At 38.4% G+C, this 71,474-nt stretch overlaps 6 protein-coding genes across 7 annotated transcripts in view; 3 read left to right on the top strand and 3 right to left on the bottom strand.

The window, feature by feature from the left end:
• Positions 1–15,054: 15,054 nt before the first annotated feature.
• LOC133987213 (transcription initiation factor TFIID subunit 4-like) lies at positions 15,055–28,193 on the bottom strand. 2 transcript variants are annotated; one of them, XM_062426508.1, is made up of 16 exons: positions 27,956–28,193; positions 27,003–27,800; positions 25,403–25,557; positions 23,944–24,063; positions 23,178–23,333; positions 22,905–23,027; positions 22,693–22,782; positions 21,210–21,437; positions 20,957–21,092; positions 20,434–20,548; positions 18,424–18,593; positions 18,188–18,318; positions 17,947–18,072; positions 17,659–17,715; positions 17,453–17,572; positions 15,055–17,327 (listed from the first exon to the last, which is right to left on the bottom strand). In XM_062426508.1, exons 1-16 carry the CDS (start codon positions 28,191–28,193, stop codon positions 17,160–17,162), a joined length of 2,931 nt encoding a protein of 976 aa, XP_062282492.1. In that variant the 3' UTR covers positions 15,055–17,159. The 2 variants fall into 2 exon arrangements, 1 of the variants encoding a protein (XP_062282492.1); XR_009925563.1 differs by having other exon boundaries at positions 17,189–17,327; positions 17,659–17,699.
• Positions 28,194–29,003: 810 nt separating this feature from the next.
• lsm14b (LSM family member 14B) lies at positions 29,004–31,508 on the top strand. The gene is made up of 8 exons (XM_062426519.1): positions 29,004–29,124; positions 29,232–29,395; positions 29,510–29,639; positions 29,724–29,918; positions 30,109–30,195; positions 30,308–30,466; positions 30,957–31,071; positions 31,165–31,508. The coding sequence occupies exons 1-8, from the start codon at positions 29,004–29,006 to the stop codon at positions 31,322–31,324; spliced, it is 1,131 nt and encodes a 376-aa protein (XP_062282503.1). The 3' UTR covers positions 31,325–31,508.
• A 2,037-nt stretch (positions 31,509–33,545) lies between these two features.
• Positions 33,546–39,749, top strand: LOC133987222 (calcium-responsive transactivator-like). The gene is made up of 11 exons (XM_062426518.1): positions 33,546–33,614; positions 34,397–34,473; positions 34,572–34,656; positions 34,972–35,104; positions 35,543–35,797; positions 36,359–36,523; positions 37,839–37,940; positions 38,458–38,550; positions 38,711–38,830; positions 38,924–39,051; positions 39,643–39,749. Exons 1-11 carry the CDS (start codon positions 33,546–33,548, stop codon positions 39,667–39,669), a joined length of 1,254 nt encoding a protein of 417 aa, XP_062282502.1. The 3' UTR covers positions 39,670–39,749.
• Positions 39,750–42,662: 2,913 nt separating this feature from the next.
• Positions 42,663–46,321, top strand: mtg2 (mitochondrial ribosome-associated GTPase 2). The gene is made up of 6 exons (XM_062426516.1): positions 42,663–43,054; positions 43,975–44,122; positions 44,416–44,531; positions 45,282–45,500; positions 45,601–45,739; positions 45,900–46,321. The coding sequence occupies exons 1-6, from the start codon at positions 42,818–42,820 to the stop codon at positions 46,295–46,297; spliced, it is 1,257 nt and encodes a 418-aa protein (XP_062282500.1). The 5' UTR covers positions 42,663–42,817; the 3' UTR covers positions 46,298–46,321.
• Positions 46,322–55,195: 8,874 nt separating this feature from the next.
• On the bottom strand, positions 55,196–62,021 carry LOC133987676 (cadherin-2-like). The gene is made up of 12 exons (XM_062427119.1): positions 61,905–62,021; positions 61,656–61,802; positions 61,387–61,531; positions 61,101–61,276; positions 60,038–60,169; positions 59,740–59,922; positions 58,881–59,212; positions 58,635–58,777; positions 58,312–58,536; positions 57,977–58,204; positions 57,659–57,783; positions 55,196–55,438 (listed from the first exon to the last, which is right to left on the bottom strand). Exons 1-12 carry the CDS (start codon positions 62,019–62,021, stop codon positions 55,196–55,198), a joined length of 2,196 nt encoding a protein of 731 aa, XP_062283103.1.
• A 7,830-nt stretch (positions 62,022–69,851) lies between these two features.
• cdh26.1 (cadherin 26, tandem duplicate 1) overlaps positions 69,852–71,474 on the bottom strand; it is a 15,890-nt gene continuing 14,267 nt past the window's right edge. Inside the window, exons 17-18 of the mRNA XM_062427118.1 lie at positions 70,418–70,489; positions 69,852–70,070 (exon numbers count right to left, since the gene is read on the bottom strand). Coding sequence (XP_062283102.1) covers positions 69,852–70,070; positions 70,418–70,489 — 291 coding nt within the window. The remainder of the gene's footprint in view (positions 70,071–70,417; positions 70,490–71,474) is intronic.

Genomic DNA, 71,474 nt, shown 5'->3' with positions numbered 1-71,474 from the left:
CTGACAGGAAAGGTCGGAATAGATTAATTCAGGTAACAGTCACATGATTATCAGAATTACCCCATGCTGAATTTTTGACTTTGTATGGATTTATACATGTGGTTGGTTTACAGCCGACATTGATTCTGCGCTGCAACCTATTTTTTACCAACTGTACCTGCTAAGTCTTGCAGTTTATCTATGCCGTCATATGAAAAATAGGTGATTGTTAACGATAAGAATAAGGCCTGTTGACTCACATTAAAAGAAAGAAAAAGAAATACACTGATTCACTGTCTTGACAAGAGTAAGATGAGAAGATCAATACCACTCAGTCTGTCTGTTAAATATGTTGTAACAGCCAGCAGTCGGTTGACTTAACATGTTGAATTTCATCTGTTAAATCCAAGGGTCAAAGTGTAAAAAGGGTCAATTGTTCTGTTTCCCTCTGTGTCTAGTCTTTACACTATAGGCTAAGCTAACCGACAGCTGCCTGTAGCTTCATATTTAACAACTTGTTTTTTTTTTTGTTTTTTTAATTTTAGCTCTCTAAGCATAGTCCTCATTGCTGCTCAGGTTCATCGAGAGCTTCCTCAAACAGCTGAGCCTTTTTCAACAAATCTAACTGTGTAACCCTTTGCTATGAATGGTCTTGATGGAAGTGTCTCTGACTGAATTGATTTCTTAAAACTAGATTCGAGTTCCTCTTTAAGACCAGGACCACAAGATGGATGATTAAGTCACAATTGATATTTTACTTTAGTGGCACCGATTTTTAATACATTTGTGATTAATCAAATAATTTATCAAAGAAAGTGATTAAGCGCATTCCTCAAAATATAATTTTGAGAAATATGTTCAGAACTCAAAATGTAATTCCCCAAATGTCGAACTATTTATTTAACTGACAAAATCTTAAATGACATGAAGAACAGCTTCTCTCTTGCACTCGATGTGACACTGCACAGAAGTCTGGATTTATCATTAAACACATTAAATCCAATACACTTTGTCTAGTTGGATTTTACTTTATCTGTAGTACTCAAGTTTCAATAAGGAAAATCCAGACGAAACACAAACACCCACACACACACACTAAATTGGTGCTGTTGCCAGGAGAGATGATATTGTCATACAACGTGAGTGTGGGGGACATTAAGTGCTGCATTTTCTTGACTGGAGCATCCCATGATGTTAATGTCACTGACATCACCAGTAACTGCATTTTATGAAAGCTTATTATATTTCTGCTGAATGAACAGGTCAGCATTAACCACACTCTAGACTCCATAAGAGCACCAATTAATCTTTCCGTATTTGTAAAAAGGCTGCCTTTTTTCAAAACTATGTAACCAATTAAGTGCTCTTATTTAGTAAAAAGGCACAAAATATTCTGGAAAAACAAAGGCACTCTTGATGTGTGTATAACTTGCTACATGCTCCATGGATACTCAGATAAGTGCCACAAAGTGCATGTAGAGATAATCACAATTTTCACTGCTTGTACCCTTGGTGAGTTTAAGAGGTGAATTTGGCAAAAATATTTTAAAATCTCCTCCAAGCTTGCTCTGTTTCATCTTTTTTACTCACACTGGCTTGATCTTCTCTCTCTTCTCTGTGTAAGAAATAGTTTCATCCCTCTTACAGTCCATAAATCAAAGAATACATTTTTGAAAGTTGAGCTTGCGTTACGTAATGTCACACCATAACCACAATGATATATTAACACAACAAGTTATACTAACGACATCATTAATTAAGCTAATTAATGCTTCAATCTTTCTGCCAACATACTTATCTTTTTGCAACACATGGATGGCACTAATAGGAACACTGTAGTGTCTCTAAACCCTATTGGTGTTAGTCCAAATGATGCCTACAAGTGTACAAATAGAACTCTTCCAGGGCTGTGAGGTAAATACATCTAAATAATGATGTCAGGCTAAAGATTCTCATTATGTGTTGGGGAAAAAAAGTTGAAAAAGAAAGAAAGAAATCTAGCAAAGCCTTAAAATTTTATCCTGAAGGACACTGATCCACCAGCTGAAAACCACACTTTAACAAGAGAAATCATTTTTGTCAAACAGCCTGTAAATGTATGCAACAAGAAATCCAATAATCTTTACAGGGAAAACTGTGTTGTAATAGTGCAATTGTATTTCTTTACTTAAGTGAAAGTAAATAAAACTATGTATGAATACCCCATGACTAGTAATTCAAAATGTAAATACTATCAGCAAAATGTATTTAAAGAACCAAAAAGTATAAGACATCATCCTGCAGAAAAATTGACCATTTGAATGTGTAAATATATTTTTACTGTTGGATTACTTCTGCAAATGCATGTGTAAGTAACATTTGGTGGAGCTTATTTTAGCTACTGTATAGACTGTTGGTCTATTTATTATATTTTGTTTGTATGTTTTGACTGTAAAATTTGAATCTGCAAAGTACATGTGACTGTAGTTGTCAAAATAATGTGGAAGAGTGAAAAGTATTTGGTTCTGATATGTAGCTGAGTAACATCTATAGTAACATACAATTTAAATGTCAAATAAAGTTCAAGTATCTTAAAATTGTATATATGTACAGTACTTGAGTAAATGTTCTTAGTTAAATGAAACCACTGGACATCTGCGTTTAAAAAACTATATTGCTCTTGCTGTGTGTGTGTTCATGCTTGGCGCTTCAGTGCATGGATATTTTCTCAAAATCACTCTTTCCACATTCATACCTCCTCAAGATGATGAATTTATCAGCTCAACAAGAAAACACAACTTGACACCATGGATTCTGTTACACAAGATAAATAATAAACTAACAGGCATTGTTTATTTTAGATTTATCATTCAAGGTTTGTGTAAACTAATCACACAACTGTAACGATATAACACTGTCCCAGGCATGAATCATTCTGTATCAATAAATAACAAAATGCATAATCCCAATGTTAAACTATGGATTGTCAGAGGTGGACATTCTGTTTGAGAAAAGGCTTGAGATCAGAACTGAGAATATGTTTCAGCCTGATGTTCCAGATGTTTCCCATCTGCTTACATAATTAAATCTCTATTAATTTGGAAAACAAATTGCTACAACATCTTAGAATCTTCTCTTTTGAAAACTATTCAGATGTGTATAAACTGTTACAGGTGTGTGTGTGTGTGTGTGTGTGTGTGTGTGTGTGTGTGTGTGTGTGTGTGTGTGTGTGTGTGTGTGTGTGTGTGTGTGTGTGTGTGTGTGTGTTTATATACATTTCTGTAAGCATATGCCAATGTTTATATAATATAAGCATATGGTCAGGTATAGATTTAAGGCTGTAACTAACTAATCTGTCTCTCTCTCTCTCTCTATATATATATATATATATATATATATATATATATAGATACACACACACACACACACACACACACACACACACACACACACACACACACACATATATATATATAGATACATATATATATTGAGTCAGTCAGACCAGTCAACCATCTATCCATATCATTTCCTCATATTTTCCATCAGTGACTTTCATTTCCTATATGATGGCCTGAGGATGTGAGGGACAGTGGAGGATGCAAGAAGGAGGGAATGGCCCAAGTCTGATTGGATATCCATCTAATGGCTGCTTTAGTGGACTGCCGGACCGCCTCTGGACCCAGACATAGAGTGAAACAGAGATGGCATGGGTAGTCTGTGTTCTGGGTCCTCTCTAAGTATTGCATTTACTCCAATGATCCAAAGTGTGCCCCTCTGTGTAATAAGAATAAACAAATAGCCATACTGCTTTGCCTTTATTATCTTACATCGATGTTGATTTATTCACAGCCGTGGTGGGCTATTGTATGCAGATTGCCTGATGCCCCCGCAGTGAACTCCTCATCTAATCCTTTCAGAGAGTAACTGCACTGAGAGAGGGGGGGGGGGGCTCTAAAGAGAAATGAGAGAGGGTTCAAACAGTCAAGAGAAGCACAAAACCATGCTGGGAGAACAATCCTGTAACTTTACACTGCCCTTTTCCATCGGCCATCACATTGACAAAAGATATTTGACTCATACAGAGCTTTCTAAAGAACCACAGTTTAGATGGCAGTGGCAGGTAGGATGAGTGTTATGATATGATGAGAAGGGTAAAAGCGTCTAAAAGGTGAGATTGGAAGCGATAATGTTTCCTCCCAGGTCAGTGAGACCACACCCCAGAGAGAACAGCTGCAGCTGACCACATTATGGCTGGCGAGGGACAGAGATAAAGGAGTGAAGCTCTGGGCCCATAGTACCGCATGAAATCAGATTTAGATTCCATTCTTACGTCCAAATCATATTATGCTCCACAGCTATTCACAGAGTAGCTATCTATCACTCTCATACACATACTGTCAACATGATACCACCATCTGTCAGTACTTACCTACACAGAGCTTCAAGATATGGCCCCGATGGAGCTACTATATTAGCTTGTGCTATGACATCTTCTTTTCTCTGCACCTGCCTTGGTGTAGAAAAACAGATACAGAGCCCTAAATGGCTGCATGAACATATTCAACTATATTGACAAGCATGAACAGCAGCATTTTTGCTTCTTCTGATTAAATCTTAAGATTTCATCTGGTGTGAAAGAAATAAACAAATCAAATCCAGACCATTTATTTTCCATTGAAAGCTTGCAGAAAAAAAGTGGACATGTTTGATTTATGAGATCTTATTGCAACAATAAATTCTTTGCTTTCAAAAGTTAAATCTGAAATATTAATCTAAGGATACACTGTTGAGAATTGGACAACAAGCAGGCCGAGAAAACCTCTGACAGAAAAAAAGTTCTTATTGTTTTCTGGGCGTGAAATGTCTTACATTCAAATCCCTTTTGTACTTTCTTGCTCAGTTCCAAATCTTCAATTTTCCTCATTTCCACACAAGATAGAGCCTCAAGAGTTTACTGTCTCCCTCATGGGGGACTTAACTAATTGAGTCTCTATATTCCCTTGGCTTGCTTTGTGTTACGGCTGTGCTCTTTTAACATCATTTCACGATGGTTTGTGTAATCACTGCAGCCGCTTAGACTGGAAGTTTGTTAGTTTTAAGTTTCAATATTGTTCTATCCAAAAGATGTCTATTCCAAATTTCTGTTCTGCACAAATGAGACAATCTGTGGATACAATCTCTTCTACTTCACCCCGTTTACTCTGCTGAAGACTGACTGCTAAAGATGTACATATCAAACCCACATTCCTCTCACTGTGTATATGACTGTTCCTGCAGTAAAAGGTCAGCTGTTGATTGGTGTACTATGTGTCCACATAATCAAGGAGGAGGATAATTTGAGTTGCCTCTAAGATGAGACATCATTTGGCTCACAGAACTGTGTGCAGTATTTCAAACAGCAAAGCTAGCTGGGTGCATTTTTTTTCAAAAGATGTTCCTCCTGTCCTCATTTATGGCACATTTCACTGACTCAGAAGAAAATTCTAATGATACAAGCTTTATTCTATTCTATTCTCTTTTATTAAATTCTATACATGCGCTAAGGTCAGTTCTCATTTGTATCCACAGATCAATTGCTGCTGTTGTTGCTCTGCTCCTGAGAGAAACTGATCAGAATGTTCATGTTTTAACCACTTTACAAGCATAAAAACATACCAGCAGATTAAGTGATTATTGTGTAAGAATTTGGCTATAGCTTCCTCTGGCAATTAGTATAGTATGATGGCGGTTGCAGCAATAATGCAGATTGAATGCAGAATAGAAGATGGACATTTACTTTGCATTCAAAATGCCACCAGTGGACAATAAACATACCTCATCTGTTCAAAATAAATGAATAAAGGAAATATCCCGCATTTTTAGAAGAAAAAAAAGACAAATTAATTTTAAAAATTCCTGGGTAATTCTGTCATGGTGTGAAAATGTATATTCTCTTATCTGGCTCTTGCAGCTTTCTACCACTGGCATGTGTTTCTGATCTGAAGAGGTGAATCAGAAGCAAATTGTAAAACACATTGGATGAAAGCACTGCCTAAATTAAGTCTGTTTACCATTTACTAGTTGTCATCATGATCATTTTTTTTACAAACTTTCTGGAGAACAAATTCAATTAAATTTTAGAAAAAGAGCACTGAACCCTTTTACATTACACATGCATAGTCATTTGATCCATTATTGACAAAAAATGAATTCATGCAGCTTTAAATTGTGTGGGATGACACACTGCTTTGAAAAAAAGAACTATATTTCATTATAAATTCAGCTGAATTTATATGACCTTAACTTCATAACTCTATCAAAAGTATGTTCTTTATTTTCTGGGTGTGTTTCTTTTGTTTTTTTTATTTTTTAAGAAAGCGATAGAAATGTCAACCCTAGAGGTGCACTTATGTTATAAATCCTTCATCAGATCAGTGCTGTACAGTCACTTTTAGGCAATTAACTGGTACACTTTTGATTCTAACTATTCTTTTACAGCCACTTCAACCATATAAATGCCAAAACTATATCAATGGCCATTAATTGCCACAAGTCTCTATTCTTGAACTCACTCTGCTTGATTAGTCAAATGATGATCAGCATCAGCAAGTGCTCTTCAGCTGCATGTGCCTCAAGAAGGTTGAACCATTGATGGCGACCTAGCATGTAGACTGTAAGATCAAGTCATGAGGTTCATGTACTTCCACAGTTATCACACCCTCAATCTTATTTTTCAAAAAGGAAACCACATTAAAGCTTTGACTTAAAGTAACATTAGAGACCTTATTTCTCTTAAAGGAAAGTGGTTTGACAAAGTTGAAGCAGCTGAGTGGACAGGCTACCAGCAGACTGTGGCTGTAATTGATGGACACTTGGCATGCTCCGTGCGACTGGCGATTTGTAGAATCCATAAAAAGAGATGTTGAGGTAATTATGTTTGTCATGATATATTGAAAGCAGGAATCGGCAAGCTAATCACAATGGCTGACAGATGTAGCATGCAGATGCTATCAGACCTCTTGTCCACGGCGATAAAATGAAAGCGGGTCATTTTAACAGGTAACAGCTGTTCATTGCTAATTTGTTCAATTATGCGCAGAGGATGCAGGCGGAGGTTGTTTCTCAGCCCTGAGGGACCTCCTCTCTCCTCTCCTTTTGCTTACAGAATGAGCTGAATAATGGAAATCCATATCCTACATACTATAAAGTATGGTCACAATACAGTAAACAGCAACAGCAACACTTGGGTCTGTGATGATTCAGCACAGAGAATAACATCAATGCTAATTACTTCCAACATTATTTTTTGAGTGACCATTCAGCACTTCACTCTTTATGACAATGGGTTGGAAATGTCTATAATGTACGGTACTCCTGATAAATGATGCACTTTGACTCTGTCAGGTTTGTGAGAAAGCAACATCATATGTCCAACACTACCAGCCACTGGATACCCATACTGGGCTCACTGTGAAAGACTAATGTTATTCAGCACTGAAGAAAAATGCGTTATGGGATGGTGTCGATCACTCAGAAATGTAAAGTTATTGTTAGCTATGAGAGATTGTCCAGCTCCAGATTGATTTAATGCCATGAAATGTCCTCTACAACATGGGTTTACCCTGACCTTTTAGAGAAAAAAATGATTTGGGAACTTGTTTCCTGCATGGCTGCCAAGTCACTGCTGTGTAATTGTCAGACCAGCAATTGTAAGCCAGTAAAAACCACTCCAACCAGTCAATCATCAGTGGGAATAACCATAGTTGTTTCCAACCTGAGGTGGCTTAATGTAAAAAAAACCCAAAACTATTATTTCTGTCCAAAGTAAATCACACGTCTGTTAGCAGTGTTCTTGTTTTCTATTATTACTGTGGTGCTTTAAGAAGATGAATCAACAATGACTTGTTGAAATGTGTTGCAGATAATTTAGTGCTTTAAAACACAGTAGATGCACCACTAATTAGAGTTGATAATTATGGCTGTTGTTCATTTAACCTCTTTGCCTTTCTCTTTGTTTTCCAAGATAACTTTGAGACTGTGGACTTAAAATACAGAAATAAATTTGCATCTACAAGCACACTGGGCTCTCTTATGGTCTCCTTCATTTTCGCACAGAGAGAGAGAAGGAGAAAGGGTGGGAGGCAGTACCATCAGGTGAAAAGTAGCAAACAGCACAAGTATTTAAAAGCTTTAACATTTTTCATTATAATCCTAAACCAAACCTTTCAGCTGATATGACAGCTACGTAATGCCAAAACAGACACATTTTCCCCCTGCTGATTTATTAACATGGAAATCAAACTGGCATTCCTGATTCAGTGAGATAATATATAATCTTGACATGTGTCTGTTCACTTTCAGTGCTTAAGTGTCCAAATTCAATTTTAGATATTTTCTGACTTTTTTTTATTGTCAGGCAGTTTTTGTAGTCTGCATATGTGATAACATTTCAGTGCCAATTTTACAATCTATCAATGAACAAAACTCATTATTTGCTACAAGTCTACACATAGTGTGAACAACCACACATGACAAAATTGAGGGGGGAACGCCACAGTTTGCCATTAAAATCATGCAGTGTAAAAGGAAAGTTTTGTGGTTGTGAGGGTGGATGAGCATATTCTTCTGCCAATATACCTACTTCACAGCAGGGCAGTGTTGTGTGTTTAAATAGGTGTATTTATCAGCCTTCGATGTAGATTAATTAGGCTTAAGCATCTTTAAGGAGTAGCCCATTTTTGTTCAAAATCATTTTAAATGCACACTTTCTGCTTTTGTAACAGCACCCTAGTGCTCCAAATATCAAAAAGTCATTCCAGCAGAGTTTCAAAATGTCAGAGGTGCAGCTGAGAGGACATTTTGAAATTGGAGGTGCTACTGGATGCTGCTCTAACAAAATCACAGAGAAACCTTTACAGTAATATGGTCTGCAGAAAGACTGCAATTTCTCACCTGGCCAAAACAAATAGCGGATGGTTTAATTCCTTATACTAATTTGGATTATTGTTGTGTTAAATTTAACGTTTTATTTACAGGTCATAAAAACAAGTCTCTACAGAAGCTGGAGCTCCACCCACACCTTCCTACCATCAAGGCTCAACTAGCATAATCTCCCCCAGCAATCTGAGCAAATTTCAAAATATGGAGGCTGACAGTTGTGGGGCCAAAACCTCCAGCATGCTTTATGAAATCCTCACACAGAGAACTGTCAGAAACAGAAACAAACACTGGCATTGGACATAAAGGATTTTTTTAACTCATGCTGAGCTTCTGCTAAACAGGTATGCATGTTTTTTATCTGGACTATTGCAGTTGGGAAACTTGTCTATTTCAAATATTCATTGGCTCTGATTGATATAGTAAAGTTGACAGCCAACAGTTTAACAGCCAAACAGCACTGAATAGAGGATTTAGTGTTATTATTTTGTATTACGTCCTATACTGTTGAGCAAAGTACAGTGAGGGAAGTGAAGAAAACATTGTCGCCTATAAACTCAGTTCATGTTGACGATGTGGTCTGATAGCAAAAAACATAGACGCCAATAGCTGGTGTTTGTGGTTTGTGTTTATTTTGCAGGATTGTTAGATAAGCACTGGATTCCTACATGAACATACTTTCTAAGACTGTAGGTACTACACTGGTTGTTGCTCATGAGAGATTTAAAGCCACAGTGGTAGAGTGGGTTCGAGATGGCAATGTTGGTCTGACAGTCAGTCCTCTAGTTTAGTCCAAACCGGCATGTATCAACAATTATTGGATGGATTGCCATTAATTGTACAGATATTAATGGTCCCCAGAGGATGTTTTTACTGCTTTCCTGACTTTTTCTCTACCGCCACCTTGAGGTATTTGATTTGATTTCCCTGTTAGGATTATTTGTATCCCATTTGGCTATCCCCGGACATCCTCTTTTGGTGATCTACTGCCATCATCAGATTATTTTTTTTATTTGTCCAATACCTGCAAATCTAACACAATTCCCATCAGCCTCTACTGTAATTTGTGTTCAGTGTTAATTAGCAAACGCACTGCACTAAGATGATGAATTTGTTAAATATTATGCCAGCTAAACATCAGCATGTCAGCAATGTCAGTGTGAGCATGTTAGGGTGCTGATGTCTGCATTTAGCTCAAAGTGCAGCCTCACTGTACCGCTAGCATGATTGTAGAGTCCTGTGTTTTGTTTGTCCTCTTTTGGTTTGAAGTAGACATGATTGGATGGAAAAAAAGGTGAAACCACGAACTCTTGTCACACAAATGAGCATTTAACAATAAAGTAATCTGAATCTGAAGACTGTTGAGTTGTTGATGCCACTGTCAATCAATTCTAATCAAACCACACATGCATTTTCCTGATTAAGCCAATTAATTAGCAGCAGATTTGATTAGAGCTTTGAGTGTTTTTGTATCATTGATTTCTGCTTCTTTGAGTAAAATATTTCATGTTATTGAGAAATACCAGATCTGACACCAAATTTAAATGTAATTATGTTATTTGATGGATAAAGAACTTAGTGCTGAACATTGCATCATCACTTATTTCTGTTTGTTCTGACATAAATATATTCTAAAATATCCCAACCTGGGCTGTCAGTGTTGAACTATCAACAGAAATGTTAAGATTATAAACAGGTCTAATTCATCTTATTACCTCATAATATTTTCATAGCAGAAGAGTAGTGCTCACTTTATTCCCGACTACAAACTATAATTTATGTTTTAAAGTGCATACTTCCAAAAAATGCATGAAACTAAATTACATTCACCAAGGACAAGGTGTCTGCTATATTTTAACCACATGCAAGACTTTGACTAAGAGGTATAGGTGGGGCTCAATGGATTCTCAATCACCACGTTTTACCACGCTTATAGACTATATCTAAATATGTGAAATTTATTCATCTTCACAGCTGTCACTCAAAGATATTATCCTGTGAGCAACCAGCAGCCTCTCATTATGCAAAATCAAACAAGACAGTGGAATTGAGTTTGGTGTCCCAGCGTAACATAAGCAAATATAGCCTGACAACTCATATTGGAGAAGACTTAGAAGTTTGCCTATGCCTGGATATCAAGACAATGAAGACAACGGTGTGGGCAACCACAGGCACATGATACCTTTGTCTGCAGAGAGAATAAAACAAACAACTTTCTAAGCCTCAAATCCACCAGATCTGAAGTAATATGAAGAAGCACTTTGGTGTGATCCTTAACAGAGAAGTCCATCTGTCGGGGTGTGTGTGTGTGTGTGTGTGTGTGTGTGTGTGTGTGTGTGTGTGTGTGTGTGTGTGTGTGTGTGTGTGTGTGTGTGTGTGTGTGTGTGTGTGTGTGTGTTTTGTGTGATCATATCTTTGACACAGCAGAAGTCAGGAAGTCAGTGCTTGCATAAAATCATATAGCAGCTGTTTGGTTTTTTTTTCAGAACAAAAAGTACCTATTAATGTGCATTTCAAGAGAAATTACTTTTTTCTAACATATGGTGATAAAAGATATGCATTATATGGACTCCGGTCTCACAAGCTACAATGACAGATGTCTTACATTGTCAGGGTCTATGAGAGTCAGATGTGAACATTTTGGTTCATCGGTGGTGCGACAGTGCCCTCCTGTGGATAAATGTTTCTCTGCACCTCAGTCACAGCATACTGGATCCACTTTCTCCACTGACCAGAGATCTGACAAGTAAAATGATAAATCACAGACAATTATTTTAGACTAAAAACAGTCCCTACACAATGGGCTTTCAACATCAACTTGAAAGGCCACAAATAAAATTGTATATATTAAGCAGCAAGTGAACAGTCTGCTCTTTCAGTTGACATGTTGGAAGCAGGATAAAATGGGCAAGTGTAAGGATCTGAGCGACTTGGCGACAAGAGCCAAATTATGAGGGCAAGATGTCTGGGTCAGAGTGTCTCCAAAACCACAGGTCTTGTGGGATGTTCCTGGTATGCAGTAGTCAGTACCTATCAAAAGTGGTCCAAGGAAGGATAACCACTGAACCGTGGGGAGGGAAGGCTAGTAGGTCCAATCTCACCTAAGAGCTACTGGAGCACAAATTGCTGTGTATGGGGCTGGTAGCTGTAGTCAGTTCCCATGCCCACGCTGACCACTTTCCGAAAGAATTGGACCATGGAGCAATGGAAGAAGTGAGCTGGTCTGATGAATCATGTTGGATGGCCGAGTGTGTGTGAATCGCTTACCTGGGGAAGAGATGGCACCAGGATGGAGGATGAAGAGGGCAAGCTGGTGGAGGCAGTATGGATGTAATGTTCTGCTGGGAAAGCTTTGGTCCTGGTATTCATGTGGATTTTACTTTGACATGGACCACCTACCTTAATATTGTTGTAGACCGAGTACATCCCTTAACACAATGGTATTCCCTGATGGCAGTGGCCTCTTACAGCAGGATAATGCACCCTACCACACAGCAGGAATATTCAGGAATGGTTTGAGGAACATGACAATCATTTCAAGGTGTTGTTTTGGCCTCCAAATTACTCAGATCTTAATCCGACTGAGCATCATGGGATGTGCTGTAAAAACTAATCTGATCCATGGAGGCTCCATCTGGCTTAAAAGATCTGCTGCTAATGTCTTGGTGCCAGATACCAGAGGACACATTCAGCGGTCTGCAGGGGGACAGAGCTGTTTTCGCTGCAGGAGAAGGACCTATAAAATATTAGGCAGGTGGTTTTAATATTGTGGCTGATTGCTGTATAGTGAAAAGAAACAACAAATTATTTCATCTTGTCATGTCAAACACTGGGAGCTTGATTTTGAGCCATTGCATTCTGTGCTGTTTGCATCAGTGTAAAACTGTTGCCAATAATCTCAAAACCATTCAGGTCCTTGTACTGTACAGCACAGTTCATCACTTTAAAATAACTCATATCCATAAAATGTCACAGCAGCAAGAGAATAATGACTGTGGAATTTTGTAACTATTGTACCATGAATAGCTTCATCCACTCACTCCCAGAACTCATAAATATCGATTTTATGGTCCAGCATAGGCTAAGCCACTTTTGTGAGCATGATAAGACAAGAGCCCAATGATTTGTGCCTGTTTAGAACTCAAGATATATAATCAAGAGGAATGAATTTATAGTGATGAAAGTGCAGTAACAGTATTTTTGGTTCATACTGTGAATTTTAACGGTAATGTAGGCCAATAATTGACTTGAGTCTTGCCCTTAAGCCTCAGAGATAGTCAGCGCACACTCGAATGAGCTTAAAATGACTGTGGTTACGCTTCCTTTAAAATCAGATATTTTTTCTTTCACTTTTTCCTCAATTTTTGGTTTCTCTCACAGGGTTTTCTGTAACCAAGGTCAATATGAAATGAAAGAATATCGTTTGTATTATTACATCAACTCTGAGTTTGCATCACAGAACATCACTTTCCCCTCGGCCTTCTGGTGTGGTGAAATGGTTTACTGTATTCATACTTGAGAAAATAAAATATTATTTGTACAGTAAAACTATTCATCTCAAGTCTTTATCCCTCCATCTATCTCCTCTACCTAACACTATCAACAGGGATTTAAGAACATACTGCATGATGTGTGAATGAACCATTTAACTTCTACAGATTTGTCAGTTTTTGTCTGTGATGTCACAAACCTTCAGACGTTTTGCCATTATCACCCCACTGGTGAAATCAGATCCAGTCTTATTTACTATGGATAAAAAATATATATATAATTTGATCATGTTTCAAGTTCAGAAATAAATGCATTTTTAGTGTACCGTCTTATCAAGTATAAATAGGATACTAATAATTAGATTTTGATGACCATCCTTCAGCATTTTCTCTCTGCATGCTAACTAAGCTACAAGTACAGAATATTAAAAATAGTAATTGTAGAGGGAAAAAGTTTCATATGACAGTTTGTACTGCCACTAAAGACCTAAAGACAGCCGTTTAGAACACAATCTTCTCTGGGAGGACATTGTGTTGTACTCATACACGCATGTTTTATGGATATGGATTTAATGTGGCAAGGACAATTTGAAGAGCATGAACACCAACACTGTTTGGGATGATCATTTTAGGAATAGAAAATATGGCTTTACTTAAAACATTCAAGATAGTGAAAAAACATTGCTTAGATGTACTTTCATTCAAATATTTGTAATTGTGCAAGTGTCTGCAAGAGCTTATGTGCTTCCTTCTTCCTCCCCTTCTAACAGTGCAATTGAAATACTTGAAAAAGAAGGAGTAAAGTAAAAAAACAGGTAGGTGACAATTATGTTATATTTTTCCATCCAATCAGAAATGTCTGTTTTTCAGTAGGGATTAACCTATCACAATCTACCTCTCAGATGTATCCTTTCAGATCATAGCTTGAAGAAACAATAATAAAATAGAAAATGTGAGTACTTTAAAATCTGAAACACTTTAAAGGGACAGACACATTTTTTGTCATAACATGAGTGAATTACACACTGGTACTGAGATTGATGAATGGACAGTAGCTCAGTTTACAGATCTAGTGGATAAAGATATCCAACTGAGCTTGCAGCTTGTGAGAGAGAACTGAAAAGGAGCAGATGGGACCAGATATCAAAAGCATTTTAAATCAAAACACTGCGCTCAAAAAAGAATTTAAAAAAAATCAACCACATGAGAACACATCATCTTTATCAAACTTCTGCAGCTAGATTCATGTCTGCTTCTTAACAATTGATTTTCCAATAAAGGCAAAAATGCCAAAGTAAAATCTTGTGTTATAAAATACCAAAGTTGATATAAAATCTCAATGTGTGTCATGACTGAGTTTGTTGTAGCATTTTTTAGGCCATTTCCTGGACTCTAAAATACTTAAAATAGCACTTGGGCAGTTCAAAAATCCTCATGACATGTCACAGTATTTTTTGCTCCGATGAGGACATGAAATAATAATCTCAAAAACTAGATAAGCTTTCTGCTTCCCCCTGTTTCCTCTCGAACATTATTATTTTGTGTTCTGATATTTTATTTTGATGGTTTTCGATGGATTGTTATTGTTCGAGATAAAATCCAAATAAAAAAATAATAAAAAAATAAATAAATAAATGTTAGACCTCCCCCACAAATGAAGTCAATCACAATGGAGATATTTGTAATTTTTTGTTTTAATAGAGTTCATTCTCTCAATCCATTATAAAATAGCAATTAAAAACTTTTTTTTAAATCCAGATATTTACATATAAACAAGGGGCTGTGCAAAATTTACAAGATATTGGCGAAAAAAAGTCATACATTTGTCTAAATTGTCATATAGTGGATATATATGACAATTATGACATATTTGCCCAATTTGAAGTTGTCAACTGACAAAGCTGGCAAACTTAAGTATATACAGTAATAAAATTTAACAATAAACATTCTTTCATAAAATGACAAAGGTATAAAGACCAAAATTAGTATGTGTACTAAAAATATAAAAAGTTACAAAGTGGGTATGTTCATCTGATCAACTAGTTTTAGAAAAATGATCTGTCAAAGTGCAGTTCTTCTCCTGCATGTTATTCCATGTTTACCCAACTCAACCTCCATCATTCATAAATATAAAAATGCAGACATCCAACTTATTGAAAAATATGTCATTCACTTCAATGACTGTAATCAATAACATATTATTGGGTTTCCTCAAACTCTCATGAGCTACACAGCCTGGATACTTTACATTACTAGCAACTATTTCATTTCCAAATTATACCATACTAGTTTAGATTTTTTAAATGTCACCTCAGGCAGTCATCCCTTCCTATTCTTTTTACAGTTAATGGAACAAAAAGTAGAGTAAAATGTGTTTGAGATGGGCAATCCATCACAGTTAACATCCTGCACAAAGATATTTTAGTCAAAGGGTACTTTAACATTTAAAAAGTCTGTAGCTCTTTGGTTGACATTAATGAAAGGCTGAAAAAAAAAGACTTAATAGCTTTGCTACTTGGTAACATAATTCAAGTAACATATTATCATTTTAATAATGTAAATGTTTCATTGTTCTTAGACTTCCTTGAGTGGAAAGAACTGGCTAGGAGTACAGTAACACACTAGAAAACCTGCTGATTTTAAAGCCATTGTGTGCGACAGTCATGTAGCGAAAATTGGCTTTTGTCAGGACACAAGCTGTGACAGAAGGTTCAGTTTAAGTTGAATTTCATGCTGTCACTGACAAAATAATGGAAACTGCTGACTGCTGAGGAGGGGGAAAGAAATTCAGAATGTATGGTATGTATGTGTGAATGGATGGTATGCTTCAACAAAGATAGATAGGAATGTAAAGTATGTGTAGTCTGTGTAGCAAATGTGCTACAATCTCAATAAAATGTGGAGTTTCTCTTTCAACCACAGTGTCAAGCACACTCACAGTAAATGCGCTATAGTGGCGAGAGTTCAAATATCAACACACAACATTACATCATGCACAACGCATGACATGTAAGTAATTATTGTTTGTTTCCAGTCGAGCAAAGACAAACAAAGAAAGCACAGAACAAGACAATAAAGCGTGCATCCTGCAGATCTGGAGAGAAGTGTCGGACAGATGCAAGTTTTAAAAAAATTATCAACACATTCTAATCCATATGGCTTAATTTGGTAAGAAGGCAACTCAGCAGACGACCGTAGTATCAGTCTCCGTAAAACGATCCACAGGCATCAAAACTGTGCTAAAATATAGTATATATGTGTGATAAATTAAAATCTCTATTTACGTTAACATGGTCAACAAAATTAGCAGTGCTGCAGTATTGTAAAATCAGGCTGTTGCACCTGAATCTAAAATAAAACCACTTCACAGAGATTTGCTGCTACAACATTGATATCAGTGCAATGACACTGACAGGGTCTTCTGATCTGAATTGCTCAGTTCTGTTAAAAAGATATTTTTCTTGTATGCAGCATGGGGCAGTGCATGGGTGAAGTGTGGTTGGGTGCAGGTGTTCACTACAGAGCAAACCGAGCTGAAGGGCATGCTGAAATCAAGGCCTAGCTCAGATATTTGCTCCATCTCTGCACTGAAAATAAAAAAGGCCTGTGCTTGAAGAGGCTTTTAAAAGCTGATGTCTCTCCGGTGTTCCAGATAATTCTTATCCCGCAGACAGATGTCTCATCATTCAGCAGTGAGTGATCAAAGACAGTACCGACAGAAAGGGTCTGAGCTGCCGTTCAACTTCGCTTCCTTAATGCCGCTGAGTGGGACTAGTCATTTTAATGTGATTGCTATTTTAGGAAGCCTTTATAGAGCAGGTGTGAGTGACTGGTCCCTTTTTCATTCTCCAGGCAGAAGAGCAGGTCCCTGAGGTTGACTCTAGTGATGCGCTGTCGCATAAACTGTCTGGAGCCTGCTCCACTGGAGCCACCAGGCTGGGAGGGGCCTGATCCTGACCCCTGAGGGGTGAAAAAACGCAAATACAAGAAATACTTTTACTCTTTTATTAACCTTTTCATTGCAAATGTTTCACAATTCAAAGTAAATGCATCATGTTTATGGCTAATTGCTATATATTCCTCACCTCTGCACTGGCGCCCCTAACCGGAGAGTCCATTTTCCGCTTTTTCCTTGGACCGATTGCTGCCAGCGCTGTTAGATTGGCTTCTCTTTGCCTGATCTGAGCCAGTTCCTGCTGCTGCATCTGGAATACAAGCAAGAACACAACAAATGAGTCTCACTGACAAACTCATCATAAAGGTGTTACTAGTTATATTGGCATATATTTACCTCTTTGGCCTTCTGTTTAAGTCGAAGCTGCTCTGGGTCCTCTTGCCGTGACCGAGACTGCAGTGTGGTAGAGGACATTTTAATATTTCAAGACAGGTATGTTCAATTTATTCAATCAATTATTTTATTCATTCACTCACTCAGTTATTCTATCAGTTCTCTGGTGACTATTAGCAGCAGAGGAAATGTTTTAATAATACAATGTCACTCCTCGCCTTGTCTTTGCAATTATGATACATGTAGGATTATTCCTGTCAGTGATTCTGTGTCCTTGTTATGTATAGTTACCTTGGCAGCCTTCAAGAGGATCTCTCTCTCCTGCTCTTCCTTCCTTTGCTTCTCCATCTGATCCAGCTGCTCGAAGAACTTCAGCTGGGCTCGCACATCGCTGACCTGCTCATGCCGCTCATCCTCCTGAAGAATGAAAAAGACATTGCAACAAAGGACAGAAAGGTACAACAGGAAAAATTAAAACCAGAGTGAATGGCAGTGGGTCTCATCCAATCGTATTACTGTCATTAATTATCACCTTGAAGGTAACGTTCTTCTGCTGTGCTACTTGTGACACCTTTTCCAGCAGATTTTGTAATCGCTGCTGTGTAGCGTGGGAAATGAAGTTAATCACATCTGTGCCCAACTCGTGGACACCAAACTTCTTACCTGTCATAACAGAAGGAATGAGGATAAATATATAGACGGAATGAGACCATGTCTACCTTTAAAAGAAAGAACATGCTGTACAGTTTGTGGGTATGTGTCTCTCACCGATCTCCAGAGCTCTTCGGGTTAGTGAGGAGGTAGCGAGGAAGGTCTCATCCTTACAGGATCGAGTCACTGTGCCAACAAGTTCAGAGTTTGTTGCTAGGATACGGGCGCTTTCCTCCGACAAGTTGACTCCTGCCATGGAGGCCACATCATTGATATCATCATCATCCCTGGGTGAAATGAAAAGTGAAAAGTCTCATCATCATTTAAAAGAACAAAATACATCAAAAGCTTTTATGGGACAAACTGAACCAGACATAAATCAATACCTTTTTTTTTGTCTGTGTACATTTACTCATAATATATATAAATTCATAATAGTTAATAGTATCTTAACTTAGTTACAGAACTCTCTTGCAATTTGATCAGAGCAATTAGTATAACCACACAAATTTTCCTTGGTGTACTTAAGGGGTAGTTTCAAAAAGAAAAAACTATCTGGATTGTCCTAATTTTTATACACACAAACACTTTTGCCATCACAATAAAATGATGCTCTAATCAGATCATGATCAGATAAATTCAACACACTGTGCCTCTAAATTGCAACACGCCCGACACAATAAATGGTTCAATCTCTTTTTCTCCATCTTTCGCTTGACAAATAACAATGCTGTTCCTATCGATCATCATCCAGTAAGAAGAGGAATTGAAAGTGTACAATCTTTAGACAGACACAGCATGGTTACTCTGCTTTCTCTCAGCAGTTTTCACCTTTGTGCTCCCTGCTCTTGGTGATCACTTATTTTTAGTTCCAGTCCAAACACACAATAATATAGGTGTTCTCATTGACAAGTTTCAACAGTTATACGTGCTACCTGTTAATCAGGGTGGAACAAAAATTCACAGGCTCCTCAATCAAATCATTATTTTCCATCCATCCATTTTCCAAACTGCTAATCTTACAACGGATCACGGGGGTCCTGGAGCCTATCCCAGCTGTTATTGAGCGAAAGGCGAGGTACGCTCTGGACACCAGGGCTAACATATAGAGATAAACAACCATTCACGCCTACGGGCAATTTAGAGTATCCAATTAACCTAACCTTCATGTTTTTGGTCTGTGGGAGGAAGCCGGAGTACCTGGAGAGAACCTACGCAGGCATGAGGACAACATGCAAACTCCACACAGAAGGGCCACAGCCAGCCGGCGGGTTTGAACCCAAACCCTCTTGCTGTGAGGTAACAGTGCTAACCACCGTGCCGCCCCAAAACACTATTTTATGCTCACAAATTCGTCTTACAGCATCAACCTGTCCAACAGTTCCACCTGTATAGTCCACTGCAATCCAAAACAATAGCCATGAAACAACTCTTATCTCTGTAAATTAAGAAAAATGCGGCTTCCATGATAAATGTTGCATGACCAGTTTTGCTTATGAGGTCATTAATTTACATAATGACTGTTATAATTAGCCAATGTGTCTGTGTTAACACATTTATCATTACACAACACAAGGATGGCAATATATGAACACAAACTAGGACCATAAAGTCAGCAACACTGAAATCCCCATGAAAGCCAAAAAATTCTGGACACATGCAGAAATGTGTGGTTCAGCACTGGTTAAGTAATGTAACACTAAACAAAGCCTGAAAGCATACAAACAGTCCTGTTTTAAAGCAGTTTTTGATGACTGTTTTTGTTAAATGCTGATATTGTTCCAACATCAAATATATATATATATATATATATATATATATGCCTTTTTACACTGAACCAATCATAATGCTGCCACTGTGTATGCTTTTAAATAGCATGCTGGTGTTCGTGATTCAAAGGCGTGACGTGTAACACAATGGCGTCAGCTCCCTGCTTCATGATGCAGTCATTCCCTTTTACACAGACGTTGATGCAACTCTATGTCTACCTCCATAACCGGCTAATTGGTGGAACGATTCTGCCCCCACACACTGTGTCCGTACCGTTTATACAGAACAGCAAGGTGGGATAAAGGCGCTGCATTGCTGGATGTGTAAAAGAGGCTTTTATCTAGATTTGACACAGACCTGAAGGTTCCGCCTCCTTCCTTCAGCTTGTTTTTCTGAGCGGCAGTGAGAGAAGCTTGACTGATGACTTGTACTCCTTTGGCCCCTGGAGCCAACGTCTGCTTCACTGCAGGAACTAATAGGCACACACAAAGAAAGAAGCAAATTAAGATTTTTGTTGTTAACTTAGAATAATTAATTGCAGTTACAGTAAAAAAAAAAAAAAAAAGTGTTGCTGTACAGTAAAATCCTTCACTATGACATTAATCAAATTTTTAATGGCTTGGAATCAAATTTTGCACCGTTGTACAAAGCTTACAATTATACACACCATCCACAAGGTGGCAGCACTTCCATTCTACACAAAGTGAATGGGCATCAGACCACAAACAGACACAGAGGGTACCAGTGCATTTGAGCGTTTTTCATTTATTTTCTTCAAAGCATGTTTTGGAAGTACAGAAATAAAATGAAACATAATAGGATCACATTATGGAAGAAATAATAATATGTGACTGTGGAAGATTAAAACACACTCACACACCTGAATGCAGCTGTTTGACCACCTGTGGCTGGCCCACAATGATGCGACTGTGAGATTGTCCTCTGAGTGTTACCATGGGAGACTGAGCCAGGGTCATCTGGGGCCTCACCATTGTCCCTTGTTGCTGTGGCACTATCTATGCACATTTAAAGAGGGATGCAATGAGAAACACAGAATACTCTCAAAAATAAGAAATGAAGTATGAGAGGACACATACAAGGTTTCCACTCCTACGTGCATGCTAATCACATACCAGTCCAGGTTTGCTGTGTGGTGTCTGAGTGAGGCTGATAACTGTGGTTTTGGTTGCTGCAGTGCTGGTGGCTGTAGTGGCGGCGGTGGAAAGAGGAGGTCGTAGCACCACAGCAGTGAGAGCTGTGGAAGCTGTTGCAGCAGGCTGAGTGCTGGGCTGAGGCAGCAGGCTCTGATGGATGAAGGCTTCTGAGTCTGGAGTCATCTGACGCAGTGCTGGGAGACTTCTCTGGACAGAGGACAGAGATTGAGCGTATTTTCAGTTTGATAAGGACACTTACATGCCATCTTTCCACACATGATAGTTTTCGTTATTACAAAGTAAACGTAATTTTATTTTTAGATTAAAATTCAGTTAAGTCAAGCCTGATTTTGCCTTTAACATAGATGATTATCCCAGTCTCTTCCTCACAGTGAGGTTTACAGCTTAATAATTAAACACTGGTTTAATAACTATGTATCAGCGGTTACCCAAAGCCCAGATGGGTATTGGGACTGAAAGTGTCAGATGGGTGCATCCCTATACACAATGAAGTGTCTATTTCTAAATTTGAGATTAAGTGATGTCAATGTATAATAATTCACTTTTTTCTGTCCTGTTACCCTAAAATGATAAGAAAATAAGTTAATTAATAGCCTATTTAAATATTTACATTAATGATTCTGCTTGTTATACACTTTTTTATGCCTATTTCTATTCCAGTCAGCAAACTGAAAGCCATCCTTCAGTTTCCACTTTGGGAAAACTTTGGGAAGAGTGATGACACACTGTTTGCAGTCCCTGCAACCCAGTGTTGTTGGATGAGGGCATACACTGCGGACTGTTATGTACACAGGAGGTCCAAAGAGAGTTCCTGAGGATATCACCATCTGTGCACACACAGAGAGAGTTTGGTGCGAACAAAAGCGGTAATGTTTCTACACTTATTTTGAAAAAACTGTACAAAATGCTTATTTATAAGAAGTAGTAGCAGGAAGCAGGACCATTATGCGATTCAGATGGACCTCAGCAGCAGTTTGAGAATGGTGATGTTCGTTATACAACTTTAACAAACCGTGTGTTTGATGCAGGAAAAAAACTCATTGTTTAACCCATTCATACCCAACTGCTGTCACTGGTTAAATTTACAGGTCATAACGATTTCAACAAGAACTGGTTCTACAACTTCTGTGTCATACTCATAACCACTAAATCACACATATATACCAGTCATACCAGTCTATCTCTAAATCTGTTTGCCAAACAGAGTTGTTGACACTCATTTCATCAAATTGCAATGTTTACACTGGAGAAGAAATGTTGTCATTTTACAGGATTCCATTATTTGGTGATCTTTTGAGAAGCAAATAATCTGAATTCTATAATTATTTATGCATTGTATCTCTGAGTTTAAAGATTAGTATAGGATAATAGTAACCCTACACTCATTGTATTGTAACTGAGTTTACACAGCCTGAAAGATGCAACATGTCACTGATCTCACCTTCAGGAAAGGCACAAGGTACGGCTGTGGTGAGGAGTTGAGCTCCCGGTATAACCTACTGGTGAAATCTTCAGGCTCTATCTTCGCTTCCTGTTAATAAGTTGAGAAAGCGAATGGTAAGAAAAACAAATGAAGACCATGACATAAAGATTTTAACACAGAGATGGTAAGAGAGATGGAGATGATGGGGGGGGGTGAAGACAAAGAAATACCAGCAGGTTCTTGACGAGCTCCTTGACGTTGGCTGTAGTCTCAGAAGACTGTTTTCCACTGGATGCAAGCTTGATCAGCGTGGACAGAAAGTTTCTACACTTTTTCACATTCTCCAGTGTCTCCTGCAAACACAGATTACTCTTAAAAATACACATCAGACTTTATGTGGAGATGTAGAGCAGAACATAAAAGCACCTTTAATAAATATCTGTATAGTTCATTATTTATCTTTTGACAGATAAAAGAATTCGAAGTTAGTATGTCTCTCTTACAGCTGAGACTGCTGTTGGGGTGACAGGGCTCCCAGTGGCCCCGAGGGGCCCTACCCTTTGCGTTACTGCTGTGGCGGCAGATCCAGGCTGCACAGTAGTGGGCGTTCCTAGCGGCTGTCCTGGGGTGGCGGCAGTTCCTCCCAGCATGATGGTGTTCTGTATGAGTCAGTGAATATGCCTTCATTAGATGACGCTCAGGAAAATGACAAGGCCAAAATAACAGTTTCCAGTAGAGTACATTCACCCATTACTCGGACATGAGTCTATTTATAAAGTTAGATATTGTTAGATATTGTATGTTTGCAGTCAGTGTTGTCAACACACACGTGGAGTTAACAATTCTCTTCTACCACCCCTCAATTACAACAGAGAAATTATAGCTGTAAAGTGATGACGTGTAAAATAAACAATGACAACCTGTTAATGAGGTTTAGTACAGATGTGTTATCCTTTAAGTGGAACTCAAACCTGATAAATCACAATTCACAAGAGAAATTAAAACAGACAGAAAAGTAAGCAAAGAGACAGGCCAACCAGAGAAAACACAAACAAAAAACAAATGTTCTGCCTTAATGCAAAAAAAGAAATTATTCTTACCACAGCGGTCAGGCCCCCAAATGGAACCAAGTCATCCAAACATTGACTTTTCTTTTAATGCCTTATCAATTAACCTGACAACTTTTTAAACTTTTTGGCATTTGGTGCCTGATAACTCAATGTCCTGCACAGAGAACTAAATACCCAAAGGGATGAGCAGTGGAGTTACCTGCAGTACAGGAGGCCTCTGCAGTGTCGTGGTGGTGGTCACAGTGGTCTGAACTGTGGAACCTTGCTTGATAATAGTGGTGGGGGTAATGGGACGAGCCAGCAGTGATGCGCCTGGAGCCTGCAGAACCACAGGGAGTATGCAAGGAGGTGTTACACATACTGTATGAGAGTATACACAAATTCAGCAATGCCAAGAAAAAATTCATTAAAATACGTATGATTTCTCCAACTAACATTGTAAAAACTTTCACAATAAAAACACTGCTTATAACGTGTACTGCTCCCTGGAAAAAGAAAGAAAAAAAAGTTTCTCTTTTTGTTCCATATCATCTTTTTCTTTTTAAAACCAAACCAAACTATACAAACAGCAGATGTGGCATTTATCCAACAGTTCTCCTTTCTGTCGTTTTCTTTCACTTTCTTCACTAATTTTAAAGTTGGATGCAAAACTGTACACATGCCGACTAAAAATCAGTTCACAATAATGCAATAATTTCTATTGGTCATTTATGTGTTTTTGTAAGACCAGTAACCAAAATGTAATTAAATCAGGCTGCATTATAAAATGAAACCTGCATTTTTCTTGTTAGTTTTCATTTTTTTAATCAGACAGTAAAAATTGTATACATTGTATACCATGATGGGCATAATTCTACACACGACACCGAAAACTTTGCAGGTTGACTGAAAAAATGTGTACATCTCAGTTGTCATTGTGATAAACATGCACTGCTCAGCCCTCACGTTATGGCTGCACCAATCCCACTTCATCCTCTTGTTTAATCTGTCTTGTTCTATTTTATCTTATTTTAACCGTCTACTTTGTTTTACTCTTTAAATCCTATTTACTATACCTTGTCTCTAATGTCTTATGTTAAGCATTAATTATTGAAAGGTGCTTTACAAATAAACTTGCCTTTTGTCTCCCCATACCAATTCTTACACCTAACTCAGGGTATTAAACAATAAGAGTACAGATTCATCACCAGGGCTCTTTTTGTTTCAGTAAACTCTGCACACTTAACCTTGTGTAACACAACAAAGAGCTCTAACTACACATCACTTACTAACTATAAATGCAGATGTTAATACACCGAAGTTCTTTTTAATCACATATGACAAGGTTACAGAATTGTGCTTTTACATTTATGAATATAAATGTGGAGATCTGAGCTCGACTCTCCTCTTCTATTTAATTCATGGGTGTTTAAAAGTTCAAAATTGATACATTAGTCAAACTGAGAAGGACAAAACATGTGTGCATTCAATATTTTCTGCGTAAGATGTGGTGTGCAGACTTTACAATTATACTGTATATGTAACATTAGTGACAAAGAAACAGTGTTTAATGTGCATCAGTCTCATCTAGCCAACATGACGTTCGCTGATAAAAGGTCAGAATCCAAGCTAAAACTGATACAGCATGAATGAGTCACATTTTCTGTGTGTCCTGGTACCTGTAGAGAAGTGATCTGCACAGGGGGAGTGCTGGTCGGAGCTGCAGGTCGTGGTGTCATGGCGCTTTGAGACTGGGACTGAGCCTGCATCTGAGCCAAGGTCTGCTGGTGAATCATCAGCAGCTGCCCACTCTCACTGCGAACCAAAACCATGCCTGTAAGAGGCAAATGTCAATGGGGTTAAGATGTCAGTGGTCATGACTTGTCTGTCCTGATCAGTCTCACCAATATATGTATGTATGCGTGGAGTTTTCTGACAGGAGGTGGTGAATTACTCATCTGTAGCTCTACTGATGTATAGGTTTCTTCTTTGACAGGGAGGCCTAGATTTTCAGACATTTTTTCAGATATTTCTTGTCAAGAAGCGACACAAATGAGCCACAAACACTGTGCTATGTTCCCCAAACAAACTCCAAGAGAACGCCAGATCTGCTGCAACATTGAGATCTTTTAAATAAAGGCTGTTTGTTGCTGCCTTTTTTTAAATCAAATTTGAGAATTTTGATTAACATTTTGCTGTAACTTTTACTCTCCTGTTTTATGTCTTACTCTATTTTAGCTTTCTTTTATTTCCTATTTAACACTTTCTTGATTTGTATTTAAATGTCCTTTTATGTTGTTTTACATTCTGTCTTGATGTCTTTTATGTTTTATGTAAATCACTTTGAATTGCCTTATTGTTGAAATGTGCCACTCAAATAAAGTTGCCTTACCTTTCAAATAAAAACATCCCAACCCACAACAAAACAACAAAGCTAAACTTTGTTCTCGTCTCTAATACTTTATTGCTGTCAAGTGTATTACTATGCACTGGAGCGTGCTGTTATAGCCTTCATTCATTCTTCCCTTCAAACAGGTGATCAGCTGTGTGATAAGAGACCAGGCTATAGTATATAGTAATAACCTGGCCTACAGCAAAGCAATACGAAGTTACAGAGAGGCTGAGCAGGAGAATTAAGCAGCAAAAACAAAAGACTTTTTGGGCTGAGTTGTGGGTGGATACTTGTTTTTAAATGTTGCTGTGGATAATATGTTTAATGACCCTTGTTTGTTGTGGCTTATCTACTTTGTCTGGGATAACTCTAAACACAAGACTCCCAAACAGAACTACTGATATTACTACATTTGAGCAATTCACATTCCTTTATGCCACAGAAAATCTAAATGATCCCTTAAATAGCCAGAGGGTAAAATCGATCTAGAGTTCAAAAACAAGCAGTCTAACCATTAAAAACACACACACATCCATGAGGGAGACAGACTATAGATACACAGTAAATAGGTCTTGATATGAGAACAATTCACCACTGTCTGTAGTATGAATCAACAGATTGCAACAGAATGCTAGTTTGACATACTATAGGGCAGACAAACTGGCTGATTGTCCTCACTTAGACCCTTATCCACCTCTAATCTGTTGGTTGTGGCCTCAGAAGACAATTTATTATGTGTCATCAATGCTTACTATTATGCGTCTCACACCATTTCTTTCCTATTCACACACAAGCAGCTAAGAAACTGGTACAAATGAAACAAAGGTGATTTTCTGTTGCCAGACATAAGTTTCTGCAACACTGGAAAAAAACTTTCCGAAGGTTACCTGGAGGGAGCTGGATGTTTTGGATGTTTGGTGCGTTTTGTTGCGGCTGGGTGAGTCTTGGGGCCAACACCTGTGGAGCAATAGCTCTTATCCCCCCGGGAGCGGTGGCAGCGATTGGCGACGGTACTGAAGTCCTCAAGTTTTGCAAGACGGTCGGGCTCCTCATGGTCGCAGTCGTCCCGGTCGCAACGCTTGAAGTCACAACGTGAGCACCGGTCTGCAATACAGTCTTTGCGGAGTCGAGTTTGTTAACTAGGGAGCCGGTGGTGCTGGTGACACTGACAGCTGGTGATGTTAAAACGGTGCCTCCGCTTTGTGAGCTGTTAGTTTGCATAGGTGGCCTCACAAGCGTGACCGTGGGTACACCTTTCACAGTGGGCTGAGACGAAATGACAAGCGAAGTCACGGCGCTCGGTGCACTCGTCGAAGAAGTTCGTATGATAGTGCTGGGTGCTGCAGACAAAACTGCTGCGTTTCCTTTATTCACAGAAACAGGTCCGTTGTTGACAACAGTGACAGTGGGCTGCGAGCTGCTGTCAACAGATGCGCCTCCGGGGATATGACAGTTCGTCACAACGGCGCCTCCATTCAAAGTTTGAGCACCAGTTGTTCCAGGTTTCCCGACACCAGATGCTGCGTCTGATACTACCGAAACGCCCCCGCTAGCAGTCCCCGGCTTGAACTGACTCTGGGCGGCTGTCACACTCGGTCCCGCCGCCGATGTGGTCCCAGCTGCTCCATCCATGCTTGAACCGTGGGAGCCCGCACTGTTACTGACACCTCCCTGCACTCCTGTCCCTACGGCAGCGGAAACACATGAAAACAAGGGAACAACTCTCCTATTCGCATTAGTTTCGGGAAACACACAAGTGAAGCCAAGTTAGCTACAATCAGCAGAACAACGTGACCAAAATGAGCTACTGTTAGCTAACCGGAGTGGGCAGCTATCTTACCTGCTTTAGCAAGCTCTTGTGAAAGTCCCATTTTGCTGCCCTGAACATTGGAAGTAACGTTACTAGCTACAGCTGAGTTGCCGACGTGATTTGCTGCAGACTGGACCCTGCCCGTTGTGTCGACGTGACCGACTCCTCCTAGCTCAGACTCCAGAGATCCGACTACATCACTAACTACTTTTTCGTCCACCTCTGTGTTGAAGAAAACATCATCCAGCAAATCGGAGCCCGCCGCCATCTTTGCCCAGCTACGCTGGTTTGTGAGACGCATGCGCCGATTGGATGCACCCTCCGTGACGCAGCCTTAAAGGACGCAGTGATTGGTTGTTCGGAGAAAATAAAGCTTGGAACAAATGGTTGAGAGCTGCAGTGTTGGAGTGCCAGCACTGTGTGACACTTCTGCACGAAAACAAAGATACCGCACACAGAACCGCCCATGCTGGGACTTTAATGTGTCGAGGAGATTCCCTGAAAGCGTCCCTGTGTTTTACAACATGTCTTTGCAGCTTTATTCAGATTATTGAAGCATTTTATATCTGTTTTAGTTTATCTTACACGACTCAAAATGGCTGCGTTGGAGCATTTTTTTTTTTTTCAAAGCAGCTGTTGCTTGTAGCGCTCACTCATAGACAGCAGTGCCACATTATCTGGATATCAAACTCTTGAGAGCGAAAATCAGCGATGATCAGTTAATTTAGTTGCCTTGCAGAATTCTGCCCAGGCTTCACCCTAGATGACTGCACTTATTATCTGTGGTAACTTCTCATAAAATAAATAAATAAATCACACAAACACATGTTGTCCAAATGAACGTTACAGATAATTATACCAGTTGCCAATGCCAACATCATGAATCATGAATGAAACATTTTGTTTCAGGGCTTGACAATCAATTAGTGGTTGTCTAATTATCGCCAGGTGGGTTTAAGCTTCAGTGGGCGTGGTTTCAATTCACCTGAGACACTTATCCTTGGCTTGAATGCCGAGACGGTATGCGAGTTGGTGTGAGAAACTTTTCTAAATATTTTAGTTAACAAACCTAGCAGCTATGAGTTCAACAAAGCCTTACATTGGCTGCAAAATAGGGTTAATTTCAAAAGCTCAAAATCGTTATGAGGGGATTTTGTATACAATTGATAAAGTGAACTCCACAGTAGTGCTGGCAAAAGGTGAGTGGTGTAGGCCTGTGCCTGGCACTTTCTTTGCTGTGTTTTTGCTTACAAAGATAACTGCTCAAATTAAATAAGAGTTTAATTCATGCTATTTTCTTGACTAGTGAAGTGTTTTGGAACGGAGGGACGACCCACGGACAGACCAACACCACCAAAAGATGATATCTATGAGTATATCACTTTCAGGGGAAGTGATATTAAGGATATCACACTATGTGAACCTCCAAGGTCTCACCATGGCCTGCCACCAGATCCAGCAATAGTGCAGGTATAAAATAACTGCGTTTCAACATACTATATCACTCAAGTGGACAAAATATATGTATAAGCATTATGAAGGCTCACATGATGTGTTAAATTGTTTAACTTGGGTTTTTTCCAGTCATCTAGTGCAGGTAGTTCAGGCCCCTACTCAGCTCTTGGACCATTTAGTCCCCTAGGGATGCCCTCCTACAACCAGCTTGCTGCCAGCTCTCTACTTAATCAACAGTACGCTGCAGCTCTCGGCCTTGGTGAGTCAATAAGAGCAAAATTACATTTTAGAGAACTAAGTGTAAATCCACACCCTGCTCGTCATGGTTTTGTTCTTTATGCAGGGCCTGTGCTTCCAGGCTTACATGTTAGAAAAGGCCCCATGGTAGAAAAAGCTGTTCAAACCCTTCATGTGGAAAAACCATGGCAGAGGAGAGGCTTGACTGCACCACCAGAGCCGGAGCAGCGCTGGGACAGGAGGAGGCCCCAGAGGACCAGAGGAGAAACCTTCCAAACCAGAGGGAACAACAGAGCCACCAGTAAGCATGCAGATTTGTAGCAATAAGGGATAGAATTGAATATTGTTTCTACCAATTGACAAATGGCAGGGGTTATTGTGTCTGTTGGGATTGATGACATTTTTATAATGCTATCTGGGATGGTTGTACATGTCCAGTTGTGTTAATTAAATGAAATCTCAACAGTGAGCATAAATGTTTTCCTTGACAGTGAAGTCAGGCCTTGGTGTGTCCACTGCTCAGCAAGGAACTTCTCAGCAGCAGAATGATGAGAACAGGCCTTCTAACAGAAGAAAAGGTAATTATTACATACAGGTTTCCAAAACTGCAAAACAGACCTGATTACAAGTAACCTATTATCAGACAAGTTATCCCAAATACTACATTTTTTTTTCTCTAATTAATATTAGGACCTCGCAGACGCAGAAGCCAAAGCAGAGGCCAGCTTATGGTGGCGAAAGTTCAACTCGCCACCCTTAAGTTTGAAACAGACTTTGATTTTGATTCTTCAAATGCCCAGTTCATTAAGGAGGAGTTGGAGAGGGAAGAGGAGGACAAAGTGGTGAAAGGTTGGTTCATCAGCCCAAATAACCTCACATGCACAATTCTGTTTTCTTGATGGACAATTTTGTCCATTTAAACCTTACTGTGTGATACTAAGACATTTCATGTATTAATACTGTCATGCAGGCTCTAACCCCCTAAATTGTGGCTTAGTAGTGGCAAGAGACTTACACTGGCACCAGGATTTGGTTGCCATATTGGGGATGTATCACATGTTTAGTCATGTGTTTTTTGTTGTTGTTGTTTTTCATTTTGGCACATGTTCTCACAATTTAAACTTGAATTCAGGAACAGTTATGTGAGACTTCACTAAACAGATTTTGCCACTACACAGTATGCAATTCCACTATCAATAGGATTCAGGATAGTCAATAGAAAATAGCACAGGAATTGAGAATCAGTGAATTGTCCATTTAAGACACATTCACTGTGCTGTCTTTTATAGCGTAGCATTCATTTTTTTGTACATGTTTTGTCTGTATGAAACTCATGAAGTAGGAGAGAAAGATGGAGAAGGTTCACATGGAGAGGATGATCACTTTGGATCAAAATGCTACTACAACAAACAAAAGTCCTTCTTTGACAACATCTCCTCTGATAATAAAGTCAGGTAAATCGATGGCCTCTTTATCCTCAATATCGAAACACTAGTTTCTCCTATATTCAAAGCTTAAGGTGTAAACCTCCTGTGTGTTGGTTTCAGACTAACATGGGCAGATGAGCGGAAGCGCAATCTGGAGACTTTTGGGGTCCCTGGACGATTCCTGAGAGGCCAAGGCTTCAGAGGTGCATATACTGGACGAAGAGGACGAGGCGGTGCTCCAACTCAACCTTCTCTAAGAGCCAGGATTGGACAGCTGTAAAGGTCAGAGTTGATACAAAGGCAGTAAAGCAATGATCACCCTCCAATGATTGTTTCTTATGAGTAACAAATAGGATTGGGTTACATGTCTAAATGTAATTTGTCATGATCAGCAAAAGCAGCTCTGTTGGTACTATATGCGGAAGGATCGGTTTTTGTTTTTCCCCCTGTGGCAGTAATCCTGTTTTTATTAGGCCTACTTTCTTGTCATTTGGTCCCTTTTTGTACATGAATGGCTCACTAAATAGTCCACTGTATGTGACTCTTACCTGACGAGCCTTTTTTTTTCTCTTTTGAAATGGGAAGTGAATGTTTAAGTTTGTTTTGTTTTCAACTATTTTTGAAGAATTTCACCCTAGTATATATTGGTTTCATGTTTAAAGAAGCTCTGCTTTTCCTAAGTATGTATAATTTGTACATGTATTTCATTAACACATGTTTGAACTGTAGATATAACATAAAATGAATTGCACTTATGTGAGGCTAAATCTTGTGCTTTACTTTGTCATATTGAAGCAACAAATGAGATCGTGTAAATAAAGTGGAAATTGCTGATGCATTTGTCATAGTTCCTGAAGCTGTAGGATGGATGAATTGAGTCTTTGGTTCTCAATCATGTAGACCAGTGGTTCTCAAGGGGGTGCCATGAAATCATTGTTCATCTATTGTTTGTAAAACACAAAGTAGCAATGGACATTTAGATTGAATGCATTTTTGAACATAAATCACAATAAATAAGCTACATATATCCAAATCCATTTTATTTAAAAACTCTTTAATAAGCAGGTAGCTTATAGTTGCAGCTGACGTGACAACTCCTGATTGCTGGTTGTCATAGTAACACAGCACGCTTTCCGGCTCGGGAGTTTTGCAGGAGCTCAGCTTGACATGATAATCAAAGTGTAAAGAAATGCTGAGACATCTCAGATCTCAACTCTGAGCCGACAGACAGCTCTACTAACGGCTTCACGCATGGGTTTCAGCTGTTTGTGGAGGAGGACAGATTGTACATGCATGCGCATTGGCTGTGGCGTTACACTTCACCAAATCTTCACCTGATCGCTGGTATGAAAACAAGACCAGAGACGTCAGACCTGCAGGGTGTTTTATCTATATCATAAGCAGCTCCCATGTCCCATTAAAGTGCCTGCAGCCCTTTTTGCAGTTTGTTTTTTTCCTTAAAGAGGCTTACTTAATTGAAAATTAAAGAAATGCATTCCCATTTAACCAAAGTTTCTTCTTTGCAAAATTATTTTCTGTAGGCCTGACTTTCATGATGAAATATGATAATGTTTAAACCCATAAGCTTTAGTGTTCATATAAGCTATGGAAGTTATTAGAGGTTCAGTTGTCAAAAAAGGTTCAGGATATCACAAGCATAAGCCATATGTGTGTGTGTATGCTTGCCTCTTATGGAGTCTGCAAAAAGTCTTGAAGTCCCCCTCCAGTGAGAAGAATATTTTTCAATACTTGGACTCATAGCTTTGCTGTCCAGAATGTATATGTATTTTGAACCCTAGGCTGCTTTTAATTTCTTCTTCTGAAAGGGAGAAGTAGCTATCTATGTGCTTACCTAACTTGAAGCTTCCAGTGTAAAAACACTGAGAATGGACTTACTTCCTGCTGCAATTCAACTCTGGAAATCAATATTTTCATATTCATAGATTATGGGTTTTTCAACAGAGGAGAAAAACATCAGACCCACAAGCATGTCTGGAGGGGATCTTTAAGCCGAAGATGCTTACAAATGTCAAGATGACTATTGTGGCATTGTCTTTTTTTTCTGAGGGAGCTTAAACAACTTTTGCAATCACTCATCACAGCTGATCCTGGTCACAGCTTCTGCGTGCGGTGCAGCGCACGTACAATGTGGACTGATTGGCTTTCAAGAATCAAAGGATGAGGGAAAGTGGTAGGCTATTCACAGTCCGGGCTATACCAAACATGGAGGGAGGGGGATTTCCCTCTGTCATGCAACAGCTTATTATATGTGACGTTATTTGAATGCAGACCTCAAATAATGCGTTCATCACAATCATATGTATAATCACATTCATAGAAATCCAGTGTTTTTTTATTTCCTTTCCTTAATTGCAAAGCGCTGGCATTGTCAACACCCCTATTTCCTGGCAATGGAGAAACTATGTAACCAAATAGAGGGGCTGCGCTCAAGATAATAAATATTAGAATAAAGAAGCGCTTTTTATTTCCCATATGACAACATGTCGGTGGCATTTTCATCGGCGCGTCCCAGAAGTAAAGGGGAGGTGACACAGCAAACGATTCAAAAGGTAAAAATCTTGATTGCTTTGCATTTGTGATTAATTATTCTCGTCTGGATGGGAGTGTGCGCTCCGCCGCTAGTGCAGACAGAGTAGCCTGTGGTGAATATCAGAAGAAATGGCAACTGGTATTGTAACGTTATAGTCAATTGAAGGTGCGAACCAAACAAAGCCATGACGGTGATGTACTTTAGGCGACCTCTTTATAGGCTCAACACTGGAGCCGTTTTTCTTCTTCTTTTTCTTGGTGTCATTCTTGCTCCTTTTCCCTGATAAATGATTAATATTTTTGTATGTGAAATGGATATCTAGAGTTAGATTGTGTGACTTGTTTCCAAGAATTTAAAAGCACAACACCGTTGCTGCGTTTTAACAGGTGCCAGGTCCGTGACAATGGCAAATATTTTATGATGGACATGCGCTTTGTTGCAAAATATAAGCGTTTATTGAGAAAGGCGGGGTAGGATGGAGGGAAACTGGGCAAAACAGGTGAACACTGAGATACACACTCTACTACTGCTGCTTTTATCCTTGTTTCTGGTACAAACGCACTACCCTCAGCCTACTGAAGACACAGATTTTCAATCGATGCCCTAATTAAGACTATGAGAAGCTGCTGCTTCATTTGGCTCCATTATGAAAATAAAAAAAAATGACCCAGAAAAATGTTCTTAGCCTGGTTGAAGTTCTGAGAATCGAGGACAACATCACTGCAATGTGTTAAGGGGGCATACTTTATAATTTACCATGCACTGTGACTTGTGAACAAGTTGTTTTGCTGTCTCCCAAAGATGCTGGATGAAAATCATCATTTAATACAATGTATAATGGATTACCAAAGCAAAGGGAAGACAGCTGAATGCACACAGTAAGTGTTCTTTTTTTCTTCCTCACTGATGCTTTGTAAATGTCATGTTAAGGTAACAGTGATTTAACAAATCAATGTTTGGTTTTGTCTATTGGCAGGTATCAGCAGATCCTGCACAGAAATCTTGTTTACTTAGCCACAATAGCAGATTCGAATCAGAACATGCAGTCACTACTACCTGCGGTGAGTCTGTCATTAGGTTTCAAGAACAGCTGTAAGCTCCTGCTATCCAACCACCTCCCTTACCTTCTCTCCTATTTTTAGTAAATCTTCATATCATCAGACATGCTGTAGTCTTGAAGTAGACTACACTCCTGGCACTGAAGTAGATGTTTTTCTTGCAGTTTGTCCATTGAACAAACTATAACAAAAATATCCTCTTTATCCTAATAGCCTATATAGTGCACTATCCAGGAAACTAAGTAAATTGAAAATAGTCATAATCATAGTCATAGTTTTTCAGTTATTGTTTTAACTAATTTGCCTTTTCACTTTTAGCCTCCCACTCCAAACATGTCTATAGGTCCTGGAGGAATGGGCCAGGGTGGGGGACACGCTCCAAGCAACCTCAATGACAACATGGCAACAGGACTGCCACCGACATCCATGATGCAGAGTCAAATGAGCAATGGTGAGAGTTAATAACAACTGTGCATTTAACAGATGGATTCTTGCCTGCTGTATGTGCACACATACAGCTCCATCTTGTTGTTTATCCCTTGTCTTGAGTGCTCGTCTGATCCTGACTTTGCTGCATGCTTATCTGCAGATGCCACGTCTTATCTGTCACAATGCTTCTTTTTTTTAATTGTCTGCAAGTACCTGTGGTCTGACATTAAGCTTATGGTCTGATAGTCAGATGTTTTTGTTTTGTTTTGCAGTTATAGCAAGGTTTGCTTTCTGTCTGTTTCTAATCCATTACACAAATCATTAACACTCATTATTCTATCCTTGTACAACCATGCAAGCTTCCTGAAAAGATGAACTGAATGTGGTTCCATGATTAATGTGATACGGTACCACATGGGTATGTGTGCTGGCTGCTCTGACTGTGCGTGTGTGTCGTCAGGCCCCAGCCATGCTCCCATGCAGCAGCAGTCTGGTCAGGTGCAGTCGGCTATTCCCTCCACATCCCTCAGCCTCCCAGCCAACAGCTACGGTAGCTCGGCCTCAGCCTCCGGCTACAGCCACGCTGCACCCTCCTCCCAGGCCAGCATGATCCAGGGGCCTGGGCCTGGCTATGGCTCTTCCTCCTCTTCTTCCTCCACATCCTCATCCTCCTCTTCCTCCTCCCGCAGCAACCTCAACATGCAGTCCAACCAAGGTGAGCCAGGTATAGAGGAGTCCAACTGCCAGGATTTGGTCCCTTTTTTTTGAAAAGGAATACTTTCAGGCCTATAAAATGAACACACCAAAACACCAACCCCACTAATGTTCCACAAAACATTTGCTTATGTGCATCATACTACTCTCATCAAATTCGTCTTTTGTCAAGTGTAGCCATCAAAGTAACCAAACACATTCAGTTCATCGGAGAGATTCCTTTCCCCTTTATCCCTGCTTCAGGCTTTACCTCCTCTCCTAATATCTGACCCCTGACCCTGAGATGCAGCCCCGCCTCTCCCTAGATGTCCATTTACTTTACTTGTGTTTATGCACTGACCCCTGACTGCTATGGACCCCTTCTGGCTTTTCCATATGCCCTGATTGCCACGGACCTCCTCCTGCATTTGTTTACTTGTCAGTTTAATTATGCACATTTCTGCCAGTCACTTCAGACAACATTGTGTACGCTGCAGAATGCTAACGCTGATGTGTGTGTCACATGTATCTGTGTATATTAATGCATGAGATCTCTCCCTCCATAATTCCACATCCTTCCCAGTCTCCATGATGCACCAACAGTCTGCCACTCCTCACTACTCCTCAGCCCAGGCTGGGGGCCAACACTATCAGGGACAGCAGGCCATGGGCATGATGGGTCAGGGTAGTCAAGGAAACAGTATGATGTCTCAGAGGCCCATGGGATCCTATCGCTCTTCACAGCAAGGTATGTGATAAGACTTCTCCATGCTACTTTGGTTTGGCAATGGGCTCAGCAAATGTGTGTGTGTGTGTTTGAGTGCATACATGTATTTGTGACTAATGTTTAGAGCTGTTTGGACTGAAGTCATTAACACATTTTCATTAAGTGTGGCTGTGGATGCCAGTCTCTCATTGTGTTATATTTCCATGGTACATCTATTGGTGTTTGACTTGAAAAATCATAAAGTTCTGTAACTTTAAGAACCAGACTGGAGATGTATTACTTGTGTCACATTAGGTGCCTGTCTCTATAAATCACATAATGTGTGCTGTGTCAGCATGAGCCTAATAATAGCACCATCCTGTCCTGTTATGTCATTTTGAAAGGTAGACTAAGCACATAGTAACTCGGATATATAAAAAAGGATGGAATACTGTTTCCAGGGCAACACGCCATGATAAGTCCTCTTTCACCCTGGTGCAGTGTTATCTTTGCATGACTAGGTGAAGTATTTCCAGACTGTGTTATGGAATTGTTGTGACCAAAGCTAATCTAAGTGATTTGCTCACCAGCCATTCCCTGATTGGTCCTGTTACTGAGGCTCATCTATCAACTGTGGCTTCTCGGTCATATCGGAAATGAAATGATTGTTTTGCTATTGTTGCAGAAGTTGAGATGAAAATGTTTTATGGTGCAGCTCATCTCTGCATTTGGAAACTTTTGGGTTCATTGTGGTTGGAACAGTAGTAGATTTTGCATGTGTCTTTGATGCATCTTCCAAAGACTTTTTGTTCTGTTGGTTTTCTGAATTTGTTGGATAAAACTGAAAGGAAAAGGGAAGGAGTGAAATCTGGAATTTCTGCACACCACAACTGGAGAGATCAGATTCTCCCTGATAACTTTCTATAATCCTCTTTTTCCTCCCTGCAATTACAACTCATGTAATTATTCACACAATTCATTTGAAATGTACCCGTTTAATTAATGTTTCTAAAACTTGGTTTGGCTTGAAATAGCTTCCCTCACATATTATTTCACCCCATGGACAATTATCACCAGTGAAATCCTTTATATTTCATCATAAGCTATGAAAAAAAACCCAATCAATTTTAATAATATATTATTCACTCTATTCATGACTATTCATATCCGTTTTAATTGTGTTTAATGCGCACACACGCACGCACACACATACACACACACACACACACAAACACACAGCCCTCTTCAGGCCACCTAAATTTCCCCAAATTCCTAGCATAGCACCTTTAGTGTCCAACTCAGTGGCCAATTGGTCCAGCCAACTGTTTAACCAATCGTGGTGTCGCCTGTCTTGCAGGATCTGCACAGCAGTACATGGGACAAGACGAGTTCTACGGAGAGCAGTATGGACACACTCAGAGCTCCAGCGAGCCCATAAACCAGCAATATTACCCTGATGGTAATCATGCACAGCCATAAACCTCATACACACAGCTCTCAAATACTCAAACTCCCATTACAGGTCATGACATTCCCTCTTAGCACCATCCTGCAGGCCTGAACCAGATTTACTGCAGTGCTGAAGCCTCAGCTCTTCCTCTCACTCATCGTCTTTTTCCTTTATTGTGGGAGACAAAAGTATTGAAACAAAATTGCAAGAGACTGTCGTTGGTCTAAATTCTGTTTCCTCCCAGTGTGTCTGTGTCCATACTGTCCCCTTTGGTGTGCCGAAATTTCAGATTTCAGGGAATGCTAATAGCATTGTTTTGAGGACAGAGCGCAAACTTCCTCCAGGGTGTTTCTTTGTGCATTCTGAGTTAATGCTTAAGTAAGAAGTCTTGAAATGTTGTTTGTGCTTGTATTGCGTACTATGATTGTATTGGCTTCCAACTGAGAATAATACTTTCTCTATTGCATGTAAGAGGGTTTTGATTTTGCAGAGTAGTTTTGCATGTGTTGAACCATGTTCTCTACAGGTCATGGAGAGTACTCATATCAACAATCTTCATATGGTGAGCAAGGCTATGAGAGGTCCTTTGATGAATCCTCACAACATTACTATGAAGGAGGTAACAGTCATTCATTTTTGTCATTTTAAACCAGTCTTTTATTTTTTAGAAATATCTTCCTGCAACTTCTCACCTCACTTTGTCTTAATGTTTCACGCCAAAACTATAGTAATCACAGGATTCATAGCTGACATGTGGACCTGTCTATATGTACCTCCAGGTAACCCTCAGTACAGTCAACAACAGGCCCAATATCAGCAGGGGTCTGGTCAGCAGCAGTCCTTCAGCCAGCAGCAGTACTCCTCTCAACAAGGCTACAGTGGACAGCCACAAGGATACGGTTAGAACAACTCAAACACCCTATTGTGTGTAATAACACAAACATTAACACACACACAAAACAAATAAACTGAGTGTAACCACTCCACTACAGGACCTGGCCAGGGTGGATCTTCTCAGTATTCTCAGTATCAACAGGGTCAAAGCCAACAGTATGGTTCTTACCGCTCCTCCCAGGGAGGCCCTGGAGCACAGACACAGAGGCCCTACACCTATGAACAGGTACATGAAATCAGATCCACTTTATTTATATCACAGATTTCTCAACAAAGCACAAGTATTTTTCCGTGTAAATAAATGTACAGTACTGTGCAAAAGTTTTAGGCACTAAAAAGTAAAGTTTTTATTTATCAATCAAAAATTCATACAAAGAGCAGTAAACAGAAGAAACCTGAATGAAATCAATAGTTGATGTAAGCACACTTTGCATTTAAAACAGCACCCATTCTCTTTGGTACACTATTAAGTGTACCAAAAGCAGTTTTAGAAGGTACATGGCAGGTAGGTTGTTTCAAGTATCTTGGAGAACTTTAAGACTCTGGCTGTATGTTTTGGTTCATTGTCATTCTGCAGAATAAATTCAGGACCAATCAGATGCCTCCCTGATGGCATAGCATCATGCATAAGAATCCGAACATCTAAAATATCTAAAACTTTTGCACGGTACTGTATACAATCCTAAAATATGTTTAAAGGCAGAATAATAATTAAGAATGTAGTTTCTCAGTGGTAACAGGAAAGAAACAAAAAAGTGAACAACGCAATGTATGAAACCCAATCTAATCTTTCAGTGTAATTCTTTTTACATTACAGGGTCAGTATGGAAATTATCAGCAATAAGGTACCATTCTGTTGGAAGAAAATGAAAAAGGAACAGTTTGACAGTGATCTACTTGGCTCAGTTTTGGATTAAAAGATTTGGCTCCATCAGATTTATTATCCTCTCATTAATCATTATTCTATAGAAGAAAAAATAATCTAGTAATATGTGATGCAGAGGTGTAAAGTGCGACTGGTCACCTTACAAAAAGTCCAGGGTGCTTTTAGAATCAAGACAGTTATTGTAAACCTTTGATATGGATTAAGTAGCAGCAGTTAACTCATTAGCTAAGTCTCAGCAACTTGCCTATATCATTATCTTTCTCTTTTGTCTTTGAGTTTTGCTTTGTCTTTATCCTGTCTCCTGCTTTTATTGCTTATTTTCTTTTACAAGCTTCTTTGTTTTTCTTTTGTTGTAAAAAAGAAGGTCAGTGGCTTTTGAGAATGCAGCTACAATAAGCAAATTAGCCTTGAAGGAAATGTTCCTTGATGTTTATTGAATAGACTAGGTCCAGCTCCTGCTTTAAGCCCTATTAGAGACACTATTATATTTCATGATAAGGGAAATTCATTTTATGAAGGTGAAAACATTGGCCCTCAAACCTGACTTGATCAGGGGGGTTTGTCTGTTAGTCAAAATGTGATGTGTTGCTGTGTGGTCTAACATAACGTGTTTTCACTCTCTACATATGTCTTACTGAGATAATAGACACAATAGGTAGCTGACTGTTCCAGATGTAAAAGCGTGTATCATTGTCCATGATAATCATACATCGTGATAGTATTTTTGAGCCTATATTTTCAGTGGCACTGATCTGCACAGACGTCGTTATTGTGCAGAAATAAGAGGGGTTACAGTACTCTGATGCCATTCAGTAACGATTAGACATTAAAACACATTGCCACTTTGTCTACACTTTATTTTGCAGTGACAGTGTATGTATTGTCTTATATTTTTTTTATTGTAGTGTGACTCAAGCTGTTATTAGGAAATGATCCTCAAAAAGCCAAAGCAACACAGGAACAGAGCAGTAATGTTTCTTTAACCTCTTCTTCAATAAGTGCAATACACTCAGTCATGTTGAGGTTGGTACTCATAGTGAATTAACACTATATATTATTATAGTTTCCGACATACAATGATGGCAAAGACTAGGGTCAGTTTGTCTAATGTTATGTTGCAGGTTCTTATTTAGGAAAATTATTTTCTGTATTAACAGGACTTAATAGACAGATTATGTCAAATTGTTAATCACATGCTTAAAGTTTAGTACTTTTTTCCAGTGAAAACTTTTTATCTTTTGTATTAGTTGAAGAAAAAGATTTTGAAAATAAGACCAGATGTGATTAAGGGGTATAAAAGTTGAACTTTTAGTTAAGTGTGTATGACTTATATTTCGTATTTTACATATGTATTTGTGTAATTATCTGTTCATCTGCACGTTATTCCAAAATAGGCATATTTTATTATTTATTTATTTATTTTAAAGAAGTCCTACAATACCTCTGGTCATTCCACTGTTTCTTACTGTACATAAATAATAAGGATGATCAATGTGATGGTGAGGGTCCACCTTTGCAGTATAGTAACTCAACTTACCTCAGAGGGGTAAAATAACACAATAGTTAGTCATTGTGCAGGTTTATTCAAGAATGGGAGATACTTGGCTGTCAAACAGCTAAAATAACTATGTACCGCTCAATGGTGACAATCACAGGCTTCTCTATACTACAATGAATCTGTCAGTGTTTCATTTTATTGTAAACTGAACATGAATGGCAAGTCTTTTACAGTTTGTTGTAGTTTATCATAACTGATTTGAGTGGTACACCTTGTTTGTCTGTGTGTGTGTGTGTGTGTGTGTGTGTGTGTGTGTGTGTGTGTGTGTGTGTGTGTGTGTGTGTGTGTGTGTGTGTGTGTGTGTGTGTGTGAGAGAGAGAGAGAGAGAAGGAGAGCAAGAGAGAAGGGTTTGGTGTGCATAATCCAAATATGAATGTTATCTACTTGTCTATTGCAAGACTGCATTGCCTGATATTTTCTGCTGTCTTTTGTTACTGTTTGTTATATAAAATAAACGGACATTCACCTTTTGTATGTCTGCATTTTGTGTATTTATTAAGGTGTCAGAAGTTATTATGATTATGATTATCAGCATGTATAGTTATTAATATGCTGTTTTTAGTAGCCTATTGTCCATTTTCAGGTCATTTGTGCATTAGTAAGATCCTCTTGTGTTTTCAAGTTTCCTACAGAACTGAATGAGCAAATAATGATAACAAAAACACAAAAGGTCAGTCAGGAATGAAGGTACTCATACAGGTACAGAACTTTTTTCGTTTTACATTTTACATACCTTTTTTTAAATGTTATTTATGATATGCGTCAAATATAGGAACAGTTTTTAAAAAACAACATTTGTGTATAAAATATTTTGCCAAAATAATGTATTATTCCCAAATTCTATTTTCTTGTCCTCGAATTGGAGACCAAATTTGATATTTATATGCTAAAATCAAAGTACTTTGACCATTAGGCTATAGGTCATCTAATATTGAAAAGCTTCCCAAAAGGTCCTGGTTAATCTACAAAAAAAAAAAAAAGATGTTCTATAATTTCAATGTCTGAGTTGCAAAAAGTACAGATATTTAAATCTAAATTAAAGCTTTGGTGTAAGAAGTCATTGCACTGGTAAATCTCGTTCTTCATTTTTAAATGAACTTTAGTGGAACTGGGCGAAGGGATAACTGGCTCTTATCTTCACTGTGACATTACTGGTGTATTCCTGTAACATGTGTTTCCTCTTCAAGGGTGATGGAAAACAGACTGGTGAGTCAATAAAGACTAACATTTCTGTCGTAATTCATTTGCTTTCCTGACATTTCCTGCTGTTAACACACATCCCAGCACAGGAGGTGGCGGTAGAGGGCCAAAACAAACCTGATCACGTGAACAAATGTCCCTCCACGGGTTCCGTAGTTGTGCTTTTCCTGGACCTGGTAGAAGCATGCAATAACCTTAGGTCGTGGATGTTTTATTGGATACCTATGTCCAAACCTGAATTGACATTATAATTTCACCAGCTTTACATCAGGTATATTATGTTTGTTGTGGCAAACGGTGGAGGTGTTACTTACTGTAAATATAGCTAACGTTGTACTGTCAGTCCTAATGTTGTCGAGAGTTAAAAGCCCTCGTTGGCTTTTTCCGGACATACTTTTAAGACACATTTTAGCACAGGAGGTTAGAAGAAAGCCGCTTAGTTTGTTGAGTCACAGTAGTTCTCCAGTGTCAGATGCGTGGAGGCGGAAAGTCAGCGGTGGTATCAGAGATGTCAGCACCTCCGGGACGCTGTGTGCCAAGGTCCGAGGACAGTCCAAGAAGAGAGAGCTGTCTGAGAAGAAGCTGGTATGTTTGTGAATTATGCAGTCAAAAGCAGTGTCACAGTAAATGTAACTGTAATCCGTTACAGTTCCTGAGAAATAATGTGTAATTAAATTATAGTTACTTATGATTACAGAGGGGTTTACACCTGAGTTTATTCTCAGAGCATTCTAGTACTAGCCTAAATATGTATAAAACCTCATAAAAGTACAATTTATGGCAGACCTGTTTTATTGGACTACATTAGATTGCACAGGTGTTCTGATTAAATTGGCTTGTGAGTGTATGTTATTCATCTACATTGGTCACGCTTGTGTTTTTAACTTTAAAAAAAAATCTCATTGCCATCAAAAGAAAAAATGCATTTTCTGTAGTTGGATGCCGTAAAGTGCTCAACAGCTATACATCATATTTTTGTGTGAATGAGCCAGCAGATGAAATGTGTTTATTTATTTGTTAGTTTTTTAATTCACCTAAATCACAAAAATATTCAATACCCAGTTTAAATCTCTCCAACACATGACTATATATTTCTGGTGCAGGAGTGTCTTTATTATTAATACAATATTTATTGTCATTAACCATGAATTATACTAGTTCAGTCCTTCATGATGGGATGCCCAAAACATCTCCCCAGAGGAGGAGGAGTTACATCTCTTGTGATATTTCTTATTTCCAACATGTATTTGAGTATTGTCTTTTATTTGATGTATTTTTGGATAATATTCACTTCTCCAAAGAAAACACTATTGTCAAATTAATCCACAGCTGAACCACCAGTTGTAGAATTTTAGTTGGACACTCCTTGGCAAAGCATTACAGATTGCATTTTTTGTGTATGTGTGTCTAATCTAATCTTTTGTTGTTGATGACTTGCAAATTACCATCTCTGACTGAAGCATGGGTCAACCAACTGTCTAATTATTCCTTGATTTGGACCATAGACCCGTCATTTTGTGGACCATCGCCGTGTGAAGCTGATGGCAGGATCAGGCGGTAAGGGGGTCTGCAGCTTTCACAGTGAGCCCCGGAAAGAATGGGGTGGACCGGATGGAGGTAACGGAGGTGATGGAGGAAGCATCATCATCAAAAGTGAGTGAGGTGTCGAGCTGGTTCTAGGAATAGTATGTAGTTACACTGAAATGAATCTGTTTGCAATTTCTATTCAACAACTTTTCCCTTCTCTCCCAACACACACCACACCATTTTAAATTTAAATTCAGAACTTTTCACCTAACTGCTTGGGACAATTTTGTCAAGAAAAATACAAATATGTGCTTTACTAAGTATTAATTTTAAAAGGGTCTCTTAACACAGTCGCTCACTTCATTCTGTATTATGCGAGTGCATGTTTTGCTCTAAATTATTTATCTGCATTCTTTCAGCTAACCGGTATATCAAATCTTTGGCTCAAGTTGTTCCAGTTTATAAAGGAGAAAATGGGCAATCAGGGGGCAGCAAAAATTGTTACGGTCGGAATGGCAGCACAACCTACATTGAGGTGAGTCCATGCAAGTGATTACAAATGACATGTAAAGGTCCGTTTAGACCAAAGATTTGCAACGAGATGAGATGAAATTTGCAACTACTTGCAATGCGCCGGTCTGCAGCACTCAGTTTTCTATAAGACATGACACAGTGTATTGTTTCCATAGCAACGACTCTGTACTTCTGTTGTAACTAGTGGCTTTTCAGGCTTTTTTGTAGCTGGATACTTTGTAGTGTCTTAAAATATGAATAAGGGTATTGATACTGAGTTACTTGCCGCAGTTGCAGGTCTAGTATTGATGGAATAGGAAAAACAAAAAAAACGACAGGGTTGAGAATCAGGATTGCTCTTTTATTGCAAATATGCTAATTGGTCATTTTAAGCTTGTGTCAAATAGACACGACTGTTCTCAAACAAATTGATGAATTGATCCGTTTCTTTCCCCCATCCAAAATACATCATTTTGACTTGCTGACTTCACTACAAGCCGATTGGCTGTTGAAACAGCTGACATGCCTTATGCTCTAAAACCAGACACTAGCGACTTGAAAAGCTGAGTCGCAGGCAACACCAGCATTCAGCTTGAGTCAAACTGAAAAAAGACTGTTTACACGGCTGCAACTTTTCCCTTTCAGTGTTCTAAAACATTTTCATTTTGTTGTGAATCTTTGGTCTAAACTGGCCATCGCTTTCAGCTTGTCTCATGTTTTTGTCACTAACCTACTGCCTAACCTTATCTGTGATGTGATTCTGTTTGTAAAGGTTCCCTTAGGCACAGTGGTGAAGGAGCAGGGGAAGACAGTTGTGGACCTTTCTGAGCATGGTCAAGAGTATCTGGCTGTATATGGAGGGGCGGGGGGGAAGGGAAACAGATTCTTTCTGTCCAATGAAAACCGTGCCCCAATGACAGCTACCCCAGGAACGGAGGGCCAGGAGCGATCCCTTCATCTAGAGCTGCGCACCATGGCTCATGCTGGACTGGTGAGAAAAAAGCTGCTTATGTGTGAAAAGAACGTTGGCATATTGCTTTTGAACACCACAGATAAAATTAACTGATTTTTCTTCGTCTATATCACCTCAGGTTGGGTTTCCAAATGCTGGGAAATCCTCACTGTTGAGAGCCATCTCCAATGCCAGGCCTGCTGTGGCTGCTTACCCTTTTACAACACTCAACCCACATGTAGGAATTGTCATGTACAGGGATCATGAGCAAGTTGCAGGTATTTGATTTTAAGCAAACCATTAATATATTATAGGATCATTATTATTTATATTTTAAAACTGCATACTGAAGTTTCATAGTCTCTCCTTTGATCATTTTGAATTTTTGTAATATGCAGTAAGATGTATTTGTTCCACTTTTACCTTTCCTTTGTGTAGTTGCTGACATCCCAGGCATCATTCAAGGGGCGCATTTAAATCGAGGCTTGGGCATCGCTTTCCTGCGTCACATCGAGCGTTGTCGAGTCCTTCTCTTTGTTTTAGACATGTCAACTACAGAGCCCTGGACCCAATTCAAACATCTATGCTATGAACTAGACCAGTATGAGCCTGGTCTGTCCCAGCGACCTCAGGCGATCATAGCCAACAAAATGGACTTACCTGAGGCGCGGGACAAGCTAGAGACTCTTAAGAGCCACGTCACCCAGAAAGTCATCCCTGTGTCAGCTCTCACAGGGCGGAACACAGAGGAGCTTATCCTCCACCTTAGAGAGCTGTATGATGGTTATCTCCAAGGAGAAGGCAACAGTGGGGAAGGCAAACCCACTAGGTGGTAGTAAAGTATTTTCTCTTGGTCTACTCAGATTTATATGTTGTACATTTATCCTGAAGATTAAGAATGTATTTAATTGCTTATTAAATATATTTAAAAACACAATTTGTTATTTGTTGTTGTTGTTTTATCAATGACTTACAATAAAATGCTATTTTTGTATTTATTCAAAGCTGTTATATAGTTAAAATGACTTTTCAGGCTTTTTTGTGTGACAATTATTTCAAAAGAAGAATTTACATCAACCTGTATTCCTACATCAACAACTGCAGCATCTGATGTTACATTTGTTTCACAGCTTAGGAAATTATTGAGTGGAAACAGGAAGTTTCTTATTAATATTAATGTGAATTAATAGAAAATGTAGCTTATAAATGCTCATTTATAGGGTTTTCATTTTGAAATCGTACATGAGAATTTCCTGATATTTTTACAGTGATATGTTTGAACAGTGACAGAGGTGGTGAAAATCATCTAAGGAAACGGGAAAACTTAAGTTATTCATTTTATTTATAATTATTAATTTGTTTTAATCAAGATTGTTGACTATTTTTCTTTTGTTTACTCATTCATTCATTTTTGGCCGAATGAATAAATGTGATAATTTCTCCCGGAAGGTTTTTTCTTTTATTTTTTGTTTTGTTTTTTTAATCTGGTCTTGCACATTCTTACCATAATACCTAATATATACACGCACCGCATAATAACGTGGGCGCTATCTTAACCGTGATTTTCTAAGTCGAGGCTGGTTTGAGCAGTCCAGATACGCAGAGTTCAGGTCCAACTGTTGCGTCGTTATTTCAGTGTGTTTTCAGTTCATGAAAGTTAACTGCAATATTTAAGTCGCCTATAAAGCTGTTGTTCAGTATTTGGTTGTACTTAAATCACGCCCGCCGATAGGGGGGGACAAACGGGTCTGTTGTCCCGGGCCCAGGGTAGGGAGGGGGGGGGGCAGAACTGGGCCCACATTAAATTATGGAATAATTTTTCAAAATAGGCCTATCTGTGGAAAAGATGTGTAATATTTGAGTTACATAAAAGCTTTTAATTGTTTTCTTCCTAATCGCTCTTGAAATAGTGGTCAAGAACCACCCCACCCCCAACACAAAAATGGTTTGGCCACTGATCAAAATTTGATGTTGTCATTTGAAGTTCAGTACGCAAAAAATGTCCGGTCAGCCCAAGTCCGGTGCTCAGAAAAGTAAAGAAAAGATAAGAGGAAAATAGAGGCCTTAGAGATTTTCTAAACAAATATTTAAAAAAAAGGTGGTGACGGTGAAGCTGGAACTAGTAAAGTCAACGTAGAGCAAGGTAAGAAACAGCGCAGCCAACGTTTACCGGCAGCCTTGTAACGTAACCTAACAGGTCAGCTCTAATGTTAACGTCCATTAGCTTGTATAAAAGCCTGACACACAACACGTTATCTTTGACAGAAACAGTTGAGTTTGGTAGCTCCGTCAGAGAGGAGAGAGATCCAGCTACAGTCAGGTGACCGAGAGAGGGATGCGGGAGAGCTGCCCCGCACAGAGAGTCTGAGCAGGATGGATCAGAGACTGATCAGACATTTAATTTCAGCAACTTAGGTAAAGTTAGAAAGAGATTGGCAGATTCGAACTTCAGCGATCAATAGCTCACAAACGAAACATTGTTAAAACATAAAAAAATGTCTCTTTCCTATCGTAGTAAGGTAGACTATTGACTACAAACTCATTTTCGCCAAAACGAGTCGTCCTCCAGGCTGCAGGAAATATATTGCTCTCTATGCACTGCAGGCGGAGAGGCGAGCGCTTAGGGACCGGTTACAAATTGCAGTACCAAAGCAAAAAATATTCAATATCTCCACTTTTATTCACTGTAGTCTCACCAAATTCACTCCACACATCAACGGTCACCTGATAATCACACTACAATAGTTATTTCATAAAAAATATTTTTGCATATTTTTGGGGAATTTTATTGTGAAAAATCTTCAATATCGTCAATATTATACACCTTATACTCACGAAAATCATGCTACACAACAAGGGTCACCTGATAATCATACTACAACAGTCATTTCAGAAAAAAACTTTTTGCATATTTTTGGGGAATTTTATTGTGAAAAATCGTCAATAGCGTTAATATTATACACTGTTTACTCACCAAAATCATGCTACACAACAAGGGTCACCTGATAATCGTACTACAACAGTTATTTGAGAAAAATGTGTTTTTGCATATTTTTGGGGAATTTTATTGTGAAAAATCGTCAATAGCGTTACTATTATACACTGTATACTCACCAAAATCATGCTACACAACAATGGTCACCTGATAATCATACTACAACAGTCATTTCAGGAAAAAAAAAATTGGAAATATCGTCAATAGCGTTAATATTATACACTGTAGGATGACCAAAATTATGATACACAACAAGGGTCACCTGATAATCATACTACAACAGTCATTTCAGAAAAAAAAACTTTTTGCATATTTTTGGGTAATTTTATTGTGAAAAATCGTCAATAGCGTTAATATTATACACTGTATACTCACCAAAATCATGCTACACAACAATGGTCACCTGATAATCATACTACAACAGTCATTTCATTAAAAAAATAAATTTTTTTGCATATTTTTGGGTAATTTTATTGTGAAAAATCGTCAATAGCGTTAATATTATACACTGTAGGATGACCAAAATTATGATACACAACAAGGGTCACCTGATAATCATACTACAACAGTCATTTCAGAAAAAATATCTTTTTGTATATTTTTGGGGAATTTTATTGTGAAAAATCGTCAATAGCGTTAATATTATACACTGTTTACTCACCAAAATCATGCTACACAACAATGGTCACCTGATAATCATACTACAACAGTTATTTCAGGAAAAAAAAAATTGCATATTTTTGGGGAATTTTATATCGTCAATAGCGTTAATATTATACACTGTAGGATGACCGGACCCTGGTTAGCGCAGCACATAAATGTTTTGGAGCTGCAGGCTATCCATTTGGCTCTTCTGCACTTCCTGCCAGAGCTACAGGACCGCCATGTGCTGGTGAGAACAGATAGTACAGTAGCGGCGGCATATATCAACAGGCAAGGGGGCCTAGGTTCCCCTCGCCTGTGCAGATTTGCTCGGGCAATATGGGAGTGGGCTCATCCCCCAGTTCAAGTCCACATACGTGCCGGGTCGGGAGAACCTTGCTGTAGATCGGCTCTCCAGGGGGGGACCCCTTCCCGGAGAGTGGCAGCTGCATCCAGAGGTTGTGAGCGGAATATGGGATTGCTACGGCACAGCCGTGGCAGATCTTTTTGCATCCAGGGAGAACACTCATTGTCCCCTCTTTTTCTCCATGGGGAGGGACAATCCTCCCTTAGGGACGGATGCGATGGCACATCAGTGGCCACTGGGCCTCCTTTATGCCTTCCCTCCATTCCTTCTCCTGCACCAACTCCTACAGAGAGTCCAGCCTCATCCTGGTGGCCCCCAATTGGCCCCAGATGATTTGGTTTGCCGAGATTCCGCCCCTTCTTCAGGGACAACCGTGGGAGCTACCCATTCGCCGGGACCTCCCGTCCCAGGCCGAGGGAACTCTTTTTCATCCTTTTCCCCAGGGCCTCAGGCTTTGGGCATGGCCCCTGAGAGGGCCGAATTTCTAGCCTTGGGATTCCCCCAGTCTGTAGTGGGTACTTTGCAGGGGGCCCGGGCTCCCTCGACCAGGGTTGCTTATTCCTATCGTTGGGGGGTGTTTCAATCATGCTGTGCCTCACGACACGTGGATCCCCTCTCCTGTATGGCCCCTGGTATCCTTCAGTTCCTTCAGGAGCTGTTAGAGGCAGGCAAGTCTCCCTCGACGTTGAGGGGGACGGTGGCAGCCATAAAGTCGGCCCATGTTGGGCCTCGTAAACTGGCACAGGGTTGTTGTGACCTTATTGCTCAGTTCTTTAGGGGGGCTTGTAGGGTTGCTCCCTCTCCCAGGAGGCCGGGTGTCCCCCCATGGGATTTGGAGATGGTTTTGTCAGCCTTGCGGCATGGGCCGTTCGAGCCTCTGGAAACGGTTGAGCTGAAATGGCTTTCGCTCAAGACTACATTCTTGTTGGCTATTGTGTCGACAAAAAGGGTGGGTGAGCTACATGCCCTTTCCGTGCATGAAGAGTGCTGCCGCTTCTTGCCTGGGAATGCTGGAGTGCTGCTGCGCCCTAATCCTGCATTCCATCCTAAGGTCTGGTCTGAGTCCCACGCCAACCAATCTCTTGAGCTGCGCCCTTTCCGCCCTCCTCAGGATGGGGTATACAGTGTATAATATTAACACTATTGACAATTTTTCACAATAAAATTACCCAAAAATAAACAAAAACAAAATTTTCTGAAATAACTGTTGTAGTATGATTATCAGGTGACCCTTGTTGTGTAGCATGATTTTGGTGAGTATACAGTGTATAATATTAACGCTATTGACGATTTTTCACAATAAAATTCCCCAAAAATATGCATTTTTCTGAAATAACTGTTGTAGTTTGATTATCAGGTGACCCTTGTTGTGTGGAGTGAATATAGTGAAGACTACTGTGTATAATATTGAAGCTATTGAAGGGAAATCAATGGAACGACAGCACATGACAGTGATGATATTGAAGTATTATACACAAACAATGTTTCGTTTGTGAGCTATTGATAGCTGAAGTTCGAATCTGCCAATCTCTTTCTAACTTTACCCAAGTATTTCAGCGATCCTGCACTATGGCCCACTAAAATGACCGAGTCTGATAGAGTAGGAGTAGGAAGAGCAGAGGAGAGGCAGTGTTGGTTAGACTTAAACTACATGTAGTTGAACTACATAGCTTAACTACAATTTGCTGTAACTTGCTGGTAGTTAAACTACATTCATATGTTGTGCTGCATCAAGTATTTCAACTACTTTTTGGGTCATTTTTTGTAGTTTAACTACTCAATTTACAAACTACAATTTTGGTCAATAACATGAAATATTTTTGTTGGCATGGACGCCTTTATTTAGCAGCGTATATGGCATGTGCTCTAACCACTCGACCACCTGCACATGAAATATTTTTTATAAAAAAAAGACCTATATAATATAAATGTTATTTTAAATAAAAAAAATAAAAAAAGGCATGAATCATGTCATGACATGCCAACATTGTTGTTCAAGACACACCGATCTAAAATATGTCTGCCTCTTTGGGTTTTTTATTACATTTTTTGTAGACTGATTTACATTTCTGATTTACATGTGGGTATTGGGGTAGGATTTTCATTTTCTCTTTATATTACCCAACATGTCTATGGTGAACCTACAGTATGTTGACCAACATGTCAGCTTTTTTTCTTTAAAAAAATAAAACTGAGTTGAGAGGCATATTTCTGCTGGCATGTGAATTTTTTGTAGGCTATTATATTTAGTTTCATATAGACCACATGTTGATTTATTTAACGCTGAGTTAAATGAGTATAATGAGTATAAGTAGTTGCTAAAGCTACTTTTTTTAGCTGTAGTTTTACAAACTACATTTCTCCAGGGGTAGTTTGTTCAAACTACTGTCAGGCTGAACTACATGTAGTTTTACAAGGTATGCTTGCAAAGTAGCTTCCCCAACATCGAGGAGAGGAGAGGAAGAGCAAGGGAAAATGAGAAATCCGGGTGCGTGGGGGCCCATCTAAGATTATCTCTTCCTGGGCCCAGGCAAGACTGTCAGCTGGCCTGACTTAAATACCCTATAGGAGTCAGATGCTCCGTTTTCCTGTAGCCTAAGTATAGTTTGTTTGTTTTGGCTCCAAAAATCCAAGATGGTGGTGAAAATACCACACTCCAGCCTTCAAACCCAACGCGAGTTCACAAACCAATGGGTGACACTATGGTGTGTACGTCCATTATTTTACAAGTCTATAGTTGGTGGTTAGCACATAGTGGTTTATCTAGTAGAAACTGAACCACTCAGTACATTTTGCAGACTAAAAGCGAAGAGAGGCTAAACCGGGTAAGGTGCTACAAGTTAACGTATTCCCGTTACATGAAAGTTAGCCATTTGATTCAGTGTTAACAAAAATGTTAATTAGTGCAGATTTATGTCAAACTTGAAAGCGTTAAAAAAAAAAATAAAAATAAAAAAAAAAAGCATGTGTCTTCAATTCAAGTAATAATTATCCCATTCATGATCCATTTGAGTTCTGTGGATGAAGAGCTCCACATATTGATTCCCTGAACCATTAGGCCTACCTATTTTTTTCCTTTTCATTTGACATACAGGCTACACACTATTTTTCAGTAACCTGCTGTGCATGTTTCAAATAGGTGTGTGAACCCGACATGAGAATGATGGATTTCGAGGTGTTGCGCTGAAATTTTGTTGGAATCTAAAGCTATGCTTCATCCTTAAGGAGAGAAACTTTCCAGGTGGGATATTTCCAGCTGTGCCTGTAGCCTAAATGATTGCTATAGGATGTTACAGAACAAAGGAAGCCTACCTGGTATACATTGGACCTCTTGTTTGGTTATCATAACTCTCTCAACTTCACAAATAGATATTTTCTCAGTTATATTTATGAAATTAACATTTTCTTACCCTCACCACAGCCTCCAGGGTGATCCCAGTGCAGCAGACCCACCTTTCTGCATCAGTGACCTCACACATGCTATTGGGACCTCATCTGAGACAGGTACCTTTGAATACCCTCACCCCACTGTTGCAATGCCTCAAATCTCATCTGCTTCATGCTTGGCACTGTCATTCTTAAATGCTATCACTGTGTAATCAAGCTGGTCTGTTGTTATTTTTAATTTCACGTGTTGTTGTTATTTAAATTATTTTTTATTAATGTATTTCTATGATCCTATTGTCCAGGCTCATTGGAGAGAATTGGGGACCGTCCTCTTAAAGGCTTCCAGTTGGAACAGCAGCACCCACCCAGTGTCCTGTCAGCATACCAGTGGTTCTTCCAGGCTGGCCCCAGACCCAAGTACACAACACACAAGGTATATACTCATGAAAAGTGTGCACTTTTACATTAAATTAGTATTTTGGTGATTTCTCTAGAGATTCAAAGCAAGTAGGTTTTTCATTCTATACTGCTGCAAATGTAGTGCTGAGTAAATTACAATGGTTTGAGCCAAATGGCTTTAAAATGTGATTGATTTTTATACTCAGTTTAGTTACCCATCATATTTACTGTATGTTGAGGCCCATATTAGCAGAGACACAGCCAAACATTTTAGTTATTACACAATACACAAGGAATTCATACTCCAGAAAGAAGTCTAAAAAATAATTTCTGTGACCTCAGACAGTTGACTCTGACCATTATTTTCCTGAAGTTAGAGATGTCACAATATTTATCACCCCCAAATTATTCGTAGCATTGCTTTTGGCCATGAGCCAGAAATTGAACTCTGTTTAGGTTCAATAAATCACACAAAAATAATATGGATGAGCAAAGTCAGCAATACCAAACAGTTCATAAATTGAGGGTTCCTCTCATGTAAAAAGTAAATATACATCGACCATATCAGATATTAAGAATATGTGGTTTATAGTGCATGGAAAAGCTTGTTTATAGTGCATAGTACATAGTGCATAGTGCATGGCTCATAATGGCAATGTCATTTCAATGCAATACATGGTGTCGTTATTTCAACAACCACAAGGAGTCAGCAATTCATATGAAATACATTTATCAAATAGATTAAAATGTTGAACTTTGTATTGAGAAATGCCCAGTGTTAGCACTCAATGGCATGAGATATATTATGTCATATATATATATATATATATATATATATATATATATTTCATGTGGACAGTATATGGCTATATGTATGTGAATTTTTAGTTCAAGAGAAAATTGTATGTTATGAAAATGTACTTCTTATCAGTGACATAATTGCATCTAAATATATATGTATGTTTATATGCTATCTAAACATTTGAAATGAGACATGAACTTTTTACCTGTTTCTTTTTTCTTTTTCTTTTTTTAATTGAAACTTCAACAACAAACACAACAGTCCTGACAAACCGGTAATGGTAGGCTGGAATTTACATGGAACTATGACGCATCAGTCATCAGAATACTTCCTTGGAAGTGGTTTATTTTCATCGTGACACACCTACATAGAGTATGTCTGACATTCATGTAGAGATTGTAGTGCAGCTTTAAGAAAAGCGATTTAGTTTCTATTTGACTCTCTAGCAACTTGCTATGTAGTAAATAAGAATCTTGGCAACCATATTGTATCCATAGCAAAAGTTAAATCAATTATAATCCTAATCTTGAAAAAAATTCTTAAAATACCCCAAATAAAAATGAAACACTGATTTCCCTGTCATAGATAAATTATTCCCGTCCCAGCAGCATACCAAAAAAAAGTGTGTGTGTGTGTGTGTGTGTGTTTTTAACGGAAACCATGTTATACTTCCCAGCCTTAAAGCATAATTTTGTGAACCCTAAACATTACTTGTATGAAAATTAGGAGAAGAAGTCCTGCTGTGTACATTAACATACAAAAAATAATTTACAGAAATGAATGTAACACTAAACAATCCCAATGTTAATGTAACAGTTTACTGTCTTGCTATGAAATTGCTCTGAACTGTAAAAACCCACACATCATTTATAAGTATGATAAAGTGCTAATTCCCATATTTTCACAGACCTAGTCATTCATTTTTTATCCCTTACATCATTGACAGATACAGATTATGAGGAAGCTGAATTAATTGCAAAAAGTAGCATAACTAGAGATTATACTAAAAGCACCTCACACAGCACTCATGTTACCTATATAATTCAGGCATGTAAACATATAATTACACATAATTTATAAATGTGATTGAATGTTTGCTCTTCATTTTTGTTTTGAATTTCCACCGAGATCAGACTCGTTATCTAATGTTTTTTCATTACATAGAAGTTCTTTTCACTGTAGGCAGTGGTGTCATTAGCCATGCAGATTGTGGCCAGAGTAGTAAACTTGGCATCCAGGTCCAGGTCCAAGTCTGGGTCAAAGGGAATATCAGGGATGGAAATATCATCAAGCTCAAAATTGGTCTCTGTGTCTCCTTCCTCAGCATACACATGAGGGGCATAATCACCCAACTCTACTCCTGGTGTCTGGAGAGTGTACAACATCTAGTACACAGATGACAAAATTAGAAAAGGATAGAATATAATAGCATTAGAATACAGAACGATAAAAGATTGGTAGAATTAGTAGAATTGATCGAACTCTTTTTATAATTATTATTTTTTAATTAATGAATTTATTACCTTATTTAGGAATTTGAGCAGAAGTTCAAGTTGGATAACATCACTTCTTTGATACTCAGAATTGTTACTCTGTCCCATCCAGGTCTGCAAAGTCAGAATAGATAATTGGAGAAATTCAGTTGTTGTAAATAATTACCAAAAACAAAGATTTTGGTAAAGTTTTACTCCATATGGATATTTGAGGGGTAAAAAATCACATGAAAAGGACTTATAGTTTAGAGCACAGTACCCTGCCAGTAGAGTTTCCATGCTGTCTCATGGTCGTGGTTGATGATGCACCCATTGACTGCAAAATTAAGGATTTCAGTGATGAATAAATACATTCAACATCTTTTGAAATATGATAGAAATTAATGAACAGCAAAATGCAATGGCTCCATAAAATTATTGACATCTGCCACTTTAAAATTGATTGACTATTATTCAGATTCAATAATGATAGTTTATGATCTTTTCAGTACCCTATACATGTTGCTGCTGCGAGTAAACTTTTGTTCTGTTGTTAGGCTATTACTCCGGAATAGGGAGGCTTTTGAACGGGCTTGTGATGCTCCATTTGCTGAGTCAGCCATCCACTGGGGGGAAAAAGCATGTTGAGACATTACAACTCCTCACTTTCGAAATTATTGTAATTACCCTCAATTTACAACATACAGTATGATAAGGATAATGTTAAAGGATGAGGCTGGCAATATTCTATATTTTCTAGTTGAGAACAAATCTTATGAAAAACCAAAATCAAATTTACCATCCTTCCCTCCTTCATCCCAGAGTTCATCTGGTCAATCTGAAAACATAAATAAAAACAAATGTTTAAAAATGTTTCATAAATATATAGTTTTATTTTTTTTAAAAGCTAAATACTTTTCTCAAACAGCTTGGCTTTTTATTTTTTTTAGCAAATGTTAGTCAAACCAGAGGAAACTGCGTAATTGTTGGGGATTGTTTCCAGCTGTGAATTTGGTGTGATAGGAAGTATATGGGATTGACTCAAAATAACCTCTATTGGCTGTGTTCATGGTAATAAAGGAACATATCACCTTACAACGATGTGGCTTACTGCTTTTGGACAACGATGGAGGCCAGTGGCACAGAGAAATAAGCAATATCAAGTTAATAAGTTAATAATAAACTTCACTTTAAATCCCACTATTTATCATTTATAAGGAGTACATGAACATTAAATTAACAAACTCTAACATAGTTATGATGGCATCAACAATAACAACTTTTCACTTAATTAAAACTTAGCACTAATACCTGTGCCAAGTGACTTATAAACAAACAAGAAAAATAGTTTTCCCATATGTCTGTTATGAAAAGTAGCGTCACTGATTCTGAGACAGTTTGTGGCAAAGACAGACTTTATATTAATTCAGCTGTTACTAAATTGTTATTCATTATCTATTTATTTATCAGCATCCAGATAAGGATACCCACAGGATGAATACATTAATAAACAAATCCATTATCTGTTTATAAATGATAAGTGGGGTTAGGGTTTACATGTAATGAGTGTAATAATAATAATTTACTTACCCATTGCAAATTTTTCCCTTGCTCTTGCTCTATCAGGAAGTTAGCGCTGTGATTCATTGTCCCAGATTCTGTCTTATTGATTGACTGCAAAAAAGTAATCTCAAGTCAAGTCATGACCACACATCAGTGACTGAAAAAAATGAATTAGTGTTCATTATTTCATGATAAATAGCAGATTAGGAAAATGTGTATGAAAAAGGTGTTATTAAGTTAATCAAAAGTATTTGTTATATTTACAGTATATCAGTAAACAGTATACATACCGACTTTGTTGATACTTGGTGTATTTTTGTGGTATGTTTCCCCCCGACATTATTGTATTCTTCATTTAGCTTATAAACCACCTGTTGAAAATGTTAAAACTGTTGTTTTTTTTTGTTTAAAAGTCACAGTTATATTTCCATTATGTTGCTGTGTAAACCAATTCCTCTGCAAAATGAGCATCTCTTAACAATGAGAAAAAGAGAAATGCTTTTTAAAAAACCCATTCATATTATCCTTTAGTAGTACACAAGCACATATTATTTTGTAACAAGTATTTACTTTGCAGTCAGTTCCAGGCAACTCAGTATTACATGTCATCAGATGTTGTTCTGTACAGTCATCTGGCATGGGGAAGGTTTCTTTTTCTTCCGTACATGACACCAGAAAAGCCAAAAGTAGAATACCTGGGATACAAACAGTAAACATACAACTCAAATCAGTAATTTCCTAAATGAATTTTACCTGAGGAAGAGCATGTGAATTTAATACCAAACTCTATATTATGTTATTTATATGTACTATGTGTACTGTACTTTCAAATTCAAAAATAAGGTATGCTTAAACACTATAATCCCTGGGAATGGGAATCCCTCCTACCTGCAAACATTAGCATGCTGACAGAAATTATTCCAAGTGCTCCTCCTCCTACTATGGAGCCAGTAACTTTGCGGAACCTACAGTTTGGCCTTGTTGTGTCTAAGCAGTTGCACACAGTCACAGACAGGTTGTGGACAGCAGTTTTACCCTGACGGTCAGACACTTTCAGGAACAACTCATAGTGTCCTGAATGAACAGTGTTTTCTTTCACCAAGTTGACCGAATAACCTACACATACAAAATGTCAATTAACATTTGTTGTGACATACTGTACAAAGTAGAAGTAGACTTGTGAGTTAGATAATCATGGCTATGCTTCAACCCCAAATGCTCACCTAGATCAGGGTCAACTTTCCACAAGCCCTCAACGTCTCCAATTAGTTTGAATTGGAAAGGTCCACCATAGGGATCGCCATCCAGGTCAATGGCTGTGATTTTGGCCAGAGACGGTCCGCTAGATTGGCACATGTCAATTGTGCTTACATTTAGGGATGGAACATTATCATTCTCATCGCCAATGAAGATGCTGAGCGTTGCGGTGCCTGTCATTTGAGGTTTACCTGGTGACAAAAAAAATATGTGTTGTACTTTTTCAGTAATGTGATGAAGCAAATGTGATTCATAACATACAACATATAAATAATCATCCATGTCATACCATTGTCAACAGCGTATACTGTGACTTTATAGATATTGTCTTTCACAAAGGCCGACTCCCGGTCTAAGATCTTTGAAGTGGTTATTTTTCCAGTCACAGGATCCACTGTAACCCAGTCAGCTGGATCCTCTCCTTTCATGTATCTGAGACACACATATGACATTTTCAGTTTGTTTGTTGACATGCTAATTTAGAATGTTGTTTTCTTTTAAGGGTGGAAATGTAGCTTATATGTTCATGACTTACACACAAGTGTTTGCACTTTTGACATCAGGGTCCCTAGCTGTGAATGTCTCCATATACTGTCCCACAGCAACATTCTCTACCAGCGTAACTTGTTTGTTACGTTTGTTAAAGACTGGAGCCTCATTGACATCTTCTACAGTCACAGTCATGTGGTAGATGGATAGACTTCGTGTTTCCCCCGTCCCAGACGAACCACCAGTACTGGCACTAAATGTGACTACTTTCCAAAGACTAGTGGTGCTGCGACTCACCACTTCACATGAGTAATAAGGGATGTCATTCTCTACAACGACTGTTACATTCTTCTGAGGACTGTCTTCATAGTTCAAAGGCTGTAAAAGAAGTAAATATTGAATGTTTTTTTTTTTAAGTCAAATGTTGAAATTAATTCCATAATGCATGTGCCACAGAGTTTTTTAAGAGTACAGAGTAACAGTAGATTGTGGTAGGCTGTAAGTTCTGCAATGTCGAGCTAAAATCTATAATACAATCTATAAATCTATAATAGTATGAATTACAGCTTGCAAGAATATTCCTTTAAGTCTCACCTCCACTTTAGGATGTGTTAGCACTGCTAGTAAACATCTTGTCATAGCCAAAAAAAGGTTTGTTTTGCACTTAAATGAAATCATGGATATTTTATGGAGTTCGCTATTTTAATGAGAATAATGTCTGAGGGAAAAACCAGAGGCTGAAATGGATGCATGTAGGATGTAGATTCAGATATATTTAATACTGCATTATATTTAAGTCTATAAACTCTGTTGGAAAGTGTGTATTATATCTACTTGAAGGTAACAAATTACACTAATGTTCTGGGTTTGTGATGTTCTCATGCATTTAAGAAAACAAAACATACCCTTTCCACATACAGTAGTCCCTCATTTGTCTCAGGATGAGTAGTGATTCTGAAGTTTTCGATTGTGTCTCCCTGGATTTGGTATTTTGCTCTCCAGGCTGCTGTGCCTTTGGTGTCTTTGTCTGTAACTTGGAAACGTGAAACAAGAACATTTTCTTGTCCTTCTTTAACTTTTCCGGGACCCTGGGATATAAAATGAATGAAACCTTTATTATGACAAGAGACAGGTCTATCTATTTAGGCTAACAGCTGTAGTTACATGCCTTACTCGTGGTAATTGAAAGAAGTAATTGCTCACAGTTTGTCCTGTAATCACAGGAAGGTGGTTATTTCCATCTTCTACATTGATTATGACCGTGCAGGAGCTGGAAAGATTTTCCGGTTGTCCATGATCTTTGGCCTCCACTATAATGGTGTATTTCTCTGTTTTCTGACAATTTTAAAAAGGTGCAGATCAAACACATTTGTTTTAGACAAGTTATTTTAAATTTAAAGGCAAAATGAGTAGGAAATGTCAGTTGTGGTTTGTAAACACAACATTCAAAGTTGGTCCCTCCTCCCTGGCTCAATGCACACTGCATGCTGTTATTGGCTGGGGAATACATACCCACTTCCCAAAGGCTGATGCCAAGAAATATGCTGAATAGGGGGCAGAGAAAATACGGGCAGAGGACAGGTACAGACACCACCACACATTTTAGTGAAATAATGATTGAGAGGGATTATTTTTGTATGAGTCAATATGTTTTTTTAAGGAAAATCCTACCCATTCTGCCTATAAGGAGATGCAAAGATGAACAGATTATAGGGCTGCACAATTAATCGAATTTTAATCGCGATCTTGATTTTGGCTTCCCACAATCCAATTAATGTGATCGAGCGATATTGAAAATGTGTCCTCTGTCCATAGAGTGCTCCACATCAAAGCATTTTTTCCACCGTGGTCACTCTCTAGTGCGTGCTCTTGCTCGCTCGCTCCACATTGCAGGAGATCAGGGAGCCGCTCATAGACGTAATATATGCTCATAGACATATATATGGAGCCGCTATCAATATGTGGGAGACTCCCGGAACTTCCGGGAGAGTTGGGATGTCTGAAATAAATTATTATAAAAATTATTATTACCAATTTATTTTGATGTAAAGATTTGCACATTAAGGAGCATAAGGAGTAATATGGATGTGAAAGCAATATATATATTTTTTGTCATTAAAATCAATGAATTATCGTGATATTAATCGAGATCTCAATGTTGATCAAAATAATCGTGATTAACATTTTGGTCATAATCGTGCAGCCCTAACAGATCATGTTTTTTTTCAATTTAAGAATCATGCCATCAAGCAATGACTCTTCTCACCTCATGGTCCAGACATCCTTTAAATGAAATGGTTCCAGTTTGAGAACCATGTATCTGCTTGAGGTAGAACTCCAGGTCTTGTGGTTCAGGAGTGACTGAGACTATTTTTAGATCAAACATTTTATTGTCCTCTGTCCAGTCGTCATCTTTTGCCTGAAGCGTAATCAATTCAGTGCCTGTCAGCATAAGAGAAAGTTTTTATTTTAATTTTATTTTTGACTTTGTTTTAATTAGTGAAAATGTCCACTTCATAATAATAGCTGTAAAGAATACATCAGAGAATTACCTTGTAACGTGTACTCTTTGATGGTGATCTCATACATTTCCATTTCAAACTTTGGAGGGTTGTCATTTGAATCTATAATCTCTATCTCGATGCCCAGCCGTGTGTCCACCACAGTTTTGTGTTTATCAATTGCCTGAAATGACAGCTGTGATGCAAAAGCAAAAAAGTGAAATAATTTAACCCCTTCAACATTCTCCACCGCCCAATCTCTTTCTCTCTCTCACATACAGGATTTGGTTGCAGTGCCGTTTCAGTGAATTCCTTCTAACCTTAAGAGTTTGGTATTTCTCATAGTCCACAGGGCCGTGGACAGTAATCTCTCCTGTTTCTGGGTCGATGCTTAATATTCCTTTGGGGTCCTCATCAACACCACTACCACTTATCTCCAAAACGGAGAGCTCATTCTCAATCTTTATCTGTAGTGAGTCAAAACACATTTTTTGTTATAATCTTCCTGCATCTTGTCATAATTATGTGCTATTAATAACTATTCAGTGTGATTCTTAGTAGATACTTACTTTGCCCAGATAATATGGGTAAGGTTTTGTATTGCCTTCATCAATAGTAAAGGAATCTATGATCCAGTTTCTTTTTTGTCGCTGCAAAATTTCTAAAGCAGAACTGTGGACTCCCATACACTGCAAAAGAAAAAAACATTACAATGTGTACATTATTTTTATTACTATTTTTAACTTTTTTGTATTTTTTGTATTTTTAATAAACACTTGAGTTTTTATTTCATTGCACAACAACTCAAACAGAGCACCTCTGTATAAAGGGATAAGATATAACCTGTTGACTGCTGCAACGGTTGTTGTTATGAATGAGCAAAAATGATAACAGGGAAATAGCCTGATGAAGACTTTGTTGGTCAAAATGTTGCGTTAATCAAATATTTGGAGCTTGCAAATTTCACTTTGTGGACAGACCTCGCTCTTTCTTTTGTTTAGAATGATTGATAAATAATTGAATTTGTAAGTTCTAAATTGTTGTATTTTGTAGCAGTTCTGACTGTTTACAATCAGTAAAAAGAGCTCCCATTTGTGTATTAATCTTTCAGTTTGATATTAAAATAGACTTTGCTGATTAAAATAATAAACCTGTATGTCCTCATTAATGTAATAAAATAATCCATTGGATGGGAACATAGTTTCTTAACAATCAGTCATGATGGAGTTTAAGGCAGAACTATGTGTGAGTAAATGTAATCCTTCTGTCCAGAAAGCCTGCCACCAAAGATAGAGTAAAATCTTACCAGCATCACGAAAAAATGGAAGTTTATTGTCTCCATGCTTTATCCAGATGATGAGTTGTTATGGATATGAATACCTAAATCCACAGAGTATTCCTTAAAGTAATCTAGATGAAAGTCCAACCCACCCACAAATGTGCCACACCCGTGAACGGGAGGGCGGATGTCAAAATAATGATCATCATCCTCCTCCTTCCTATCTGAAACTGAGAAATTTTACAGCAGCCGGATCTGCACAAACGTGTGTGTGTGTGTGTGTGTGTTTCACAATGTGCAGACTGGTGTAAAAGAAAGAAAGAAAGAAAGCCACAGACAAAAAAGAAAAGACACAGACAGGGCTGCAGACTGCAACCAAGGTGAGAATTTAGGGAGTGATTAGTCAATTTCGCAAGTCACGACATCTCCACTCGTCCGCACATTGTTGTAATTTCCTTTGAAATGATTGAGACATGCTTTGACACTGCTATCAAATATGGACAAGTTTTTGACTGGGCTCCCACGTAAACGTAAAGCCAGACCTCTCAAGTCTCACGCATTGACCCTGAGACACACAAACACACACACATTTCAAGCAGTCAGCACCCGCCTGTGAACCTCCCTGGTTTTCTTTATTCTTTTTCCATACAATATACAGCATTAACAGATCATCGATAGCTGTCTGTCTGTTTTCATCTGCCGACACAGCTGGAGTGTGCAGCACATGCTTGAAAGCTGTTTACTGGATGTTATAGTTCATAAGTGTGGATGCTCACATTGTTATGTTTATTGTTATATTTATAATTATTGTTCTTATTGTGGACGGCCTTTTACATACCTATAATCATATCCAGATCCAGCCTCTCCCTGCACTTTACTGGTGAATAGGATACGCTGGTGTATAAGATGCACCCCACTTTTCAATGAAAAAAATTGTGTTAAAGGTGCGTCTTATACACTGGTTTTTACGGTATTTAAAAAAAGGAAGATTTTATTTTATTCATTTCATAATGAACACCGTAGGTCTCCATCAACTTCAGGCAAGCTATTCCAAAGCCTCAATGTACCGTAGGTATAGCAGTTTATGGGTTCTGCCTTTGTGTGTACAGAGTAGACTACATTGCAGGTGTGTGTGTGTGTGTGTGTAACTATTATCATTATTATGTTCTGCCCATTTTCATGTGTAAAGTCACGTTTCTCAGGAGCTTGGGTTGGGCATGTTTGTGTTCCTGTGAAGCCCACCATGATGTCATGTCAGATTATCAGTTAAACCTGACCTGACTTGCCATTTAGTTCTCATCTTACTGGCATTAGTCCATCTTGCAATAGGACATGTCATGTCCTCATAACAATTCCTTTAAAACATTCAATCAAGTACAGTTTTTGGGCAGTTATACTAACACAATTAGCATTAAGTTTTAAATGAGGGCACTTTTTCTCTTTTATTACAGCACATGTTGAATTTAGGAAAGTATTTCTCCCTGTAGCAGTAGATATTGGTTTATTTTCTTGTTAAAAAAATGAGGTAAAATATGCATTATTTCACGCATTTTAATACAATTTGGCACAGCACTTTATTTTTTAAAATTAAGTGAAAAGCTTTAATTATTTTTTGTGTGGATGGGAATTAAATGTTGGAGAGATCAGATTTGGAAAAAATACAAATGTTAAAGTATCAATTACGGCAATAAAATTAAATTTTATTTCTAAAGATTAAATAAAGAGTTTTTTCCTTCTATAATTAGTTGACAGTACACCCTGAGTTACTTTGACTTACTTTCTTGCTCATGTCTATTAGTGTTTAACAGCCCTTTGTGTTGTTCTTTGGTGCTTATGTTTCTTATTTTTAGTTTATCAACTTATTCAGTATCATTGTGTATCTCATTTGTTTTAAAAAATGTCATGTGTTTTGTCTGTGTTGATTGTGATAGCGCTGGAAACATGCTGACTGACAACAATGTGACCCTCACACCGGCCTCCAGTCTATGAGTTTCATTTGCTTTAATTGCTATAATATTAATAATAATAAGAGTTTTCTGGATATGCCTATTTCTATAAGATACCATACAGAAAATTATTTCACCACTTCTATTATGCACCTTTTATTACTACATACTATTTAAGCTTATCAAGTAATTAGCAAGTTATTAAGAGATAAATTACACAGTAAGATAAGACATTTGCTGATTAGATCACATGAGAAAGACAGCATGAGCATGTTCTAATTAAATGTGCCATGAATCTATACTCCAAATCTGTTTCACAGTTCAACATTTTTTCACACACAAAGACAGCTCTGCATGATACAATAATCATGAATGTAGTATCACTCATTCCAGCCAGCACTATAAAAATGTGGGTGTGACATTTTCCGTTTACCCTGATGATATCGCTTCTCAGGAAACATGATCAAATCTGTAATTGGACAATACCCAACAACACTGGGTTAAAGCCTAGTATTTGGCTATGAAACTCTAGAGGGCTTTCAACTTGTTTGTTACCATTATACATGGATATTGCCAGCACATTTAAGATGTTTGTTTTTATGTAAGTATAAGTCTATTTATTTGTATAGCATTTTTCATATACTAGTATTTTTAACCCAAGGTGCTGTACACATAATAAAAACAATAAAAATACTAAAATACATTGCACCAGATTTTGGGAGTAAACTATATGGAGATGGGTTTTGTTAAGAGTTTGTTATACATATATATTTATTATATATTATTTCACTTATCCACAGCTGGAAAAATAATGGAATAATATCAAGTTAATCCTTGATGCTGTTTCATGTTGTTTATACAACTTTTATTTTATTTACCATGAACACGGAAGTGCTTTATTCAAAAGACACTATACACATTTAACATGCGGAAATTGAAAGTAAGACACATATAGGGATATAATATAAGGATATATAAAGAGAACTGGATACAGCAAGAACACTGGGATTGCAGCCACATTGACCTAAACCTGAATTTACCTGACTCAACCAGCAGAAGTCTCTTGTGAGCATGCTCCATTGGCAAATTGGTCCCATAGAGCTTGTGTTGTATGTTTTCAGGTAATGGCCTTATGCGCCACTGAGCAACTTTTATAGGAATGAATGAATGCTGTATCCAGTTCCCTTTACACATTCATGACTCAGTCCCGCTGAGAGTCTGTGAGCGAGCGGACATAGCTACAAACACTTGCGCTGAATCATTTTAAAAGAGCAACAGCCAATAGGGAAACTCCAGCACTTGGCTGTCCAATCAATAATGTAACGTCAACACTAATTCATCACTCTGTGGGTTATAGGGCTAGTTCATGGCCGATCTAGCCAAAAAGTCTAGTTGTCAATTTTGTGATTATTTTATTGTTACTTTATGTCATACACCCAAAATGTATAACAGGTCACTAATCCAGTAGGTGGACCACAGTCCGGATCTGAACCCAGACGCTGTCCTATCTGGACCCGGACCTGTAACTGATGAAATAGGATGTTAAATATTGTCCAAGCGTTTCTATTTGTGATTTGTGATTAAACTAGAATGCAAGTTCAAAGTACTGAAAAATAACAAAAGTTATGATGTTCTGGACCTTCACTTCACTTCAAATATTGGACCTCGGTGAATTCTAAATAAATACCCCTGACATACATTAATCAGACTTTTCACTTTTCAGCCACAACCAACACAAGGATCATTGTGTACGCTGCTGTATTGCTGTCATTGCTGATGTTGCTATGTACACTATTGTTTTGACTGTTGGACTCTGATGCTATGTGTTGACTCCCTTGTCACGCATGTAACATTAATCATAAAACAAGTTCTTCCACTTCTACTGTGCTGACTTTTCAGCAATTTTCAGATGAAAGGGAAGCAAAATATCAAAACTTATCTCATATAAACAAAATCACACAGGCTGAAGATTGTTTTTGCACTGACACCGAGAGTGGTTATCAAATGGATAATTACTTATTACTGTGCTGCACCTTAAATGTAGATGTTGGGACATATAAGTTATGTATAGGTCAACCTTGGACAATTGTCAGACAGTGGAGGTTCATCAGGTGATTTAGTTTACGTGGGTCTTCCAGGCAATAAAAGCTAGCCCATGTGCTGACTTTAAACAGTTATCTTGTTGTTATCGGAATGGTTGTTAATGGTTTTCTTTATTGGCAACTTATGCATTGCACGCATGAAACAAAAATAATAAGCGGACTCTCTAGAAGTCTGCCAAAGGTCCATGTAAGATCCCTTGGTGACTTGATTAATGGTGGATTTTGACAGCCATCAGCACTTGCAGACTTTCCGGGAATGCACTTGAGTCTGGGAGTTTGCAAGTGCAGGGAAATGCATACATTGAGATTCAGATTTACTTTCTCTTCCTTCAGCAGGCAACTACCCTGAATAACCTTTTATGGTTTTGCACTTTCAGCACATCTGCAGCACATACTGTAACCCACGCATGCATGCATGCATGCATTGCCTTCATTGCTGACCTATATACACTTTAGGCTTATGTGACAAATTGAGGCTCATACTGTAGACTAATAGAGCCTCCCAGCCAACCTATTTCACACAATTGTAGGCTAGCTGTATAACTGAAGTGACAATCCTTGATTTCACCATTGCTCGTGCTCCCAGTACATATCAATGTTTCTTTGTTGGGTTAGAATGAGTAGTGTAAGACTAAGTGCCTTTGTCTAGTTTTGATAGTATACTGCCTTGTTAACTAGCCTCAGACCTGGTACACTTCCAAGATGGCTAGGAGTATAGTAGAACTTGGTTCATTAGGTAAGTGTCACTATCTGTCACTTTCTATCATGTTTTGTTTACCTTTTTGCCTGCCCTCTGGTGGTTCCTTTGTGTACGGCCTGGCCATGTGGTTTTGGCTGGAGCTGCCCATGATTGCTTAATTGTTTGCCACCTGCCCCTGATTGTGCTGGCCTAATTGATTGGCCTACTTAAACTCTGCTCACGCCATGCTCTGTGTCAGATTGTCCTGTGCTTCTCTCTGTGAGTGCTGTTGGAGCCCTGAACTATAAGTTTGACCTCTTTGTTCTCCTTGTTGGATTCTGCTTGTTTTTCTGCCCTGCCAAGCTTCTGTTTTTGCATTTTTGATTACTCCTCTTGCGAGTGAAGATTTTTGTTGTGGACTTTTGAACTGCCCTACTGGCTGAAGATTTTTGTTGATTGACTTTGAAAAATAAAAACTCTGAACTGGAACCGCAATTGGGTCTCCCTGTCTGTACTGTAACAGTAAGGAACTAGAATAATTAGTATTGAGGACGTTGTTCATCTTAAATGTTCTCAACTTGGTCTAGAATCTTTGTTAATAAGCACTACAGCTCATAGTTTGCTTTTGTATGAGTTTTGTTGTAGCTTGGTCACCTCTTGGTTGCATCTAGGCATCTTGGTTTTTTTTTCTTAGTCCTTATTTGGGAATTCCAGTTTTGTTATCTGGTTGCTATAATTTTGTGAAGGAATTTTTGTGTAATTGTTTGCTTTGTCAATAGTCATTTCGTACTGAAATTATTCATCACTATTCTTTGTTCCTCACTTTCCTGTTACTGCAAAGACCAAAACTGCTGTGTTGAGATGGGTTTAGTCTTTACACCCTTTTACATATATCCATCTCAAAAGTACAGACATGTCATCTTGTCCATGCACCTCCAGTATGCATCAGTTTTTTTCATGCAACTGTTGCTTGCAATTCATCTGCCTCGACTGCTAGTAGATTTCTCACCCTTTAAGTGCTCCGCAGGATCCAGTTTTGGCCTACCTCAGATAATTGGATGCTTGGCAAAACATCTAAACATATTTATAACAAAAAAATCACACAGACTGAAGATTGTTATGATATGAAATGCACGTTGGCGTATTACTCTCGTTACCACACCCATAACTGTATCTGGTGAGACACTCATCTGGCTCTTTAGAAGGCTATCCCAGCCAACAGCAGACAATTGGTTAACAGTGGAGAGTCTTCAGGTGAATAAGATCATTTTCACCACCTTGCGCTGTTAGTCTGTGTGGTTCATTTGTTAAATTATCGTGGAACTCGAGTGCGGAGTTCAAAACACATTTCCACATGTAGACATAAAAATATCTTGACCTTAACTTGATCCATATTAATGATGCTGAGCTATACACACTATTGTTTTGTGTTGACTACCTTTTCAAACGTTTCAATAATCAAAAAAGGAAATCTGCTACACTGACAGACTGAAGGGTATCTAACTTTTCAGCAACAGTTTACCTGAGAACAAGGGAGGCAAAACATCAGATGAAATCACACAGGCTGAAAATTGTTCTGGCTCTGACATAGGGTGTTAATAATATGAAATGGGCATGACACAAACATCATTTAGACATGTTGTTTTTATACTATCAACATAGACAGCTGATGTCATCAGTTTTAAAACAAATAAACTACACAATGCTATGTGGGATTACCGCAGTAATTGTGTGCAGAGTGAGAAAACTCAACTGAGCTATCTACCCTCCTGACAAGTTGCATGACAATTATGCCGCCACTAATCCCTCGCTTGCAATTCATGTCACAATCTGTAGGTATAGCTAGTTGCATGCAATTGTAGAAAAAAAGCAATTTAATACAATCGACAGGGGCTAAAAAATAAAACTGTGATATTAAATCATAGTATGGTCTTACTTAAAATGGTTCTGTTATGTATACTTTAACACCCTCTACCCCAACACCCAGTAAAAAGATTTTGCCCCCAAGATTGCCACCACATATCTGCTAGTAATGGTAAATGTTTCCAGATACTACATTTCACTGTGTTTTACTAATGGAATACACGTTTAAAGCAAATAATTTCAACAGATAACAGATAAATCTGCTAAATTACAGTTCAAAACATCAAAATAATACTGTCCTTACAAAACCACTAGAGCTACAAATAACCCACTGTTAAAAGCACTGAGATATAACAGTAAAAAACAAGAACAACCTGTCATTGTCAAAATATAGCTTTTCAAAACAACCAGTGCATGACAGTTTGTGTAGTGCAATAATTATATTGTCGAGCAAGCCAAATACAGTAACTAGTAAAGGTAAAAGTTAATTATTGTTTCATGTATAGATGCCAGCATAAAATATCCGTTGGATGTTTATGTCCAAAATGTACGCAAAGTACAAAAGTATATATTTTTTAAATCCAACCATTGGGGAATATCTTGTGCAGTGACTTCCTTGAAAAAACATCACAATCCAGCTTTGCCCTTTAAAGTTGTATGTTTTTTTCTTGAATTGTCTGATAACAGATGCCTCCCAAGGTCTTGAACTTTGGCCCCAAATCATCCATAAACTGAACATTGTCTCCTAAATTGCTGAGTGACAGCTCATCCAGTGATTGGCAATTGCTGCCCTCTCCCTCGTAGGCATATTCATAGGGTTGGTACGCTGGGTGGTCTGCATGGTCTCCATCAATCACGTACAGTCTCTGTAGAATTTAGGGGTTAAGAATTGATTTCATCATATGAGAATATATAACTAAACAGACCTTTGATCTAGGTTTACACTCTTATATTCATGGTACTTAACTTATTCTTTTATATATTTAAAAAAACACATTCTCATAGGGATTTTATCTTCACCCATGTTATGTATATGAAGATGAATTGAATCCATTTCACTGCAGCAGGATTGTGGTTTATCCACCACTCAGTGCAACTACTGCAGTTTACTGAATAATCAGGCATTCATGTAGCATGCCTGTGTTTATCTCTGTGTGGTGTGAGACAAAGCGTTAGGGTTAGGGTTTAAGGTTAGGGTTTAAGGTTCTCTTACCCTGTCGATGTGATCTGCAATGTATTGATTTGATCGCAAGCTGAAAGAGTGTTGGTACCTCGATGAGTTTCCCTGTTAACAGCAAGGAAGATTATGAGTTCAAACAGTATATAGTCAAAATAATATGCACTGTATACAGAAGAAAGTGTATACAATTCATAGAGGTTTTTGTCTTATATAGGGAATAAATTATTAATTGATTATTGATTAATTTCAGAAATTAATTTGCATAATGAATCATTCTAATTTTAGTTTTGATTATTTTTTCAAGCATTTTTTCAATTTAAAATTTCAAACATTTGCTTGTTCCAGCTTCTAAAATATAAATGTGTGTAGTATTTCATGAATATTTGTCACATAGTGGACTGAATATCTTTGGGTTTTGGATTGTTGGACATTACACGCTATTGGAGATTATCACATTGGGCCCTAACAAGCAATAATGGGAATATTTGTTTTCTGGCATTCTTAGATACTGTCAGAATAACTGATGACTATATTTATATTTTACTACTTACTAAGAGATATTTAAAGTTAATGAACAGCAACACTTACCTGGAAGGTGTTTTCCCTGCTTGTAGTCCACGTAGAGTACTGAAATGAAGGAAAGTAACACTGATTCAGTCTTCACTAGCCTTACTTGACATTATCTGGAGACGTGTGCCTAATAGACCTCAATGGGCCAGATGCAAGAATATGTTCGTATTTTTCTTCTTAAATCTGTTGTACTTTTTTCGTGAGGTGGAATTTACGAGTGTGCCACGTCGGATTCACCAAACACTCGTATCACCAGGAAACAGTCGTAAATGACCTTCGTAAACATGATGAGTTCCACCTGTTCTAAATGAACGTGCGTTCTGAGAATAGTAAATTAACATGAATGACGCCCCCAAAATACCATATACGGTCAGACGACCGGCAGGTTGTGGAGAAGCTCCATTCATGAAAATGGCACTAAAGACTAAGAATAAGAACTTTACGAGCTCTCAGACTGAGGTCCCGCTCTCAGAAATAGATCAACAGAAACGCATATTATTATTTAGTGTGTAAGTGGTGG

The sequence above is a fragment of the Scomber scombrus genome, chromosome 10 (assembly GCF_963691925.1).
Source record: "Scomber scombrus chromosome 10, fScoSco1.1, whole genome shotgun sequence".
In the NCBI taxonomy this organism is placed as follows: domain Eukaryota; kingdom Metazoa; phylum Chordata; class Actinopteri; order Scombriformes; family Scombridae; genus Scomber; species Scomber scombrus.
The sequence above is the reverse complement of the archived record's forward strand: the minus strand, read 5'-3'. Positions and strand labels throughout refer to the sequence as shown.

Coding starts and splice junctions, on each gene's coding strand:
- LOC133987213 (XM_062426508.1), bottom strand. CDS start 28,193: ATGGCGGCGGGCTCCGATTTGCTGGATGATGTTTTCTTCAACACAGAG. Junction 24,064..25,402: donor TGCAGATCACTTCTCTACAG/GTACCAGGACAC, acceptor GTGGTTCTGCAG/GCTCCAGGCGCATCACTGCT. Junction 20,549..20,956: donor GGTCAAACAGCTGCATTCAG/GTGTGTGAGTGT, acceptor TGTGCCTATTAG/TTCCTGCAGTGAAGCAGACG.
- lsm14b (XM_062426519.1), top strand. CDS start 29,004: ATGAGTTCAACAAAGCCTTACATTGGCTGCAAAATAGGGTTAATTTCA. Junction 29,640..29,723: donor CGCTGCAGCTCTCGGCCTTG/GTGAGTCAATAA, acceptor TTCTTTATGCAG/GGCCTGTGCTTCCAGGCTTA. Junction 30,467..30,956: donor GGAGGACAAAGTGGTGAAAG/GTTGGTTCATCA, acceptor AAACTCATGAAG/TAGGAGAGAAAGATGGAGAA.
- LOC133987222 (XM_062426518.1), top strand. CDS start 33,546: ATGTCGGTGGCATTTTCATCGGCGCGTCCCAGAAGTAAAGGGGAGGTG. Junction 33,615..34,396: donor CACAGCAAACGATTCAAAAG/GTAAAAATCTTG, acceptor TGTCTCCCAAAG/ATGCTGGATGAAAATCATCA. Junction 36,524..37,838: donor CTATCGCTCTTCACAGCAAG/GTATGTGATAAG, acceptor CCTGTCTTGCAG/GATCTGCACAGCAGTACATG.
- mtg2 (XM_062426516.1), top strand. CDS start 42,818: ATGTTGTCGAGAGTTAAAAGCCCTCGTTGGCTTTTTCCGGACATACTT. Junction 45,501..45,600: donor CCATGGCTCATGCTGGACTG/GTGAGAAAAAAG, acceptor ATATCACCTCAG/GTTGGGTTTCCAAATGCTGG. Junction 45,740..45,899: donor GGATCATGAGCAAGTTGCAG/GTATTTGATTTT, acceptor TCCTTTGTGTAG/TTGCTGACATCCCAGGCATC.
- LOC133987676 (XM_062427119.1), bottom strand. CDS start 62,021: ATGGGAGTCCACAGTTCTGCTTTAGAAATTTTGCAGCGACAAAAAAGA. Junction 61,532..61,655: donor AGAAATACCAAACTCTTAAG/GTTAGAAGGAAT, acceptor TTTGCATCACAG/CTGTCATTTCAGGCAATTGA. Junction 57,784..57,976: donor CAGCATGCTAATGTTTGCAG/GTAGGAGGGATT, acceptor TTTGTATCCCAG/GTATTCTACTTTTGGCTTTT.